The sequence below is a fragment of the Miscanthus floridulus genome, chromosome 5 (genome assembly GCF_019320115.1).
Source record: "Miscanthus floridulus cultivar M001 chromosome 5, ASM1932011v1, whole genome shotgun sequence".
Taxonomy (NCBI): Eukaryota; Viridiplantae; Streptophyta; class Magnoliopsida; order Poales; family Poaceae; genus Miscanthus; species Miscanthus floridulus.
The window spans coordinates 102,450,357-102,522,201 of NC_089584.1; the positions used below are offsets into that span (position 1 = coordinate 102,450,357).

General features: G+C 45.5%; 4 protein-coding genes and 1 pseudogene across 5 annotated transcripts; 2 read left to right on the forward strand and 3 right to left on the reverse strand.

Moving 5' to 3' along the window:
• Positions 1 to 6,684: 6,684 nt before the first annotated feature.
• LOC136455033 (uncharacterized) lies at positions 6,685 to 8,031 on the reverse strand. Its single transcript, XM_066455225.1, has 2 exons — positions 7,608 to 8,031; positions 6,685 to 6,761 (listed from the first exon to the last, which is right to left on the reverse strand). Exons 1-2 carry the CDS (start codon positions 8,029 to 8,031, stop codon positions 6,685 to 6,687), a joined length of 501 nt encoding a protein of 166 aa, XP_066311322.1.
• A 9,280-nt stretch (positions 8,032 to 17,311) lies between these two features.
• LOC136452811 (cytidine deaminase 1-like) lies at positions 17,312 to 18,686 on the forward strand. The gene has a single exon (XM_066453404.1). The coding sequence runs from the start codon at positions 17,437 to 17,439 to the stop codon at positions 18,382 to 18,384; it is 948 nt and encodes a 315-aa protein (XP_066309501.1). The 5' UTR covers positions 17,312 to 17,436; the 3' UTR covers positions 18,385 to 18,686.
• A 1,581-nt stretch (positions 18,687 to 20,267) lies between these two features.
• On the forward strand, positions 20,268 to 24,587 carry LOC136452812 (uncharacterized; annotated as a pseudogene).
• Positions 24,588 to 37,479: 12,892 nt separating this feature from the next.
• On the reverse strand, positions 37,480 to 42,030 carry LOC136452813 (protein REVERSION-TO-ETHYLENE SENSITIVITY1-like). The gene is made up of 3 exons (XM_066453405.1): positions 41,798 to 42,030; positions 38,840 to 39,214; positions 37,480 to 38,005 (listed from the first exon to the last, which is right to left on the reverse strand). Exons 2-3 carry the CDS (start codon positions 39,119 to 39,121, stop codon positions 37,586 to 37,588), a joined length of 702 nt encoding a protein of 233 aa, XP_066309502.1. The 5' UTR covers positions 39,122 to 39,214; positions 41,798 to 42,030; the 3' UTR covers positions 37,480 to 37,585.
• A 730-nt stretch (positions 42,031 to 42,760) lies between these two features.
• Positions 42,761 to 46,387, reverse strand: LOC136450357 (calcineurin B-like protein 10). Of its 2 annotated transcripts, XM_066450758.1 has the most exons (9): positions 46,202 to 46,387; positions 45,894 to 46,107; positions 45,722 to 45,804; positions 45,403 to 45,462; positions 44,761 to 44,869; positions 44,631 to 44,683; positions 43,965 to 44,045; positions 43,753 to 43,865; positions 42,761 to 43,343 (listed from the first exon to the last, which is right to left on the reverse strand). In XM_066450758.1, exons 1-9 carry the CDS (start codon positions 46,229 to 46,231, stop codon positions 43,289 to 43,291), a joined length of 798 nt encoding a protein of 265 aa, XP_066306855.1. In that variant the 5' UTR covers positions 46,232 to 46,387; the 3' UTR covers positions 42,761 to 43,288. The 2 variants fall into 2 exon arrangements, with proteins under 2 accessions (XP_066306855.1, XP_066306856.1); XM_066450759.1 differs by lacking the exon at positions 43,753 to 43,865.
• Positions 46,388 to 71,845: the final 25,458 nt, after the last annotated feature.

Below are 71,845 nucleotides of genomic sequence, written 5' to 3' on the forward strand. Positions count from 1 at the left end.
AGATGGGAACCCATCTATATGCTCAGTTGCAGCATTAAGAAATCCTGGGTGACGGTTTGAGATCAAACATATAGTGTGAGATGGGCCAAGCACTTGTACACGTAGAAGCTGCCTGAACCATGACCACGATTCACTGTTCTCTCCCTCTACCAAAGCAAAAGCCATGGGTATTATTTGGTCCTGCCATCAACAAGTACGACTGGCTGACAAAACTAGATTACATGTTCTGTTTGTGCGAACGACCAGAACACACGATAGAGGACCTGCCTCAACAGGTCCCAAAAATACATCCCTCTGGTGTCCACAAACCACTTCAAGCCAGGGTTGTAGTAATGCATTGCACATAAGATGCGGGGCACCCTATTGTACGCTTCCTCCCAACTATCCCAACAAATCGCCAGGGCAATTTGCTTAGCACGCCAAGCCTTTCCGTACTTCACATCATACTTAACGAATACATATATGGACTGTTGTAACAAAAACACCGAAATGTTGTTATTGTCATCAACAAGCCCCAATATATGATGGACAAGGTAACATGCAATGAGCTATTGATGATTTTCCTTCCCCTATTTGTTAGGCAAGTGTGGGGTTCAACCACTTTACTTATCCTCCACTTGCCATCACTCTGTCTCTTTCGTGCATTTAACCTCCACATACAACCCTTTTTGCATATCACGTGGTACCTCAACTCCTGATCCCAATGAGTGACGTTGTACGGCCTATGGTGATACACGGCATAGTCCTGAAGAAAGAGCTTCATCTCTTATATTGTATTTAATATCATCCCCTTACTAAGGATTTCTTTTCTCATGGTCATACAATGATTTCCTACACATCTAGAGACTGGTGTCATAAACTTCCATATCCACCATGCTGACATCCCTATATATATGACCATGTAGTCCAAGCCCATTGGCCTGGCCTGAGGCCCATTTTTTTGTCCCAACCCAAGCTTGGCCTGGCCCAACAGCTAGTGGGACTAGGCTAGCATGGCCAAGAGGACCAGGCCATGCCTGGGCCTTACCGCAGGTACGTGAGCCGGCATGGCATGGCCCGCTCAAGAGCTAGTGGCCCAACTAGCCGGCCTGCTAGCACCACCCCCACCCCGTGAACCCTAACACCCTACCCATCCCCCCATGCATCCCCCTCCTAGCCTCTCCACACTGTAGTGCTCACTCCTTGTAACAACCCAAAAATCCATACACCAAAAATACCAACTACAAAATTTTTCTTAAAAACTCCCATGTGTTGATGAGTGTCATGTATAGAAACCCAACCTAAGAGATGCATTAGGTCTAACCCCAACCCAAGTCAACACATAAGCATGGCATGCCATATGTTAATCATGTTTATTTAAATACTGACAAATGAAGCATAGCATACATTGTTAACTCACATGGTGATTTAGATTTTCATTTGTTTTATGTAATGCCTAACAACTCCCTTAAAGAAATAAACCATAAAGTAATTATTACTCAAACCAAAGAATAAATGTTTAAAGAGAAAACCATTTCCATTTTTGTATAACAAAACTACACTTATTTTTGTTGTACAAAATAGCTACATAAATTCCTAATATATATATAAAAGAATGTTGTGGGCCTCATATCTAAAAACTCCAATGAATAAGGTACACCAATTTTGAATTCAAATTTCAAACCAAATTTGAATTCAAACAAAGGAGAAGAAAAATAAAACAGAAAAAGGAAAAGAAGGGAAGAAGGCCCACAGCTGGCTCGGCCTACTCGGCCCGCTAGCGCGCAGCAGCCGGCCAGCCCAGCTTGCACGCGCAGTAGTAGGCCGGCCCAACTCGCGTGGCCAGCCCAGCAAGCAGCCCAGCGCGTCGCTCACGCCCGCGCGCCTCCCCACTTCGCTTGCTATCACTGCCCACCGGGCCCCACCTGTTGGCTTTCCTGTTCTTCTTCCTCGTGCCCATGCCTCAACCGCCCACGCGACTGGAGGCCAACAGCGTTGGCAAGAGTGGGCCAGGGGGTCACGCCTAGGGCATGGCCCTTGTTCCCCCTTGTGCCATGCTCATGCAACCTCACGCCACCGTCGGATGTGTCGCGCGCCTTCCCACCGCACGATGCCGATCGCCATTGGAGGCATGGAGCTTGGCTATAAAAGACCTTGGAGCCTTAGCCTCTCCCTCAGCCACCACCGCCATTTGGTGGCCCAGTAGCTCACACCGCACCGAGAGAAGAGGGCCGAGAAGGAGATTGGGAGAGGAGGAACGGAGCCACCCGCGTGTTGCCGAAGTCATCAGAGCTGAAGACAACGCCGTCATCTTCATCACGATCATGGGTCGGCACTGCACTGCCTCTGTCTTCACAGCCACGACCCTCCACTGCACCGCCATCCTTTTGCCTTCGACACCAACGGTGAGCCCCTCGATGCTGAGACCCCTCTGAGCCCCTGGACGTCGTAGCAGAGCACGCGCACGCCGCGCTCCCAATGCCGCCATCATGGCGTGGCCACCACTTGCGCACTCAGCCACCTCACCGGACCAGGACGTAGCTGTAGCACCACCAGGGCGCCCGGAGGGTAGCCGCATAGACCGAGACCCCATTAGCCGGCCACAACGTCCTGGCCACGAGCACCGAACCTTGGCCGGAGCTCCACCGTGCACCATCACCATGCGCGGACTCCGCCATGTCGTTTGGTCACCATCGTCACTAGCCCCTGTCGCCCGCTAGCAATCTGAATGGGAACGAGGCACCAAGACCCTTGGAGCAGCCCCTAGCTGCCCCACCGGCGAGCACCGCCATGACCAAGCCACCGACCACCATGGCCAACGCCCTAGAAAGCCCCGGCCACCACCTAGACCCCACCATCATGTTCGCCATGGCCTAGGGAAGTTTTTCCCCACCTTAATTGAACGCCAGCGCCACCGTAGGATCACGCCGGTGATCACACCACCGGCGGGAGCACGCCGGGGATGGAAGCAAAGGGCTCCCCTGCTGGCCGCATGCGCCTACACTCGGTGCACGTAGGCTAAGCCAAAAGGGAAGGAGCGTGGACTCGATTCACCGAAGACCAGCCAACGGTCCATGGACCGTGAACATGAGTTCACCGTGAGCCACGCAGTGTGGGCCGAATGGTGGACGAAGCCCAGTGGAGGCCCATGGCAACGACGTGGCAGCGCCACAGCATGCCATGTGCCTGGGCTGGCCCGACCCAAATCCAGCCCAGTCTAGGCCCAACCTGGTTGACCATTGACCGGTCAACATTGACAGTTGACCTAGCCCCACATGTTAGCGTCACAGGGACTCTAGACCCACTCGTCAGCGAGTGATGTCATGCTGATGTCATGACAACATCACGTGAGACCCACCTGTAAGTAACAACACAGCTGAGGTGACGTCATGCTGACATCATGATGACGTCAGCTACTGACGTCATGATGATGTCAGCTACTGATGTCAGCAGCCCTAGCCCCACACGTTAGTGACCCTGACCCGTTGACCATTGACTCACCCGTTGACTTGATGTTGACTCTGACCGAAACCACAGGTCAGTGACCTAAGAGACCCTAGCCCCACCTGTCGGAATGGATGACGTTGCTGACGTCATCCTAATGTCAAGCTGACATCAGCAAGACCCCACTTGTCAGCTTAGAGTTGAGCCGCTGACATCAGCATGCCACGTGGACCAATCACAGCGTGACACGTGTCAGCCCAGGATTAATTCAGCCTTTTCCCATTTTTAGAAATGATTAAAACTTCGGAAATTCATAACTAATTCATACAACCTCAAAAAAATACGAAACCAGGACCAAAATTCATCTAAAATCGAGCTTTACGCAATGAACCCATGTTTGAGTGCATTTGGCTCTTTTGAATTTTTATTGCTTCTTTGTGCTATTCTATAAACGTCGCTAACGCGACTATAATGCGATCGTTGCAGACTCGAAGAAGAACCAGATGGACGAGGATCGTGAGTACCGTGAGGAGAACGAAGACGACTACACTAAAGGTGCCACATCCCACCCAATCTCGTAGCACCTACTATGCATGGCTAATATAGAATTGCTATTGCTTTACTTTACAGTTATAATCATACCATGATAGGACTTGCATGGTAGTATGCTTACTTGATGGCCTCTACCTTGACGCAACCTTACCTCTGCATACCCTGCTATTAGGCTAGACACATGCTTACTGCTATATTTCATTTGCTTGTACTTCTACTACGCTTATACTACATTAATGCATGGTGTTATCTAGGCTATGGGGAGAGTGCTGCGTGTGTGACTTGGGTGTGTGGAGGGTGAGGGTTGTGTCGACCAAGCTGGAGTATACGACGAACCTAGGGCAAGTCTTGCCATGGGGTGCTACCTGGGCACCCCTAGAATGGATACCTGTGGTGGGTAAATGGTATATGAGGTGGTCCTGGGTGTGAACCTGTGATGGGAGGAGCCCGGGATGGAGGTGCTATAGTGGCACGATAAATGAAAACCCTGATGGAGACATTCTGGCTTGGTCATCCCTAAGGACTTACTAGTACTCAGATTCACTGGGAAGCCTTACATACCACTCGCCCTATATGGTGTGGGACGGCCAGACTACTTGGTAGGATATTGTCACTACTGCTAGGTTGATAACGGATAGTGTAAGAAGGTACGGGGCACGGAGGATTTCCCCCACACCCTTTCGAGACTTCATGGAGACCTTGTGGACCCAGCTCATGACTCATAGTTTCTGTCACCCCAGACTAGACTTGGGGTGTACCAAGACTGAATGGTAGAGTGGCATTATCCTAGGCTAGCAAGCGGCCAGAATCAGCCCAGTTGACGATGGTCAGCGAGGAAGGTGGATCTTGTGGTTATGTAAAACCTCTGTAAAGTGTATGGTTGATCGATTGATACATATGCCGACTTGTCGGCTATAGACCTTTCCTAGGTTTCGCTTAAACTAGATAGTGAGATGAGTCCTTCTCTTCTTCCCCTGTGAGAGAGTGTCGATTGTAGCCAGGGGCTACGGGCCTTGAGACAGTGCTGAGAGGGAGTTGGCCTATCGACTGAGCGATGGTATGGTGATGTGTGGAGATGGTGGTATATCGATCCCTAGATCGAAATCTGGCTCTAGACGGGAATGGGGTGTAATGTGTGTGGGGATGGTGTTAAAACTTGACCAACTATTATTATACACTTGATATGCTAAATACATAGGAAACCCCAGCCTTATAGGTTCCTTTTGATTATATCCAACTTGCATCCAATTTCCACAAAGCAATGCTCATAGGGTGGGAGTGGCCAGTACAAATCGTATTGATAAATTTTGGCACATAGGTTCTACTGAGGAGTATAGCTCCAAGGAGTTTGATGGTTGAGAGGTTCGTTCCTACGCTCGAGTTTGGCGATCTTATCTTCAAGCTGTTCTGAATGAATGCTACTTTTGATTCCGCCAATGCAGCGATGTAATAATTTTTGTAATTCTGCACTTTATGTACTCTGATATTATCATTGTATGGATGTGGTATTCGACTAAAATTTGGGTAATATGATCTACAACGGTCATAATACATTTCGACTCTGTGGATTTCCCTTCGTGGAAATCAGGTCGCTTCACTCCTCCCCTCCCTCCCCGCTCCCCACTCATGGCATAGCTCTTCTCCCTTGCTCCCTCTCTTCGTTCATCGACCAGGTGTGGGCGCTTGGCAGTCGGCACCGTGTGCTCAATCCTCGGCCATGTGGCTGCCTCCACCTCCACTCCACTCTACCTCCCCTATCCCCATGCTGCCGCCTCTAGAGCTCCACCTCCACCATGCGACGGCGTTGAGTGCAGCGGCAGCCGCCGCCTACATGGCCCCCACACGTCTAGCTCTAGCCTCCATTCCACACCCCCTACACGGCTTCGAGTGAAGCGGCCTCCATCCCCTCTGTGGTGCCAACCCCGCTCCTCCTCGGCTCCTCCCCATCCCTCGACCACACTAAAGTCCAGCGTGACAGCAACGCCGGCATCGAGCACGGCAACAACCGCCTCCTCCACGACCCCCATGCGTTTGGCCACCTCCTCCATGTCCCCCTACAGCGGCCTCGATCCGACCTTCTATGCCCTCGATCCGGACGCTACTTTGCTGGACTCGCCTCCTCCGTCGGATCTGGCATCAAGTGACCCAGGGGGAGCTCACCAGCCACCGCCGCCACCTCCACTCCTCACCTCCCCCTCCTCTCTATCGCATTTGGTGGGCCTCAGGCTGGCCTGATCTGCTAAAAAGGCTGAGCTCATTGGGCCGGCCCGGCACGGAAATTGGCCTGACAGGCCATGCCTGGGCCATCGGCCAGGCACGATGGATTGGTGCAGCATAGCCCGGTGGCCTGATGGGCCCTTCTGTGCCATGCCCTATCAGGCTATGCCTAGCATGGGCCCATGTCGTGTCAGACTAGGCTGGCCCGTTGGCCATCTATGCATCCCTATAGTTTGGAATGTCCCTGAAAGGTACGTTCATCGACCTTAATTGCTTAAGCTCAATCGCTGTGTAAGGTGATGGTGGAACATACTGCTATGCTTCGCTAATTCTGCCCTATGAATCATAGGGGGTATCATCTACAGGCAAATCTGTGACTAGTCTACCCTGAGCCTGGATAGCATGCAAAACCTCAGTTGGTACTGGTGATGGCATACCATAAATAGGTACTGGCATGGCATCAACCGATGTGGGCATAACATGTCTACCTCCCTAGTCATCATCTGAATCGTCCGAATCACTGCTAACTACATCACCGATCCTGTCCTCCTCCTCCTCCTCCTCCTCTTCTAGTTCGAACTCGTTCACATCGAAGTCATTGCTTATACAGCCTACTTGACTTGAATGAAACTGCTCCTATATCAACTAACCGTCCAAATCCATATTAGCCTGAGTTGCTTCCCCTTCGATCTTCAATTCTTACTCATTGTCTCCAACACCGTCAATGGACGGCCCGTCTAGGACACCCTGTATCCTGTACCCATTCTCCACCACCACCTCAGCCATGGGCACATTGGAACCTTCGAGCACCCTATTATAGCGGGACCAGTGAGTAGGGTCGCGCAAGGGCATCAGACATAATGTGCCCTAGTCTTCCCAGTATCAAACCTCCCCTTCAGTGTGAAATCACCACTAAACTTTGCATTCAAACGGACACAAAGGTCGTTGAAGCTCGGAGGTTCATCAAACCATTCCAATTCTTCTTCCATATCCTCAAACATATCATCTTCTCTCCTAACACTTCCTCCGTAGAAAACTCTAACACAACAATCCATCTACAAAAGCGTTTCAAAAACTTCACCAGGTCATCGAAATCGTCGTACGTACTGTCCATAGTAATATTAATATATATTCTAACTATAATTATACTAACTAATCTAATATTAATACCTATACAAGACTAATTACAACAACTAATTATACTAAATACGATAACTAACTAGACTCACTAATTGTACTAACTAAACTAACTTTATTAACTATACTGACTTACTATACTACCTATACTAACTAAACTAAGTAACTTTACTTATTGTGCTAACTTACTATACTAACTAATCATTCAAACTAATTTTGCATCTTAACCCTAAGTAACAAAAATTTCGATTCAATCAACAAATACACAAGGGGAGTACCTCGCGGCAGCAGCGTGCTCTTGTCCTTGCGGCGGCGGCGCGATAGACTAGGTCGGGAGGCGAGTGGCGCGAGGGGAGGCGCGGGCGCTGGCCTCTGCGGCGGATGGATGCGGGATAGAGTGAGGGGTGCGCGACAGTGGGGAGCGGTGTACAGCGGCGGCGCGGCAGTGAGGGCGGCGACGGTAGTGGCGGGCATGGCAGTGAGGGCGGTGGCGGGTGGCAGGCGGGCGTGGCGCGCCGGTGGCGCAGTGGCGTGTGTGGCGCGGCAATTAGGGCGTTGGCGGGCGCGGCGATCAGCGGCGGGCGTGCGTGGCGCACTGGCAGCAGTGCTGGGCACGGTAGTGGCACGGCGCGACGGTGGTAGTGCCTGGCGCGGCGCGGCCACGAGCGCGGTAATGGTGCGGCGCGGCGCGGCGGCGGGCATGCCTCTGCTTCAAACGGCTCGAGCGAGAGAGAGAGAAAGGTAAGCGAGAGCTGCGTTGCGGGCCTTTACTGGGCCTGTCGCGCCGTGCGCGATGGCGCGTCCGTGTCGCGCCGTGATCTGTGGCGCGACAGAGCTGGGCCACATCACCGGTCAGCGCCCGGGTCGCTGCCACGGTGGCAGCCTCGCCGCGCCGCCATGCATGTCGCAGTAGAGTGGTTTGGTTGCGCCATGTCAGTTGGCGCGTCTAAAAGTGTTAGTTTTGAAGAAAAAAATTAATGTCGGTTTTAAAAATAGTTTAAAAATAAAAAAATTCAGAGTGACATGAAGAATAAAGGAGGGGTACAATCGTCCTTTTGCACTACTGTTGTGGCTACCAAGGCAAAATGATATATATGGGAACTAGAAATAAGAATCAATGAAGGGAACACATATTTTTTTATGACAATGAAAGAATTGATATATTTTGCAATGGTAATGAAGGAATTCTCTCTATAGGCATTGTTTAGATTGAGGTTAGAAATCAGTATTTGGCATTGTAGCACTTTCGTTTGTATTTGCCAATTATTGTCCAATCATGGTCTAACTAGGCTCAAAAGATTCGTCTCGTAATTTACAATCAAACTGTGTAATTAATTATTTTTTATCTACATTTAATATTCTATGCATGTGTTCAAAGATTTAATGTGATAGAGAGAGAGTGAAAAAACTTGCCATGCCCATAGTCTGTAGAATGCGGCGCGCGATTGAGGTGACATGGATATGAGTACGCTGCTCCACAATTTCAGATAGTACAAATTTCTCTCCCGCCGGTGGTCGGTGTGGCACGGAGCCTCGGCGGCCATTTTTCATTTTTCGAGACTAGCTTCGGCGGCCAGCGGCCTGCTGCGTGGTGGAGTGGACAGTGGAGGCCCCCGTATGCCTGGTGCGGCCCAAGAGAAGCCGTATCAGAACCTGATTTTCCGGACGGATAAGATGCGTGCTGCTTGTGGATACGGACGTAACGGACCTCCTTTTCTGATGGGATCAGTGCCCGCGCGCGGGCGTTTGATCCTATTCGCGTCCCGTTCGTTTGAACTTGGTCAGCCTTAAAACGGTGTTCTTTTCTGACAATAAATCAAATTTAGCCGGTTTATCAGGAGTAGAATACTCGCCGTGGAGCGCCTCAGCACCTTGAGTGACAGTATTTTGTACCCTTGTGGCGTCGCGTCAGCCAGACGTGAAGTACCCGCAAGTCACGTCTCGTGCTGCCCCTGTTTATGTCTGTGCTCTGTGCATACCTCCGGACGATGTCTGTGCACTGCGCCGCTGCAGGTCTCGAGTCCAACAGACTAAACGATGTGGATCGTAAGCCAGTAGTACTACGAACTGATTTGGTGTAAAAAAAATACTATTATAGCTTATAATCTACGATCATTTAAGTCGAACCGAACAGGCTGAGTGTCCAACGCAAAGCAACCGGCACCTTACCGCACGGCACGCCGGAGCACCGGCGAACGCGGCGCGCTCGGTTGATCGGCAAATCTTTTATCCTTCTCTGACACGTAAGAGCGTAATCAAGTTGGGAGCAGGGCACTTATCCAGCGAAGCGAGGGGCACGTCTCTTCTCAACGCGGATAGGCAGGAATATTGGAGTACGGATCTGTGATTTGGTGGCCTCGATGTCTCTCTGCCGATGAGCACGCATGCTCGCTGCTCGTACTGACGCAACGCGGCCCCCTCTGCCTTGTACTACCTCCGTCCACCGTAGAATGTAATTATGAGATATGTATCGGTCAAAGAAATTTAAATTTAACAAAGTTTATAACAAATATTATTATCATTTAGATCTTCAAATAAATTTATTATAAAAATATATTCTATAACTAATCTAATGGTATCATAAATGTTTGTATTTTTTATATAAATTTAGTCAAAACTTAAACTGTTTGACTTTTTGTAAAACAAAAATTATATTTTTTTTTTAGACAGAGGGAGTACATGTACTCCACGCGAGGAAAAGCATTAAGAGAAGCTAGCGGAGGAATAATGTTGGGGCACCAAGTTGTGATTCTGATATGTGTTTCTGGATAGATAGCCTTCGGAATTCACCTTTTCTGAGAGAGGATAGTTTCCTCAATACGTTCGTTTCCAATTCTCGTAACCAACTTGCGCTAGCCATTCCTCTCAGAAGAAAAGAGAAAAAACCTTGCGCTAACCTTTGCTGCAGCAGGAGGATTCTTTTGTTCGGATTTTCAATTGGGCGAGAATTGCTAAGAGCACCAGCAACGCGGGCGTATATGCGTTCTGTTTGCTTGACTTATAATCCGTATTTTTTTAGCTAACGAACATTATTTTTCTCTTATAATAAATCATTCAACAGTACTTCCAGTCATGGCTTATCAGCCAAGCGAAAAGGACAATGAATGTTAGACGGTCTCCAACAAGAATAACCCAAACGCGATACCCATTCAATAATATAGGTCACCTACAATCAAAGGGTCACGGACTCAAATCTCGTATTCTCCAACAGGCGAGCAGCCAAATCACACACCTCTCTCAACTCTCTCTCTCTCTCTCTCTCTCTCTCTCTCTCTCTCTCGCCTCTCTCTCTCGGGATGGAGGCGGCGGCCGGCGAGCGGGCGGCAACAGCAGCACACGCGAGCGGGGCGGGCAACGGCAGGCGCGGCGAGCGGCGCGAGCTCCTCCTCCCAGACGGCCCTCTCTCCCTCCGACGGCGCGGCAACCCTAGGAGGCCGGCTGGCGCTCCCTCCTCTCTCCTCCGGTGGATCCAGCGTGCCCTCTCTCCTCTCTACCTCAAGCTCCGCGCGATGAGCAGATCCAACGAGCATGCGGCCAGATCGACGAGCAGGTGGTCGAATCCATGCCGGTCAAGCGCCTTGGCCTCCCTCCCCGCCGAGCTCCGCCCGCCTCCCTCCTCGCCGGCGAGCTCCCTCCTCTGCATGGCCTCCCTCCCTCCCTACGAGATCCGGTGAGCGTTGCCCGCGTCCCTCCTCGCCTCGCCGTCGTCGTCGTCGTCGGGCCCGCCTCGCCGATGAGCTTCCTCCCCTGCACGGCCTCCCTCCCTCCCTGCGAGATCCGGCGGGGGAACGATCCCAGATCCGGCGAGGCAACCAAGGCCGGCGGCTCCGGAGGTGCTCCCACGGCGAGCTCGCCTCGCCGAGCCGGCCCCTCCCCGCCGCGGTCCCGCCTGGAGACTTTGCGTCTCGGAGAAAGACGACGCAAATAAGCGTCTCGGTTGACCTCGTACCCAAAATGCATGTCATGTTTGAGTCTTATGTTGGAGTCGGTTTTCTACCGCTAAAACACTGTGCATGAGCCATTTTGGGTTTGCGTCGCCATTTGCGTATGCTTTTGGAGACCGTCTTAGCCTAAGGAAAAAGGTTCCTTCAACACGTCAGCATTGAGTACGGAAACCACTATCTCTTCTCTCCACGGCTCTGTTCGGCTGGCTGAATTTTGGCTGAAACTGATTGAAAAACACTGTTCTAGCTGAATTGTTGTGAGAGGAAAACACTGTTCCGGCTAAAAAAGAAGCTAAACAAACTGACTTTTGGGTAAGCCGAACGGAGCCTGCCAAATTTGCTTCCATGTTCCTGTATTTCTCTCTCTTCACAGAGTGCAGAACTCCAAATGGTTTTGCTTTCAGCCGTCAGCTTTGTGAGTTCAAAGTGTGCTCTAGCGGCTTTCCTTTTACGCACAGCGCACTCTCCGGTGGGTGCTTCTGCATTGTATCAGTTGCGGAAACTAGTTCCTCCGCACGCTACACTGATGGTCTGCGAGGATATCAACTCGGTAGCGTTTTTGTCCGAGCCTATTTGGCATGACATCGTTTCGCTGAAAAAATAAGCTGAAACATTGTTCCGACTAATTTGTTGTGAGAGAAAAACAATATTTCGATTAAAAAAATAAATTAAAAATACAGATTATAAGATAAGCGAACATGACATATATATATACTAATTTACGATAATATCAATATATATTTATGATAGTTGGGTTACTGTAACAGGGGATATTTACCATAACGTTATAGTAAACCACTTAGTAAGGAGTTACTATAATCTCATAAATTAACATAGTAATTATCATAACTCAAAGTGGTTACGGAATAAGTTATTTTATAGTCAGCTACATGGTAGTGTGTGTGTGTATATATATATATATATACACACACACACAGAGAGAGCGTTGGAGAAAGCATAAATGGCTGAGGCAACTGAAATGAATTTATATAAAACCATGGGCCTGTTTGGGTTCTCGGTATAAAGTTTAATAAGTTGACTCAAATTGAAAACTAAAATTTTATATCACTCTAGTTTACTCGTGTGGTCTAAAGTTTTAAGAAATGGTCTAAATTTTAGATACCACTTTAGACCTCTTATTTAAAACCTTAAAAGCTAAAGTGGTCTAAGTTTAATGGCTAAACTTTAGACCATGATATCTAACGCAGAGCTTATATATATAGAGGAGGGCACGAGCCAGGAGGATTTAAGAGGGCATCCCGAAGTCCTAGTGCGAGAGCTGGAACTCAAGCAAGCTTACGTGAATGACACCGTTGAATTTTAATTGGACTTGAACTAATTTTATTTAATTAACATCAAATAAATCATAAGACTCATGTTAAATGCTAGGTACAATAAATATTTAATAACATGTAGGATTTTGACTAATATTTAACTCAACTTAAATACGTGACTATGCACATATTGAAAGGTTGAGACGAAAGACATGTCACACGCACATCTACTCGAGCCGAGAGGAGAGGTAAAGTTTGCCACTTGGGCAAATTGATGGCGCGTGCGAGGTCTCGTTTAGTTCACGAAATTTTAGAAATTTGGTTGTTGTAGTATTTTCGTTTTTATTTGATAATTAGTATTTAATTATGGACTAATTAGGCTCAAAATGTTCATCTCGTGATTTCCAACCAAACTGTGCAATTAGTTTTTTTTCGTCTACATTTAATGCTCCATGCACGTATCACAAGATTCGATGTGATGACTAATATAGTATTTTTTGGGAAAACTTTTCGAAACTAAACGTGGCCACGTGCAGCCTGTTCGGCTGGGGCTGAAACGGTCATATACGATCGTGGATTATTACTGCTGGCTAGTTTGGTGTGAGAGAAAAATACTGTTCTGGCTAGAAATTTACGATCGTTTACGACCAAGCGAACATGCTGGTGGCCTGATAAAGGCTCGTCAAACCCTTCATGTCAGCCGTTACCAGAATAATGTGCCTTGATGAGTTGATATCTTTAATGCTATTGAAATTGATGGCGTCCAGGACTCCAGGTTCGTCCCCCTCCTCGTCAATTGGCTTTCTTATCTCAACGCCATAAGAAGGCCAAAACCATCTTTTCTCTATTGTCACTGCTTCTCAGTTCCAATTCCATAGCTCTTGCACGTACAAGTAACATGAGATAGCAGCCCAAGAACATGCTTGGGTGATGGACGATCAAGTTTTTAGGGAAGCGTATCTTCGCGCGACTGTTGTTATACAACTATTTTCTCGTGTTCCGGTATTTGGCATACGGCAAACGGAACAATTGCGCAACTATTTCCTCTCCCTTTATCGAGCGTGAATGACGACATCAGATATCCACTATATCAACTTGTGGGAATGCGCCGCCGATGCGCTGAGTATGATCCCACCTCATCAGAACTTAAAGTATACCACTGTAAACTCTTTTATGCCTTGTTCGCTTGGCTTATAAATAGTATTTTTTCAGCTAACGAATAGTATTTTTCTCTCATAATAAATCAGCCAACGGTACTTTTAGCCATGTCTTATCAGCCAAGCAAACAGAGCACTAGTTACTTTGTTCTTATTGAACATCAGTATGTCTATATATTATCTACCGGACACTACGAACCAAAGCGGTTCAGGCCACTGTTGAAGATAGGATTTGGATGCCAATTCTGAGGTGGCTTTTGTGTGTCCCGTGATTAGATCTAAATATTTTTCTTCTTCTGAAAGAAAAAACAGCACATATCACTATTTTAATTATTGTTCGGTATTATGTTAAACCTCAAGTTGCTCTTCCACACACACTTTTCTCTGTACCATTATTCCCTTTTTTTCTCACCGGTTTAGGGGCCATTTCTCATAAATGATTGAACCTGGCCCCCAACAACCACTGATAGCTATGACAATCAATTATGTTTTTTTCCCAAGGGAAAGGCTTTTCGAGCTACTAAAGAGTTTGCTTCAAGTGAGAACCCATATTATTCACTTTGATCAATGTTGATCTCACTCTATCGTAATACATTATACTATTCCCATCATAAATTAGAAATAATCTTAAGTTCTCTTAAGTTAAATAATCATTAGTATAGCTAAATTTATAAAGATAGTAATAATTATGATCATTTCATCTATTTTGATACGGCAGATGTTAATATTTGTATTGACAAACTTATGGTGTTTGACTTAGAGCAAACCGCAATATAATATTTTTAGGAGGTTATATAGTCAAACTTTTATACCGGGACAGGTGCAAAATTGAAGGCGCAGCTGAGGCGTGTGGGAGTAGCTGCTCTGGCACAGGCGCACAGCACGGCCGTAGAGACTTGTGAGCCCAGACAAGTCACCGTTGCTCTTCCACACACTTTCCTTACTGTCATTATTATTTCTTTGTTTCTCCCACGAGTTCGTGCCCATTTCTCAGAAATGATCGAACACGATGGTTGAACCTATAGATGTCCAACGCCGCGGCCCGTCCTGCCCCGGCACGGCCCGGTGGGGGTCGGGCCGGCACGGCACGCTGGGCCGCTCGGACCGTGCCGAGTCGGGCACCGTGCCTGCCCTACGGCCCAGGCACAGCCTGCTGGGCCGTTTTTCGGGCCGGGCCAGCTCGAGAAGCACGACCAATTCAGCGTGTCAGGCTGGCCTGAGGTCCACGAGGGAGCGCGAGCATCGAGAGAGAAGGGGAAGGAGAGGAAGCACGAGGCCGAAGATGGCAGTGGCCGCCGCCTGCCGGCGAGCTTGCCTTGGCACTGGATCTGCGTCGGGGCGGAGCTCAGGCCAGCACGCTCGCTCCCGCAGTGGCGTCGCTCGAGGAGAGGGAGGGGCAGGGGGCGTCCGCGCTCGGTCGTCGGCGCTGTGAGGAGAGGAGAGGTCGCGTGAGGAGCCGAGGACGTCGAGGAGAGGGAGGAGGCATCCTAGACTCCTGGTCCCGTGTCCGCACTCGCCTCGCCCGACACGAGGGAAGGGAAGGGGGCCTCCGCGGCGCCGGCGCGGAGATGAGAGGAGGAGGAGCGAGTGCGGCACTGCGACTGCGGCGTGGGGAGGGGGCAGGCTGCGTGGGGGGGGGAGGGGAAGGGAAAGGGAGTTAAGGTTCGGGGTGGGCCAGTGGGGGCACTAGGGGAGTTGGGGGTGGTGGCTGCCTGGTTGGGGCTCTTAGCAGGCCGGCTGCCCCGGGCCGTGCTGTGAGAGCCCACGTGCCTGGGGTAAGGCCCAGGCACGGCCTGTTCCTTCGGGCCGGGCCAGTCCAGGCTCGCTCGCCACTGGGTCGTGTCGGGTCAAAAAAAATGCGGGCTTCGTGCCGGGCCATGGTGCCTCGGACTGTATGGACATTTATAGTTGAACCCAACAAGCAGCGGCGGAGCCCACATGGGTTCACTGCTCCGCCCCGCTGTGTCCGCCCCTGCCAACAAGTATTGTCTATTGATGATTGGCTATCACAGTCAATTCCTTTTTCTTTCAAGGAAAGTGCTTTCCTTTTATTTATTTATTTACTTATTTTTTGGATCAGCTCCTGTGAGCGCAGTGCCCATACAGCCACAGACCATAGCCCACAGCTCACATCTAAGAAAGGAGCCAAGCACAACTCCAGTCCAAACGAAGTATAGCTCGCACAGCAACCAACCGCCCCAAGTCCCGGCTCGAATTGGCATTGCGTTTGCCTTTGAGCCTTCTACGTATATGCGCACCACACTCTGGACTCTGCTGAGCTAGCGGCCACTTAACACATGGAACGCAGTGTGGCGCTGGCACAGCACGCAACCACCGTCTATTTCTCAACATGGGGCGCCGTTGGCCTATGCGAATTGCTTTGCGTCGGTCCGTCCCGCTCCCGGTCCCGGCCCTTTTGCGCACCGAAGCAGCAAAGCAAGTAAGCAACCTCGCGCACGGCCACGGCCGAACGCCACAAATGGACATGTCGCTGCGTGCCCGCTCGCTATGCACTGCACGGGCCCTTTTCTTTTCTCCCCCAGTCCCCACCTAGCTCAGCTGAGTGCGAGTCCGATGCACGCCCCGGCGGCTTTTTCCATTTCGTGTCGAGGAGGCGCGGCGACGGGTCCCTTTCGCGTCGCCTTTTGCTGGAAAGCACATGCACGTACTCCCCCGCCGAGGCACGGGCGCCCCAACCAAGAGAGGTTTTTAGTTCAATGCGACGGGGGCCTGACTCGGAGCACCACAAGCCGCTCGCTCGGCTGAAGCTGAACCCACTAGCGTATTGGATCTGTCTGCTTGAGTGGAGTCTCAAATCTGAACTCTGCGATCCCCCTCTCACAAGTCACAGAAGGACCTGCGTCGCGGCAACAATGATCTAAAGAAAATCTAATCTAATCACCGGAACGTGAAGCACACGAGGTAGGCAACCGAACGGCACCAATAAACACCATTAACAAGTGCATAATTGAGACCGGCTCGATGGTTCAGCTCAAACGCGCCAAACCGCTCCATCAACATCCATCCACACTCCCGAGAGCCGCACATTCATTCATTCATTCGCAAGGAAAGGAAAGAGACGCGAAGGCGACGTCGTGAATTAGAGCCGACAGCCGTGCATTTCTCGTGGGTCACATGCTGGGGAGCAGCGGTAGCGGGTGGACCATCATTTGGATCGTAGGATAACACATTATTATTGGTCAAATCTTGCCAGTAGTTAAGAAAACTTCTACTAACATATAGTATATGTCTAACCGGCGGGGGAGTAATATATATAGTTGCTGTGTCAGAATTCAGAAATGGGTGGCTTCAGATCTAAACAAAAAATTGGTGGTATGTGTGTTCCCTCTCAGATTTTCCAACTCACACCAGACACTCTATACCATCATCTCGCGAGTGGCGACCATATCGTAACGTGGCAAAGTTTTCAGATGCACTGTGACACGTCGAATGCAATTGTTCGGTGACCATTTTCGTTTCCAAAAAGCACTAAAAAAGGGAGAAGAAAAAGAAAACCCATCCAAAATCCAAAAATGAAATAACGAGACACTTGCTGCTTCCCCGTAGGCCCGTACCCACTTTATAAATAGGGGAGCCTCGCACCACATCCAGTAAAGGCCCCCTCTCTCTTCTCCCTCCTGTCCTGGGTGCTGGCCCCCTCCAAGCTTCAAGGAAACATCCAAGCGCTTCCTTCTTCCTAGTGAGGAGCCTAGTTAGAGTTGGATCTGAGCAATGGGGCAGGAGCAGGCGGCGCCAAAGCCGGAGGCCGCGGCCACGGCGATGGAGCTGACGGGTTTCGTCATGACCGCGGAGGAGGCCGAGCGCAAGGCGGCGGCCGCCGGCGTGGCGACCGTGCAGGACCTGCTGCCGCTTCTGGTCCCGTCCGCGAGGAAGCGCGCGCGCGTCCCGATCTCGGACTTCCAAGTGGGCGCCGTGGGGCTGGGCGCCAGCGGCCGCGTCTACGTCGGCGTCAACCTCGAGTTCCGCGGCGTCCCGCTGTGCCACTCCGTCCACGCAGAGCAGTTCCTCGTGGCCAACGCCGCTGCCGCGGGGGAGTCCGCGCTGCGCGCCGTCGCTGTCTCCCACATGCCCTGCGGCCACTGCCGCCAGTTCCTCCAGGAGATCCGCGGCGCCGCCGGCATCCAGATCCTCGTGACCAGCGACGCCGACGAGGGCTGCGCGCCCGAGTGGCGCACGGTGGCGTCCCTCCTCCTCCGCCCCTTCGGGCCCCACGATCTCCTCGCTGAGAATGTGCCCCTCGTCCTCGAGGCGCACGACAACGCCCTGGGCGATCCCGTCGTCACCGCGGTCGCCAATGGCTTCGCCCCCGGCGACCTGGACGCGCGCCTGAGGGAGGCTGCGGAGGCGGCCGCGCGGGCGGCGCACGCGCCGTACAGCCAGTGCCCGTCGGGGTTCGCGGTGGCAGACGGTGACGGCAGGATCTACGCCGGTGGCTGCCTCGAGTCCGCAGCGTACAACCCGACGCTGGGCCCCGTCCAGGCGGCCATCATTGCGATGGTGGCAGCCGGAGGCGGCCCCGCCGGGGACGTGGTCGCGGCGGCGCTCGTGGAGAAGGAGCAGGCGGCGGTGGCCCAGGAGGCGACGGCCAGGATCTTCCTCGACGCCGTGGCCCCACACGCCAGCTTCCACGTCTACAAGTACAGGCCGTCCGATGCTTGATGAGCTTCTGTGGCGGTGGGATGGGCAGGAACGTGATCGAGATAATGTTCATAAAAAATAAGAGTAATTTAAGAATAAGAAGATAAATCTTGTTCTTCTACTGCCACTTGTGTTCACTCTACTGTACTTATTCAGATTGTTATCTGATTTAATGGTTGGCCTGAGCCAGATTAGTTTTTTTTTTTTTGCCACATTTGACAGAGCCGGCTGCTAATGTGGCCACAGGGACCGCTCCCCAGTTCCCAGCGTGTGTTCTATTCTGAGTTTCTCTGATCAGCTCCAAATTGCCTTCTTCCCTGAAGACCATAAAATAGTCATGTATGCTATGTCCGTTCGCTTCGCTGAAAAAACAAGCCGAAACACTGTTCTATCTGATTTGTGGTGAAAGAAAAATACTGTTCCGGCTGAAAAAAAAACAAGCTGAAAAAGACGGATTATAAGAGAAACGAACATGACATACCTACTTTTTATTTTCTTTCATATCATATGATTCATCCGACTTAGGTTTCTGTAGGTTGTTCTCTGCTCAGTTTCTGAAGTCTGAACCTGCCACAGTGCCTGTGTAGAATGTGCTTATGTGCATTGCCACACTCTATACACCTGAAAAATCAAGTGAGGTTCTTGCGCTCCCTTCCTTATCTCTGTTAGTATTTCATTATTAATAGGTAACCGACATATAAGACAATTTTGTTGCCTATGTAATCCCACAGGATATGGAATTTAACTAGGTTGATACTAAAATAACTTTTCTTCATGTGATTCTAGTATGCTTAGCTAAGGCGTGTCCTGCGTGGGTATATATGGATTTTAATAATTTAATTCCATTCACTATGACAGTTCCTCTGTTAGCCGTTCTGGACTGATGCCTTCCTTTTGTTTGTAGAACAGTTCCCCTGTAAACTCTAAACAAGTGATTTTTGGACATAAATTCCGTTCATCCACTGTTGGCACTATCCGTATCTGATGCTTTACTTTATAATAAAACAATTCCTTAATTTACCAGGCGTTTGTAAATGATTTGAATTTTAATGAGATGACGTGTTGAAATGTCAATAAATCATGTCGGAAATGATATACCTAGTTCGACTAATTGTACAACTGAAACGTGACACATGCGCCATATACATCCAACAGAACTAATCCTTTCAGTGGCCGATCTGAAATTAATTTTACTCTAATTTGCACCTTCAGTTCTCCAAACCCCTTTTTGAAACACTACCCTACAGTCTTCTTGCCAAATTGCTTGAAAGAAATTTAAAAACTGATTTGAAATTCACCTCATGAACGGCTGACGTACCCCAGGCCCCAGCAGTCAGCAGAGGAAGCTTTCTCGTACCGTCACTGCAATCATGGACCCACATGACAGAGAAATAGGGACCCGATATGTGCAACGTACCAACGAACCCAATCCCAAACCGAGATACGTCTGCGCTCCTGCGACGCGCATGGCGCCACGACTCCCCGTGGGCCATGGCCTTGGGCGGCGCTCGGACATGAGTACATGGCGCTCGGTGGCCTCGCGTCGCGCTACTCACTCACCGACCCACCGGCACCGCGCCACGGCCGCGTTCGTCTCCACAGGAGTCTATGGCCACCCTCACGCCGCCACGGTCGCATCTCCTCCTCGGGCCATGTTTAGATTGCAAAAAATTTCAACCTGATGAATAGTAGCACTTTCGTCTTATTTAATAAATATTGTTTAATCGTGGACTAACTAAGCTCAAAAGATTCATCTCGTGATTTCGAACTAAACTGTACAATTAGTTATTTTTTTACTTATATTTAATGCTCCATGCAAGCAACTAAAAATTGATGTGATAAAGAGAAAGTAAAAAAACTTACAATTTAGAGGTGATCTAAACAAGGCCGCACCAGCAGCAGCCTACAGCGCTTCGTGCCTGCGCCGCCTTCTCCCGCTCTCGCCACGCGCCACTCTCACCGCGGGCCGCGCAGCCGCGGCGCGTCTTCCTCGGCCTCGGCGCCACCTTCATCGACCAGGTCACCCGCATGGCCTCCGGCGGCACCTCGTCCCGCTCTTTCGTTGCCGGAGCGAGGCCGAGGCAAGGGGTTTCCCCAGTCGAGCAGGTTTTTAGGCGCTACCTTTTTTCGAAAACATTGCTACAAAGCTGTACTATTTTTTTGTTTTCGGACCTGGTTAATGGAGATCTGTACGTTGTAGATTTTGAAGAATGTGGAGTGGCCGGATGAGTTCCCTTTCAAGCCTGAGGACTTCAGCCGCTTCGACGAGTAAGTAGCTTCTTCAGCCAATCAGCCAGCAGACCTTGCTGCTGCCACTAGTGACTCACTATGTCTGCCCTTGTAACCTGTGGAATAATTCAGCACTGGCAGATTGATTTTAGCGTACTTAACAACAATCTTGACATAATTTGGGCAGACGGGGTTTAGCGCCTGTTCGGATGGTAGTAAAGCCGGCTGAAGCTGATTTAGGGCGCGTTTAGTTCCCAAATTTTTTTAGGTTTGGCTACTGTAGCACTTTCGTTTGTATTTGGTAATTAGTATCTAATTATGGACTAATTAGGTTCGAAAGTTTCGTCTCGCGATTTCTCACCCAACTGTGCAATTAGTTTTTTTTTCGTCTACATTTAGTACTCTATGCATGTGCCGCAAGATTTGATGTGACACTTTGGGGTGAAAATTTTTGGAAACTAAATAGGCCCTTAATGTGAGAGAAAAATATTGTACATTCTAACTGATAAGCCGGCTGATAAGTTCAACAGGAAAATTTTGATTACTTGCAGATCATCAGATAGTCTGTTTTACTCAGTTCCACGTTTTGTCACTCACATTGATGACCAAGCAATCCATGCTCTCACAGAGTACTACTCTGAAGTTCTTCCTCCAAGTAATACTCCTGGGGTGGCATGTGCAGCAGCTGGGTAGGATTTTTGCTAGTCACCACTTCTGTTCTTTTTTTTTGAAAGAAATCACCACTTCCGTTCTTATGTGTCACTACTATGAAATTTCTTATGTACTGCATCCACATTATGCAGGTGAGCCACTATCCTCCCAGTTACAAACAGGAGAAGATCGTGGGGATGGGTATGAATGAAGATGAACTGAAAAGGAACTCGGTATTATGTACTGACTAAATTAGTACACTTTTGTAAACGTGATGCATGCATAGCTTCCCATTATAGAAGTATTCATCAACATTCTGAATAGTGCAAGTGGCTAGTTTGGTGTCATGCTCGATTTATTCCATTTAGGCCCCGTTTGGATCCTTAGAATTGAATTTATTTTAATAATCATAATTTAGACATGTATTAATTAAGCTAATATAGTTGTATATGGACCATATTTGTATATTATTGTTGGTTATATGAGAGATACTTATGTGTTGCGTTTCTACCGTAGGAGGGTGAGTTGAAGAGCGTGTTATAAGTTGCAAGGTAGACACATAGGATGATAATCTATAAAATTAATTTTTATCTCCCACCCTATGAATTTGAGATAGGCTTATATGTGAACTTTGAAAAGTGGTGGCATGTCAAATTCTAAGCTGAATAGATTAATTTATTAAGTAGATTTCAATTCCTCCAAAACAAAGGATACAAACAGCCCCTTAAAGTTTTCAGGATAGCAGCCACATAATTTTTGGAGAGTAAGAGATGGTAGATTGGTAATTGATATTTAATTATTTCAGCAAGTTGGGGCTTCATTTGGCGCAGCTCCATCTCCGACACGGTGAATCTGTAGTTTGTAATGTAAATTAAAGTAGTTTAAATATCTATATTTAATCTAAATTAAAAACGAAATGAGTCATGCAAATGCACTCAACATGCCTACAGCTCCAGATCAAAGATTTTGTAGAGCTACAAATACCCAGGTCTAGGAAATCCACAAATCTCCTGGATGCCAAACAGGGACTTCATCCTTAGTTGTTCCTGACAAGGAGAGCAAAGACCTGCTGACAGTTCAGTCTTCCTATGTCTACATGTGAGAGTAGGACTATCAACAAGTGCAATTTGCACAGTTACTTCTCCTTTGATTATAGTTTTGGCTTACAAACGTTTAAATGTTAACATGAGCTCTAGGATCTATTTTTATTTTACAAACTGCAAACACGTATCTTATATGCAGCAATGTTGGAGTTTAGTCAGTAACTTTACATTGAGATCAGTTTAAATCATTACAGATAAGCGATGCACCTTTTGTAACTAATATGAGTCAGCAAGTGGTACTTCCTTTGAGCTGCTTTGCTAAACCTTCTATATGTTGACATAGCTTTTTTGTTGTTTTTTTTACGACAGTAGGTATTGACTGAGTATGTTGTGCAAGACCTCAATGTGAACCCAAAGCTTCCTTTCGAAGATAACACCTTCGATGTTATCACCAATGTGGTACTGTGTCCTATATCGTATTCTTGTTAAAAGAAGAGATTATATGTTGTAGTGCAAAGTGTTACTCCTTCCATTCCAAATTATAATAAGGTGTTTTGGCTTTTTCTAGATGCATAGATTTTGCTATGCACTTAGATATAGACTATGTCTAGATACATAGTAAAAGTAATGTATCTATAAAAATCAAAATGTTTTATAATTTGGAATAGAGCGAGTATTACTTTATTAGATTGTGAATTGGAGCGCAAAGATTGTTTACATTATTTGACAGTAGCACTTCTTTGCTAGTAGGTTAGTGTAGATTACCTGACAAAACCAATAGATGTTTTTAAGGAGATGCGACGAATACTCAAGCCAAGCGGCCTTGCCATAATGAGGTAACATCCTGTCCAGAATGACACATGCTATTGACCAGAACTACTTTTGGATATCGTAGCATGCATTACCATATTTTGGTGGTAAGGATCTTAAATTCTAGTTCTAACTTTGGATATAGCTTTTTCAAATCGGTGCTTTTGAACAAAAGCTATATCTATATGGACATCAACTGGTGATGCCGATCATGCTTGGATAGTTGGAGCTTACTTCCATTATGCTGGTTTTGAACCTCCCCAGGTATGTACTGTTGAATAGTTATGGTGCATTCCCTAAAAAAAGATAAAGAAGAACTAGGGCTTCCAAGGTTTTTAATTGCAAGCTAATAAGGCCTCCACTGGAAGCTATGAAAAACTACTAGGGATATAACAACAGTTATTTCATTTAGCAATTTTAACAAAAAAAGATGAAATTTTCTATTAGGTATGCACAAAAACATGGAAAGGAAAATTCATGAACGCAAATACTCAAACATATATTCAGGGCTCTAAGAAAACATGTCTCCTGGTCCATTACTCAACAATCATTCAATCAATCAACATACTCATGGCTATAATCAGTATTCATGTCCATTCAACATTAAACAATCTAACAACTCAACAATTAGACGATTGTTCAATTATTAATTAAAGCAAATATTAAATATTTGTCTCGGTCAATATTAGCGACGGTAAAATAGTTGCAACTAAGCAAATATCGGTGTTCAGCAATTGACAATATCATATATAACTTCAGGCCTCCTAAAAGGCTATAGCTTTGCTATTGCGGTGCTATTTAAAACCTTGGTGAATTCCAAAAATGATACTTTTTTCTATTTTCTCCTTTGTTTGCGTGAACATGTTTCTACCTATCAAGTTAATAGCCTTCTAGACATTTGCAGTGCGTTGGAATCAAAATCCAGCTACCCCTGTATGTATTTATAGTATTCTTTAATTAATGTGTTCAAATCAACCCCATGATAAAATGTTTTTTCTTTAATTTCTGCAGGCAGTTGATATATCTCCTAATCCAGGACGAACTGACCCAATGTATGTTGTATGCTCGAGAAAGAAAATAGGGTAAACTAAATAATGTATTTTGCAAGGTTTGTCCCTCCTTCCTCTCTGTTGATTCTAGTGTTTGATGAGATTTATTCAACAATTTCTCTAGTGTGCTTGTATATTTGTAGTGCTATCAAGAATCATATAAAGGGGAAAACAAGAAGAAGCAAGTTGCTTGCCCCTGATCGCCTGAACTTGATGCTTGGTGAGCTGATGCAGGCAGCGCACGTGCATGTTTCCGTGAGCAATGCAACGATAGGAAAAGGAAGCAACACTGCTGCACAGACTATTAATAGAGGCAGTCAGATTCATGTAGTTTTTTTTTTTGGATAAACAGATTCATGTAGGTTGTAGCGACCGTCTTTACTAAAGCTATCTAGAAATGATATTTTAAAAATAATAATAATAATAGTATTTTATAAAATAATTGTAGATATGGATGGTAGTTTCACGAAATTGCAAATCTAACACAAAATTGCAAATCTAGCGTCTAGTTGACAGTTCAGGTGAAGGCTTTACTGATACTCTGGCTCGGGTAGTAACTCTCCAGCTACCTGCTGTTCATCATTGTGTCCTCGTCGGTTATGAGTACCTCTACCACTTATCACCACGGCTCAGGAGTAAGGGCGTAAGGCTAAAATGTGGCTCGGAACTCAGAAAGGAGCAAGGGTGAACTAAATATGTGCTTCGATCTGACATACTACTACAGTGAGTACATATTGTGACAAGTTTTTTTTTTAATATGCACGAGAGTGCGCATCTTTGTTGTTACAACGCGAGGCCATGCAATTGCAGAAACAAGATAGTGAGGCCAATCAAGACAAAAGTATTAGCATGCCATGAACTTACCTCAAGTCCGTCTCCATTAGTCAAAATAAAGATAAATTGCACCGGTCCTTAAACTATTCGTGGATTCCCGTCTAGGTCCTCGAACTACAAATATTACCATTTGGGTCCTCGATCTATTTGTTACGTGCACCCTCCAAAACACGCCACGCGTGTTCCAGGAGCTGACGTGGATATGCGAGATTGGACATTCCACCGTGTCGGAGGGGACATTCGCCCGCATGCTCGCGTCCTAGGGGTCCGAGAGGCGGCCGACGCGAGCACCTCGACGAGCGCCATCACGGCCCCCGCGCGCACGACGGGCACCCTATTCTCCGTCTCGAGCGACTGGTACGCGTACCTGCTCCGGGAGTCGGCCAACGTCGAGTACATGCTGCGGACCAACTACGACAACTTCCCCAAGGGGATTGGAAGGCCTTCGCGGCGTTGCTCGGGGACCTCCTCGGCCGCGGCATCTTCAACGTCGACGGCCTAGAGCTCGGCAGCGTCACGGTCTGGTCCTAAGCGTTCGGGGTCGTCGCACAGGAGGTGGAGTCCCGCGTCCTGCCGGTCCTCACGGCCGCCGCCGCCGGCGGCGCGGTCGTCGACCTGCAGGACGTGTTCCGCCGCTTCGCGGCTCTGCGCCATGCGCGGCACCGCCGTGGCGCCGCTGCTGTGGAGGGCCAAGCGCCTGCTCAACTCGAGTCCGAGAGGGAACTCAGGGAGGCCACCAAGCTCGTCTACGAGCACGCGGCCGCCATGACCCGGTGTTTGATGAATTTTTGTCAGATTAAAATTCGCAGTATATACGCGTACACCTGTATAAGCTTGTCACGTACGTACATGCAGGTGAAGAAGCAAGCCACTATGGCCCTAGATGGCCATTGGCCAGCCTCGTATCCAGCGTCCGTACGTGTAGGGATACAGCGCGTGCTGACCGGAATACGCGCCTATGTGGCTATGTGCCTATGTGCGCAAGCGTGATACGTATTATCCCGGAGAACATGGACTATATGCGTACGCCGCAAGTTAGGCAACGCGGCGTAGTACCCGTGATACGTACGCCGGCGCCGAACCAGAAGCTCGTCATGGAGAAGATGCGAAGCCGTGCCGGTGCTTGAACGCCGCGATTGGAGATGTACCCGTCGCCGGTCGTGGAGATGCAAGGCGAAGACGAAGGCGATCGAGAGCGTGTGGCTGCCGTACGTGCGCGTGGAGGACCGGAGGCAGGCGTACGTACACACGAAGACCGGACGTCAGATCAGGCGCCGGACGTGGCTGTTGTACGCGTGCGCGGAGACCGGAGGCCGAACCTGCAATGTGGCTCCTGAGCGCGAACGTGAAGATCCGAAGCCGACGTACGTGCATGCACCTGTGCCCAGCACACACGCGTGGGTGCGTTCGAAGATCCATGCCAGGAAGATCCACGGTGGCATGTCCACGTCACCTCCTGGTGCGCGCATGACATGTTTTGGATCGTTGGTGCACGAGCCAATAGATGGAGGACCAGGTGGTGCACGAGACAAAAGGTCCAGGACCTTGTCCATATGGGGTATGCCGACCGTAGTACTCTCCCCCACGGTTAGACCTGACTATCTTAATCTTTAAATCATGCTAATTTTCAACTTCTGCTTTAAATATTTTGAATTTATCCAACGCTTCTGTTCTTTCTTTAATTGGATAAATGTAGCCAAACCGAGAGTAATCGCCTGTGAATGTTATGAATGAATCATAACCATCCACACTTTTCACAGGAAAAGGAACACATATGTCTGTGTGAATAATCTGTAGAATTCCTGCGCTTCGTTTGACATCTTTCTTAATTTTCTTTACATACTTTCCTTTTATGCAATCTCTACATTGTTCTAAATCTGAGAGCTCTAATGGAGGAAGAATATTATTCTTAACTAGTCTTTCTATTCTCCCCCTCGAAATATGGCCTAAACGACAGTGCCATAATTTCGACAACGCATCGTGAGCTCTCTTTCGTTTTCTGTTTCCATTGTTCGATGAGGATACATTTTCATTCACATCACATACGGAATTCACATTTTCACGAAGTGATAACAAATAAAGCTCGTCTTGTCGGAAGGCAAGACCAACACATTTATTATTAAACAATATCTGACATTTGCCATTTCCAAAATGGCAATCATAACCATCATGGTCCAACTTTGATACACTAATCAGGTTTTTTTGCAAAGAAGGTACATAAAGAACATTTCTAAGAAAAAGTATGAAGCCATCTGGAAGCTCTAGAGGAAGATCTCCAACGGCCTCAACATCTGCTTGTACTCCATTTGCGACTTTAATGAAACTTTCGCTTCTTTGCAAAGTTCTCATCGAACGGAATCCCTATAATGAATTAGCAATATGAATAGTTGCACCTGAATCAATCCACCAAGTAGATTCTGAAAACTTTACATATAAGGATTCATTTACGAACGTAATAATGTTCTCACCTTTATTCTTCATTATCATCTTTAGAAAATCGAGACAATTCTTCTTATAATGTCCCGTCTTTCTACAATAGAGACACTAGTCTTTTTCTACTGGGAACTGCTTGTTCTGAGACTATTGCATGGGACCTTTTCCAGATGACTTGGAGGAAGAGCTGTTATTATAGTTCTTTTTCTTATCTTTTAGGTAGTTGACAGAACCACCTTGTGAAACTTTTATTCTTTCCTCCTCCTGCACACACATGGCTATGAGCTTTTCTAAATTTTATTTTTCAGGCTGTATGTTGTAATTAACAACAAAGGTGTCAAATTTTTTGGGCAAAGAAGCAAAAATCAAATGAATAAGAAACCCATCCTTGAGTGCCAAATTCATTGGTTTGAGCTTAGATGCCAGATTGCTCATTCTCAGTATGTGCTCTCTAATGCCACTGCCGCCACCAGAGTATCTTTCTGTAACCAGCTGCTTGATCAGCTGGGTTGCATATGTCTTTGAAGAGCCAGTGAACTGACTCTTTATTCTATCTAGGTACTCTGTGACCGTGTCACAGTCTGGAATTGAGCCCACAATAGCAGACTCAATCGTGTTCTTTATCACTGCCAAACACTTCTTGTTGGCAGTGACCCATTTCCTATGCTCAAGGTCATAGGACATCTTTACGGGAGCAAAATCCCGTTCTCTGTTCTGCCATGCAGCATCAGTCTCATATGTCTCCCTCACCGGTGTCATAAGTTCTCTGGGACACGGTGTGGTGACAACCCAGTCTACCTCAGCGAGGATAAAAGCCAGGTCTATCTTTTTCTTCCACTCAATATAGTTATCACCTTTTAGAGTGAGGATCTCTTTGATACAACTCATCAAGTTGTATCCTCCTGAAAACACAATTCAAATAGTGTGAGAACAGAAATAACAATAATAATTGCATGCCTTAGTTTAACGTTGGTCAAAATTAAAACATACAACTATTTTATACATTAAATCTACATCACTGTTGGGCAGAAATAGAAATAATGCATAATCATTAAAATTATAATATTGCTATTAACAACGTTGGTCAGAAAATAACAATATCATAATCAACTCATTTTTATCTCTTGGCTCTTAAAATCAAATTCTCCCGTTGGTTCGAATTTAATTAAAAGTTCATAATTACTTTAAATACGCAGCGGAAACATTAACATTCAATAATCATTTTCCTATTTTCCAGAAGCAACTTTACTATTTACTGAACAAAATTATCGTTGGATAAATTTTGTACAGAAAATTATCACAAAAATTCAATTCAAATTGATCAAATTGTTTTCTGGAAAATAAGAAAAAAACAAAACTGTGACTTTACTATTTATTTGGCCATTTCGGCCCGATCCAGCAATAGAGAAATGCGGCCCATGGCCTGTTCACGCGCGCGCGCGCCAACACACCCGGCCCAGCTGCCCGCGGCCCAGCCGCGCGCGCCAGCGCACCCCCGCGCCCAGGCCGCAACCTGGGCCTGGGCCGGGAATTTGGCCTCGCGCCCTTTCCCGCCTGGGCTGTGGCGCTGGCCCACTCGCTCGTGGCCGTCCGTCTCCATCCGACGGCTGCCCGCGTGCATCGCAGGATCAAAACCCCGGTGACCGCCGCGGCGCCCTTGACCTAGGGCCATTTGGCCTTCGCTCTCTCTCTCTCTCTCTCTCTCTTTGCCCCTCACTGCTCTCTCCTCTCCACTCAGTCCCGCCGCAGCAGACACCGAGCGAGGAGCTTCGACGGCGAGAGAGATCAGCGAGCCCCGGCGCCATCTCCGGCCCCCTCGTTGGCGTGCGCGCTCCCCAGCGGGTGAGCGCGCCGCCGTCGAGCGGCCTGGCCGCAGCGCCCTAGTGGCCGTTCCGTTCACCCCCTGGCTGGCCCTTTCTTTTCCCTGAACCCTAGCTGCATTTCCTCTTTCTCCTCTCCTCTCCCACGGCGATGCTAGTGAAGACGAAGGGAGCGCGCGGCCACCTCGTCACCGGAGAAGAAGAGAGGACGACACCGGTGCCAAGCCCCTCGCCGGTGCGTGCGCTCGCCCATGGCTGAGCGCGCCGCCGTCGAGCGGCTTTGGACCGCTGCCCTAAGCCACGGCCGAGCCGGGCCTCTGTCCGCACACCAACCATGGCGGCAGTGATCACCACCCGCACGGTGGTAGCTTTCCACGCGACGGCGGTGTCGGGAGGACTGGGTAGGTTCCCCTCTTCATCCTTTTCCTTCCCCAAAACCCGATCTAGGGTTAGGGTTTCATTTTCCAGGGTTAGGGTTCTTTTAGATCCGATCCGAGATCGTGATCCTCTTCATCCTTTTCTTTCCCCAAAACCCGATCTAGGGTTGGGTTTTTTTCAGATCCGATCCGAGATCGTGATCTCATTCTTTCTCTACCCCTATCTAGATCTACGTGCTAGTAGGCTATGGTACCATTGTTATCTTTCTAGAATCATCTAGCAGTTGGTCTAGAGGGTAGACATCAAGAGCAGTAGACAACGGTAATGATGTAGACCTAGAATGCTATCTAGAGGAAGGAGAAGGTGTCGAACCTGAGATCCCAGTGGGAGTGGATCCAGAGGCCTCCATCAGCTTCGTCGGTGAAGTCTGCTCACGGGCAGCGATGGTTGGGGAAGATGTCGGTGTAGCGATCGTCGGTGTAGCGTGGCGGCGCGGCTGGTGGCGCTTCCCGTCATTGGCTGCGCGTCCTCTTAGATCGGTCTAGGGTTTGTCGGTGGGGTTTGCGGCTCACGGCGAACCTCGTGCTTTGAGCTGCCGGCCCCCACCTCTTTATATAGCGCAGTGCGACGGGGGCCCATCAACCATGTAGGGTTGGGCGCCCCTGATCAGGGTACGTGACCAAGGCCCAATAGGCCATTGGGCTTATTGGTTGGGAGATCAATCTAACATTCTCCCCCTTGATCTCACTATTACTTTTATCTTTAAACTTTAAACTTCAATCCTTTTATCCTTACTCATTTCTTCACAGATGATGCATAGAGCATGTCTCATCGTCACGGTCAATGGCCGATAGATTTAACAGCTACAATGCACGTCTCTGATCTGAAATAGTTACTTTAACTTTAGGGCCATTTATAGTCCAGGAATCATAGGCTTTTCTTTAAACCCATGTCGGCTACATGTTCTCTGAACACGTTGGGTGGTAAGCCTTTTGTAAGCGGATCCACGACCATCTTTTTGGTACTTATATGCTCAAGACTTATCATTTGATCCCGGACTTTATCCTTCACAACATAATACTTTATGTTAATGTGTTTGGCAGCACCACTTGACCTATTATTGTGAGCATACTGTACTGCTGAATTATTATCGCAGTATAACTTCAGTGGTCTATTGATGTCGTCAACCACCTTCAAACTGGGTATGAACTTCTTTAGCCAGTTCACCTGCCCCGTTGCCTTATAACATGCTACAAACTTGGCATACATTGTGGACGATGTAGTGACGGTTTGCTTTGAGCTTTTCCATGAAATAGCCCCCCCTGCGAGAGTAAACACATATCCAGACGTGGATTTTCTATTATCTCCCGCATAATCAGAATCTGAATATCCCACTATATTGAGTGAATTAGATCTTCTATACGTCATCATGAGGCTTTTCGTTCCTTGCAAATAACGTAAAACTTTCTTTACCAATTTTCAGTGTTCTATTCTAGGATTGCTCTAGAATCTATCAAGTAACCCGGTAACAAATGCCAAGTCAGGGCGCGTACACACTTGAGCATATTGCAAGCTTCCGACAGCTGAAGCATATAGAACCACTTTCATTTGATCGATCTCATATTGGTTCCTGGGCATTGAAAATCCCCATATCTGTCGCCCTTGACTATAGGAGCAGGTGAGGGACTACATTTGTGCATACTGAATTTTTTTAAGACTTTTTCTATGTATGCCTTTTGTGACAGTCCTAATACCCCTTTACTTCTATCTCGGTGAATCTCGATCCCTAGAACGAACGAAGCTTCACCAAGATCTTTCATATCAAACTTTGAGGACAAAAACTTCTTTGTTTCCAGTAGTAGACTGACATCACTACTAGCAAGTAAGATATCATCCACATACAGGACAAGGAAGATAAACTTCCCATTCTTAAACTTTGCATAGACACAATTGTCCTCAACATTATCTTTAAACCCAAAATTCTTTATTGTCTGATCAAACTTCAAGTACCACTGTCTTGAAGCTTGTTTTAATCCATAAATGGATTTTTTTAGACGGCATCCCAAACGTTCTTTTCCTTTCATGACAAAACCTTTCGGTTGTGCCATGTAAACATTTTCTTCTAAGTCTCCGTTGAGAAATGCCATCTTTACATCCATCTGATGTAATTCCAAATCATAATATGCCACTAATGCTATTATGATTCTGAAGGAATCCTTACATGAGACTAGAGAAAAGGTCTCATTGTAATCAATTCCTTCTCTTTATGTAAAGCCTTTTGCCACAAGTCGGGCTTTATATCTCTCTATATTCCCTTGAGAGTCAAGTTTTGTTTTGTAGACCCATTTACAGCCTACTGTTTTGGCTCCTTTAGGAATTATCACCAAATCCCAAACTTTATTTGCATTCATTGATCTCATTTCATCTTCCATAGCCTCAAGCCACTTTGATGAATGATCACTTTTCATGGCTTCTTCAAATGAGGTGGGATCATCCTACATTTGAAATTCTTCAGTGTTGTACACTTCATAATCAGCAGAAACAGCTGATTTTCTAACTCTTTGAGACCTTCTAGGGGCCTCCTCATTTGGCACATTTTCTGTTTGAGGCTGTTGTTGCTCCCCCTCATGTGTGGCAATAGGTTCTATAGGATCCTGAGGCATAGGTTCCTCATCATCATTCATTGTTGCCACAGGCGGGATAACAACAGGTGCTGGCACCACAGTGTCTTGTACTGTCGGTGCAGCAACAGCAGGTAGTGAGAAAAATGGCTCATGAATTATTGAAGTGGGTGCATACACCCGCTTCTCTTCGAGGTCAATTTCTCGAGCTACCATGCTCACCCTAATCATTTTATCCTCTAGAAAGACAACGTGTCTCGTTTCCACAAACTTTGTATGTCTGTTAGGACAGTAGAAACGAAAACCTTTTGACTTTTCTGGGTAGCCAATGAAATGGCAACTCACTGTTTTAGGATTTAGCTTCCCAATGTTTGGGTTAAAAACTTTAGCCTCAGCAGGGCTCCCCCACATACGTAAGTGGTTAAGTGAGGGTACTCTTTCTGTCCACAACTCATATGGTGTTTTGGGCACCAACTTACTTGGTACTCTATTGAGAATATGAATGGCGGTTTTTAACGCCTCCATCCATAGACTCATGGGTAAAGTGGAGTAACTTATCATACTACGCACCATATCCATCAGGGTACGGTTACGCCTTTCAGCTACTCTATTCTGCTGAGGTTCGCCCGGTGTTGAATACTGGGCGACTATACCATTCTCCTGTAAGAACCTTGCAAAAGGCCCAGGAACTTGTCCATATGGGGTATGCCGACCGTAGTACTCTCCTCCACGGTCAGACCTGACTATCTTAATCTTTAAATCATGCTGATTTTCAACTTCTGCTTTAAATATTTTGAATTTATCCAACGCTTCTATTCTTTCTTTAATTGGATAAATGTAGCCAAACCGAGAGTAATCATCTGTGAATGTTATGAATGAATCATAACCATCCACACTTTTCACAGGAAAAGGACCACATATGTCTGTGTGAATAATCTGTAGAATTCCTGCGCTTCATTTGGCATCTTTCTTAATTTTTTTTACATACTTTCCTTTTATGCAATCTCTACATTGTTCTAAATCTGAGAGCTCTAATGGAGGAAGAATATTATTCTTAACTAGTCTTTCTATTCTCCCCCTCGAAATATGGCCTAAACGACAGTGCCATAATTTCGACAACGCATCGTGAGCTCTCTTTCGTTTTCTGTTTCCATTGTTCGATGAGGATACATTTTCATTCACATCACATACGGAATTCACATTTTCACGAAGTGATAACAAATAAAGCTCGTCTTGTCGGAAGGCAAGACCAACACATTTATTATTAAACAATATCTGACATTTGCCATTTCTAAAATGGCAATCATAACCATCATGGTCCAACTTTGATACACTAATCAGGTTTTTTGCAAAGAAGGTACATAAAGAACATTTCTAAGAAAAAGTATGAAGCCATCTGGAAGCTCTAGAGGAAGATCTCCAACGGCCTCAACATCTGCTTGTACTCCATTTGCGACTTTAATAAAACTTTCGCTTCTTTGCAAAGTTCTCATCGAACGGAATCCCTATAATGAATTAGCAATATGAATAGTTGCACCTGAATCAATCTACCAAGTAGATTTTGAAAACTTTACATACAAGGATTCATTTACGAACGTAATAATGTTCTCACCTTTATTCTTCATTATCATCTTTAGGAAATCGGGACAATTCTTCTTATAATGTCGCGTCTTTCTACAATGGAGACACTGGTCTTTTTCCACTAGGAACTGCTTGTTCTGAGACTGTTGCATGGGACCTTTTCCAGATGACTTGGAGGAAGAGCTGTTATTATAGTTCTTTTTCTTATCTTTTAGGTAGTTGATAGAACCACCTTGTGAAACTTTTATTCTTTCCTCCTCCTGCACACACATGGCTATGAGCTTTTCTAAATTCTATTTTTCAGGCTGTATGTTGTAATTAACAACAAAGGTGTCAAATTCTTTGGGCAAAGAAGCAAAAATCAAATGAATAAGAAACCCATCCTTGAGTGCTAAATCCATTGGTTTGAGCTTAGATGCCAGATTGCTCATTCTCAGTATGTGCTCTCTAATGCCACTGCCGCCACCAGAGTACCTTTCTGTAACCAGCTGCTTGATCAGCTGGGTTGCATATGTCTTTGAAGAGCCACTGAACTGACTCTTTATTCTATCTAGGTACTCTGTGACTATGTCACAGTCTGGAATTGAGCCCACAATAGCAGGCTCAATCGTGTTCTTTATCACTGCCAAACACTTCTTGTTGGCAGTGACCCATTTCCTATGCTCAAGGTCATAGGACATCTTTACGGGAGCAAAATCCCGTTCTTTGTTCTGCCATGCAGCATCAGTCTCATATGTCTCCCTCACCGGTGTCACAGGTTCTCTGGGACACGGTGTGGTGACAACCCAGTCTACCTCAGCGAGGATAAAAGCCAGGTCTATCTTTTTCTTCCACTCAGTATAGTTATCACCTTTTAGAGTGGGGATCTCTTTGATATAACTCATCAAGTTGTATCCTCCTGAAAACACAATTCAAATAGTGTGAGAACAGAAATAACAATAATAATTGCATGCCTTAGTTTAACGTTGGTCAAAATTAAAACATAAAATTATTTTATACATTAAATCTATATCACCGTTGGGCAGAAATAGAAATAATGCATAATCATTAAAATTATAATATTGCTATTAACAACATTGGTCAGAAAATAACAATATCATAATCAACTCATTTTTATCTCTTGGCTCTTAAAATCAAATTCTCCCGTTGGTTCGAATTTAATTAAAAGTCCATAATTACTTTAAATACGCAGTGGAAACATTAACATTCAATAATCATTTTCCTATTTTCCAGAAGCAACTTTACTATTTACCGAACGAAATTATCGTTGGATAAATTTTGTACAGAAAATTATCACAAAAATTTAATTCAAATTGATCAAATTGTTTTCTGGAAAATAAGAAAAAAACAAAACTGTGACTTTACTATTTATTTGGCCATTTCGCCCGATCCAGCAATAGAGAAATGCGGCCCATGGCCTGTTCACGCGTGCGCGCGCCAACGCACCCGGCCCAGCTACCCGCGGCCCAGCCGCGCGCTCCAGCTCTCCCGGCCCAGCTGCCCGCGGCCCAGCCGCGCGCGCCAGCGCACCCCCGCGCCCAGGCCACAACCTGGGCCTGGGCTGGGAATTCGGCCTCGCGCCCTTTCCCGCCTGGGCTGCGGCGCTGGCCCACTCGCTCGTGGCCGTCCGTCTCCATCCGACGGCTGCCCGCGCGCATCACAGGATCAAAACCCCGGCGACCGCCGCGACGCCCTTGACCTAGCGCCATTCGGCCTTCGCTCTCTCTCTCTCTCTCTCTCTCTTCGCCCCTCACTGCTCTCTCCTCTCCACTCAGTCCCGCCGCAGCAGACACCGAGCGAGGAGCTTCGACGGCGAGAGAGATCAGCGAGCCCCGGCACCGTCTCCGGCCCCCTCGCCGGCGTGCGCGCTCCCCAGCGGGTGAGCGCGCCGCCGTCGAGCGGCCTGGCCGCGGCGCCCTAGTGGCCGTTCCGTTCACCCCCCGGCCGGCCCTTTCTTTTCCCTGAACCCTAGCTGCATTTCCTCTTTCTCCTCTCCTCTCCCACGGCGATGCTAGTGAAGACGAAGGGAGCGCGCGGCCACCTCGTCACCGGAGAAGAAGAGAGGACGACACCGGTGCCAAGCCCCTCGCCGGTGCGCGCGCTCGCCCATGGCTGAGCACGCCGCCGTCGAGCGGCTTTGGACCGCTGCCCTGAGCCACGGCCGAGCCGGGCCTCTGTCCGCGTGCCAACCATGGCGGCGGTGATCACCACCCGCACGGTGGTAGCTTTCCACACGACGGCGGTGTCGGGAGGACTGGGTAGGTTCCCCTCTTCATCCTTTTCCTTCCCCAAAACCCGATCTAGGGTTAGGGTTTCATTTTCTAGGGTTAGGGTTCTTTCAGATCCGATCCGAGATCGTGATCCTCTTCATCCTTTTCTTTCCCCAAAACCCGATCTAGGGTTGGGGTTTTTTCAGATCCGATCCGAGATCGTGATCTCATTCTTTCTCTACCCCTATCTAGATCTATGTGCTAGTAGGCTCTGGTACCATTGTTATCTTTCTAGAATCATCTAGCAGTCGGTCTAGAGGGTAGACATCAAGAGCAGTAGACAACGATAACGATGTAGACCTAGAATGCTATCTAGAGGAAGGAGAAGGTGTCGAACCTGAGATCCCAGAGGGAGTGGATCCAGAGGCCTCCATCAGCTTCGTCGGTGAAGTATGCTCACGGGCAGCGATGGTTGGGGAAGACGTCGATGTAGCGGTCGTCGGTGTAGCGTGGCGGCGCGGCTGGTGGCGCTTCCCGTCACTAGCTGCGCGTCCTCTTAGATCGGTCTAGGGTTTGTCGGTGGGGTTTGCGGCTCACGGCGAACCTCGTGCTTTGAGCCGCCGGCCCCCACCTCTTTATATAGCGCAGTGCGACGGGGGCCCACCAACCATGTAGGGTTGGGCGCCCCCGATCAGGGCGCGTGACCAAGGCCCAATAGGCCGTTGGGCTTATTGGTTGGGAGATCAATCTAACAGCTATGTGCCTATGTGTGCAAGCGTGATACGTATTATCCCGGAGAACATGGACTATATGCGTACGCCGCAAGTTAGGCAGCGCGGCGTAGTACCCGTGATACGTACGCCGGCGCCGAACCAGAAGCTCGTCAAGGAGAAGATGCGAAGCCGTGCCGGTGCTTGAACGCCGCGATTGGAGATGTACCCGTCGCCGGTCGTGGAGATGCAAGGCGAAGACGAAGGCGATCGAGAGCGTGTGGCTGCCGTACGTGCGCGTGGAGGACCGGAGGCAGGCGTACGTACACACGAAGACCGGACGTCAGATCAGGCGCCGGACGTGGCTGTTGTACGCGTGCGCGGAGACCGGAGGCCGAACCTGCAATGTGGCTCCTGAGCGCGAACGTGAAGATCCGAAGCCGACGTACGTGCATGCACCTGTGCCCAGCACACACGCGTGGGTGCGTTCGAAGATCCATGCCAGGAAGATCCACGGTGGCATGTCCACGTCACCTCCTGGTGCGCGCATGACATGTTTTGGATCGTTGGTGCACGAGACAATAGATGGAGGACCAGGTGGTAGCATTTTTTTAGTTCGAGGACTCATATGAGAACTTTTTAGTTCGATGACTCAGATGGGAACCAGCTAAAAATTTAAGGACCTATGGTGCAATTTACTCCAAAATAAATTTGATGAACTTGCACAGGTTTTTGAATCACCGAGGCTGAGGAGTGAGGACACCACTTATTTAATTGAACCTAGCACGGCGATTACATCCATAATTTGTAGACAGCAATGCACTAATGAGTGCTTTCAGTAATTCTTTTCCAGTCAACATATCAAACCCTTAACGCAGTATACTGTAAAAACAAACCATCCAATCAAAAGAACAGAGAATGCGGCCATCCCTACTAGGAAAGACCAGCCAGCCATTAAAATACCGATGCATGTCACAGTTAGGAAAGGTAAGAAAGACCGAACGAAAGACATTTTGTCCACCCATTGGCCATGAAACCAAACAAGGGCAGCCACATTCAAAACATTCCACTCCACAGAGCCATTGTAGGCAAGCCGGTTCAGGCAGTTTGCCACAAACGAGTGGCAATTGCAGGTGAACAGATTGTAGTACTTGTGCTGGAACCCTCTCATGCCCGATTGCAGAGCATCATCCCATGATATCGCTGCTCCAACTTCTGAATGATTGTACGACTGCTTGCATACATGTGCTGCAAGATTAACAGGAAGGCAGCACTGAGCACGAAAGGAAAAAAGAGTTAATCAAGAGGAAATCAACAAGTTGAAAAGAACTACAGGAAAAAGTCTACCCAGTGACAACAGGTTTTTACCAAAAAAAAAAAATCAAACCAAACAAGATTACGAAACTTCGGAATTAAACTTTAAAGTGTCATATATATTAAAACAGGAACACCTCTACTGAAATAGGAAACCTACAAGTTCCCAAGAACAAGAATATATGGAATACAGGCTACTAAGAAAACAAAAAACAAAAATTGATCAAGACTTCCCAATATTGGTGAACTAATCTGTTTGGCTCTGTTCTGGTCCTGCTTTTCCTGTGATAGCCAGCTACTAGCTAGAACAATCACAGGACCAGTTTCCAGATCATGTATCAAATGAAACATCACATTTATGGGCTCAGCGTTTTACAAGTACCAGTTATGAAATACTTTACTGCTGAAAAGATACTAAAATAAGGAATAATATTCGAAAATATCAATTGTTTACGGCTCATGTATTGAAATTAAATGAGAACAAAGGTGCGTTGACTTCATGCAGCCCAGAAATAAATTCAGAAATTGATGACAATGGAAACTGAAATTACCAGATAAAACAAAAATACTATGACTGTGATATGTTGGCAGGCAAGCATGCTACTCAGGACTATAGGATTATTAGGCTTTCTACACTTGGAAAGTAACATCTGGATTTATTTTAAGTTCTATGGAGTATGGACCCTAAACCTGTTGACATCTTAGTAGTGATTTAGATAAACTAAAGTACAAGATGAGCATCTATGTTGAATTGCATAGTCCAGAAAATGAAATTATTTTGAATCATCCTAACCTTCTTTCTGTCAAGCTGGAGGTATCTGGCAACTGAACCATAAGCAAAATTATCCATGCTCACCAAATTTGAACCAGCAAAGTCCAAGATAGCCCCATCCTCCTGACAGATTCCAACATGCCCTATGTAAGGAGCAAGCCATGAAACTACAGGAAGAGGAGTCCAGACAATGCAGCACGGGAACCTTGCTCTCTTTGGATCTATCTCGCCAAGTGACCACAGATCTTGTAATCCATTATTTGAACTGAAATCTTCATCAGCAAAATCAGCTTCAAGCTCCATTGACGAAAGTGCTTTAGGTGATATTAATGTTCCTTGTACTTGAAGAAACTAAAACAGCTTCTAGCTTCAATCTCGCAGTTTATCAACGTTTTACTGAAAAGAAGGAGCAATCAGGTTAGGTTCTCAAACTTCATGATTAAAACAACTGGTGAAGAATTAAAAAGGTGCACCTAGTTTAGTACACTACCTTTACAATTTCATACGGCAATGTCACTATGTAATACATCGAATGTGGACATAAAAGTACAAACAATGGGTCCTGAACCATATCAATATCTTTACCACTGATACAAACTCTTCTCAAGTATAGTTGCTGCTCACTTCTCCCAACACAAGCCACCTAAAAATAAATTAGCATGTCCCCCATTTGTATTTTGGGTACAGTTGGACCAGGCGTTAATTTTGCTATATCTGAGGAGGCACCCATGCACAAATTGTAAAGCTATCATTACGTTCTTGTCAGCACCATATATTGGTAAAAGATTTACAGACTTTGGACATTTGTTAATGTAGTTTTTATTTGTCTAACATATTAAGGGGTCTCTTGAATACAATAGGTTGCAGAAGATAGTTACGAATTGGTAAGGAATGGCAACTGAATATATTCCTACGTTTGAAACACAGGCACATTTGCACGTCCAGGAGCTGCTGCCTCTCCTCTCCCCAATGGTGTTGTGAACCTTAGTTCATACGAGGGATAAGGTGGATAACCATTGCTAAGAGGAAGGCCGGGCAAAGTCGGCGTGGAGGGAGACTAGAGTATTTGGGGGTTTCCCAAGGCCAGGTAATGGTGCCAGGGTTTTTGCCTGGCTACCGCAGCAGAGGTGAGATTGAAGACAAAGTAGATGAGAGGTAGGAGATAACTTGTTTCTTCATTGCTTAATCCATTCCATTGATGCTGGTTACAATATATAGGAGCTAAGCTCCCTGCTAGGCGCACAGACTCTGGCCCTTTCATACTTGAGGCCCCTTCAGCTGCTCCTTAATTGCTATTAATAGCCTTAATGACATTGGCCCTTTCAGCCACTAGCCTCCTCGGGCTGTGCCAGGCCATGCGCTGCCTTGGGAGCACCCCTGCATGCAGCCATGCACATGACATCTCCCCCACCCTTGAAGACCAGCTCGTCCTCGAGCTGGAAGCATGGAGAGCTATCGTCGAACCCGATGGCATCCTCCTAGATCCCATGGAAGGAGCCCAGCAACTAGCTTCTGGAAACGGGGAGGCCGGTCGCCCTGGAGTTCACCCTGGCCTGATCCCCGTGAACCAGGGAAGGATGCCGCCGCTGGATGCTCTTGCTGTAGGGCAGCGACTCGCCTTGCAAGACACTGGAGGAGGTGGTGAGGAAGTGGATGAGCTTGGCCAAATCAGCCGTGGTGGATTTTGCCCTTGGTGATGAGATTGGGAGCAGCAAGGGTGACGAGATGGAGGCAGCAAAGAGTGGTGGCGAGGATGGAACAGCGGTGGGAGGTGTGATGGTGGCAGGTGGTGGCGTATGAACAGAGGAGGGACACCCTATTGAAAGTGCAGTTCTGATCGCTGCCCGCATCTTCCTTGTGGTGAGCCTCACCATGAATCCTCGCGCCACCGCTTGTAGGCGGACTACAGCCTCCTCACGGAGAGACCGCACCCGCCGGCGTGCCAGGAGCCCTCGTGCTGCCGCCTGAAGCTTCACCGCAGCAAGGCGTTCACGCTCTAACTTCTCCACGTAGCGGTTGAACATCACGACGAAGCGATCCATGTCCTCTGTGAGACGGCGCATCCCATCAGCAAGGGCACCGATGGCATCGTTGACAGCAGAAGCCATGGATATGGATCGAAACCAAAGCTATCTAATACCAGATGTTGTGAACCTTAGTTCATACGAGGGATAGGGTGGATAACCATTGCCAAGAGGAAGGCCGGGCAAAGTCGGCGTGGAGGGAGACTAGAGTATTTGGGGGTTTCCCAAGGCCAGGTAATGGTGCCAGGGTTTTTGCCTAGCTACCGCAGCAGAAGTGAGATTGAAGACAAAGTAGATGAGAGGTAGGAGATAACTTGTTTCTTCATTGCTTAATCCATTCCATTGATGCTGGTTACAATATATAGGAGCTAAGCTCCATGCTAGGCGCACAGACTCTGGCCCTTTCGTACTTAGGTCCCTTCAGCTGCTCCTTAATTGCTATTAATAGCCTTAATGACATTGGCCCTTTCAGCCACCAGCCTCCTCGGGCTGTGCCAGGCCATGCGCTGCCTTGGGAGCACCCCTGCATGGCCCAATCCAAACCTAGTATACACCAGCGCGTCTTCCCGCATTTCAACGAAAATGGTGAAATGGAATGCCGAGATCCGTTCAAAAAAAAAAGGTAAAGAAATGTAGAGGCGTTGCTGGGAGTGAACACTGAACAGTACAGGAAATCGATTTCTATGTAGCTGGGTGTGCTAATCGCGCTCAGTGTTACGGGCAATTTAGTATCAAGTTCAATTTCAGGCGTACCCCTGCTCTGTCTGGTTCTATGTAGGCTAACCGGAAACAATAAAGAGAGAAGTGAATCGCAACACAGCTCCCGCCATCTCCCATCTCAGCCGACCAGAACAAACCAAAGCTCACTAACTCAATCCCAAATCCACTTCCGAGCAGCGCGATATAACACGAGGCTGAGAACCGAAGCTCTAAAAAAACAAGCAGTAGAACTCACCGGAGGAACTGGATCAGCTCGCTGTACGACCCGCTGGCCGGTGCCGAGGCGGGGTCAACCTGGTCGGGGCGCCGCCGCTCGCCGTATTGGGCATGAAGAAGATGACTCGAGCGTGCGCCGTGCCGCTGGGCTTCCTGCGGGGAAAGGAAAGAGAGTGGGGGAGGCGCGGTTGTAGAGGCGGGTGGTGATTGTGATGTGGGGAGGAGGGAAATGTGCATGCACCTGGATCGGATGGACAGCACCCGCAAATGGTAGGCGCACACGCAGGTGGCAGGCGCTTACTTCGTCGGTCGGCGTTCTTTTGTGCCTCCGTGGGACTTGCCACATTTGCTTTCCCCGTAGCCGTAGCCGTAGCCGTAGCCGTAGGCGGTGCCCGGTAGCACGCACATGGGCCCAGGGACAACCGCGGCCGGTGCCATTTGGGCATTTTGCATTTACGGTGGTGGGGAAGAGAAGGCCTCGAGGAGGTGGATTCGGATGGAAACTGAACGCACATGAAGATAATTGGTGACAAAAGCAGTGTTGAAAACGCGACGAGAATGATTAAACGATTCGCTCCCATTTTGTTTGAGGACCAAAGTTTTCCGCCGACCGTATGAATACAATGGCCCTAAAGATAATAGTGGAACATTATTATGTCTTGAACTACAAGAGAAAATCATAAAATTGAAGATATAACACTGGAGCAACTTGCCTTACTTACTCCGTCCTAAAGGGAATATAAATCTTGCTTTCCGAGGAGTCGACGATTCTTAATTTTCACCCTGTTTCGGCGGATGGCTTCTAAGACGGATAAGTCGACTGGAGTTGTTTTGTTGTCAGAGAAAAACGTTGTACCATGGCTGATAAACCAGATTGATAAGTTCAAATAAACAGGGTGAATGATGTTTATAATGCGTAATAAGCATCATTAGATTAATCATAAAATATATTTTCATAATAAACCAAATTGAAGATCAAATGTAGATTAATATCTCCTATAAACTCGATCAAACTTAAGATTCTTTGATTCCTATTAAAACGAGATTTATATTTTTATTTTGGCACGGAGAGAATATAAAATACTGAAACAATAAACTGCACGTCTGCAAGCTGAGAAAAAAAAAAGTTATGTACGGTTTTGCCCCTATCCAATAAATGAAATGCATCTAGTTCTTTAGTACTTCAGCAGTACTTTTTAGTGAACGAATAATATTTTTCTCCGACGAGGTAAGCCAAATTTCAGCGACGAACAGGGCATACAGGAAACCCGAGCACTGAAGCTGACTCTTCTGGAAGCAGCTTTGCCTGCGCATCAATCTGTCTGGACTGGAGACGGCCAGACGGGGCAGGAAGGCAGGTCAGCGGAGCACCAAGCTGGTGCTATCCAAGAGACCAAGAGTAGCACAAGTTTTCAGAGCTCCCGTTTCTTTCTTTGTCGACTGTTCATCTCCATCTTCTGTTGCCACTTTAGGAGCCACAAAACTACTGCACAATCAACTGTTCACCGCCCTAGTCTTCAACTTGTGTATTGAAAACGAAGCTGGGGAATGCCGTAGTCGTGTCCCTGCGAAGGAAAAGAAGTTGAATAAGCACACGTTCGTACTATTACTGGCAGACATTCAGAAGCAGATAGCAAATTAATTGCAGACATTCACAAGGCAAATGATGAACTAGCATCTCATAGGTATAGGCCAATAAAGAAGACGCTTCGTTTAGATTGGGGTTAGGAATCAGTATTTGGCACCTATGCACTTTTGTTTGTATTTGACAATTATTGTCCAATCATGATCTAACTAGGCTCAAAAGATTTGTCTCGTAATTTACAATCAAACTGTGTAATTAGTTATTTTTTTATCTACATTTAATACTCCATGCATGTGTCCAAAGATTTGATGTGATGGAGAGAAAGTGAAAAAACTTGCAATCTAAACAAGGCCCTGATGAAATGCACGAATTACAACTAGTATCCATACTTCAAGTGTGGCAGTGTCATCTTCTTTATAACAGAAGGGTGCTGCAATACAAAATCTCTCCACTCCTCTCTGCTAATCCTGTTGTCCTTATCAGTATCAGCGTCCTCAAATGTCTGCAGAAGGATACAGCGCGAATACCTCGATCAGAGATGCCTTCTACTTAATGCAGAAAGAGAAGAGGGGTTGAGCGGGGAACACAGTGATGATGGTACCTTGTCTATTATCGTTTCCACGAGATTGTCAGACAGCTCCAACTGTGACTCCATCAAAGTAGCAACTACCATTTGTTTTACCTGAGGAAAATAACATATATTGGTTTTATACTTCAGAATTGCGCCATGTCATGTCATAGACTTGTAATGTCTCCTGAAAAGCTCCATTACCGAGAACAAGCTTAACTATATTTCATTGTTGTCAACACTATTTCTATTCAAGACTGTAATCTATTGTAAATCAAGAGCATGTCCATATTGCTCCTTGAATTAGTAATCCCAAGCCTACTTATTTTTACAATTTTTTTTATGAAGTAACTACACGAGTTGCGACTTACCAAGCTGATATTTCGCTGAAAAGATCAAAACCTTGCGATCATTACTAAAAAGGACAACAAAATAGGAACATCATGATTAAGCTTGTTCTGATGCTTGTAAGGGTTTCAACAAGAAAAACATTTTAAGATGAGGTGCGCACTGCAAATAACCAGTGCTCATCCGCAAAGGATGTCACATTGGTTCTCTCCAAACATTAAGGAACAGAGAGACTGACAGTGGCAATGCACATGCAGAAGTCTCGAATAGTTGAATACAAAATGTTGACACAGCTATACAGATCGCTGAAGAGAATTTGTTCAGATTATGCACTAACAAATCTATACAAACCTCTTCATGCTCGATGAAACCAGTTTGCCTCAAGTCATACAATCTGAATGAAACTGAAGTGCGAAACACAACTTAGTGGCAGACATAACTTAGCATGTCAAGAATTATCAATCACGTTGATCATACTTACAATCAATTTTGTCTTCAAGAGGAGCATTTGGATGAAAGACACTTATTGCATGGATAAACTCATCAAATTCAATAACAGAATTTTTCTTTTCATCAAAAAGATCAAAAACCTACAGGAACAGGAGAAAGGAAAGACTCAAATTAGTGGACCTACTTGGAATGCAAGCAAATTTCAGAATCTAAAACTAAGGTAGCTTTCAGATGTTATGGAAGCTATCAAATCGTACAGTATTTTTTTCTATTTTTTGGGATTTTGACATTATAGCATGGGAGAACCCAACAGGTAATGATGTGGTTAGTTGTGATGTCTCAACATCAGTATAACTTCACAAGTTATGCAATGTGGTTCCACCCATACTGCATGAAGCTTAGTTTTTCTTAAAGAAAAAGATGAAACTGGGAAGTAAGTCATGAATGGCATCTTATCAAGCAGCAAAATCCCAGCTCCTTTGGAAGATTCTATAGTACAGCATTTGAGATAGATCCAGAAAAAGAACAAGTCATGTGATACTTGAGCAGCCAAAAAGGTTAAAGAATTTTTTAACCAAGAGGAGTGTGCAGACATTTTCATCTTACTCATTTCCTTTTTCTTTCTTTTTTCCATTTCTGTTTGACAACCGGGAGAGCAAGCTTTGGCACTTACTCTGTCTAGAAAAATATTTTTCCCAAATGGTGTCTTGAATAATGCCAACTGCAGCTCCTCCTGAAAAACAAGGAGAACCTTTACAATCAAAGTGAGGGTCCCAATTCCACATGGATTGGCTAAACTGGATCAATATCTGTTTGGAATGCACGAACCTCACTGAATTTTGAGGAACTTCACAGCAAAGAGTTTAATTGTGAATTGTCACAGGAATATAAAAGGCTCAACCGCCTAACCGGGTCGAAAAGTTTAAACACAAGCGCATGTCTGGCCAACCGGACCACAAAAAAAGCGTATAGCGATAAACATTTTAAAAAACCTTATGGATCAGCCCGTCGTCGATGATGGAGCAGCTGATCTTCTTGTACAGCTCGTACAGCGCCTCCACCTCGTTCACCGAAACTCCCAGCAGCCACACGCCGAAAAACATCTCAGGCCACAACAGCAGACGGAAGAGAACACAAAAGCCGAACAGGCAGCCGCATACTTACAGCAGCGGGACTCGTCGGCGAGCTCGGTTAGCTCACGGAAGGTGAGACGTCTGCCGGCCCGGAGGCTCGCGCATATGTCGAGCGCAGGCAGCAGCCTGGGCGGGCTCTTCTGGAAGCACCGCGAGGCCGCGAGCAGGACCGCGTCGACCACGGCGAGCACCGGGAACAGCGCCGCGCAGGCTAACTCCCCCAGCGTCAGGGAGCTCCTTGACGCCTGTAAATCAACACCGGATCAGGCCGAAATGAGAAATGGTGAGACCAGATCGGAGGTGGCGATAGGGGTCCGGTCTTCGGTGCTGCGAGCGTACTAGAGAATTCGAGGAGCGGCAGGAGTCCATGGGCCCCGGAGCCGGCGGTGAACCATCGATCGACCGGGGGCACGAGGCGTCGTCCTCTCCGTTCGCGGGTTGTTGGGGCGGCCAGACAGGATCGTCACGTTACGAACGGCCGTCGGACGGAGCGGTGGGGGAGCTGGGGATATGATGATAGGCTGCTGGTGGAATGCCGGAATTGGCAGACCAGGCTAGCTCGGTCGCGTTTTCTTTTCTCTGATCCCATCATTCACCGGTCCACCCGCAAGATAGTTTAATTTCGGTTTTTTATGGGTTATTTGATTCTTGCCATTATAATTTCTCAAGTTTTGAAGAACGCTGTTACTATTTGTTTTATTGGAAATTTGTTATTGCTATTCTGCTGCCCCCTCTCCCTTGTCCTTTGCTATGTCTGGAGCATAGCTAGGCCCACCTACAGGCGTCGTATTTTGGTATTGGGCCGTATTGCCCCTGTACGAGAGGATAAGGCTGAGCAGCACGCCGTCATTCTTCTCTGCCGCCCCCGTTCTTCTCTCGCATTCTTCCCCCTTCTCTGCCGCACGCCCGCGCCACTGTCTATTCTTCTCCCTTCATCCCTCCGATCAAACCCTAACCCCATCTCTTTCCGAGGCGTGGTTGACGGCGGTGATTGGAGGTGGTGGCGGCGGAGACAAACCCTAATCTCGCGTCCACTGGAGGTGATGGAGACACCCTGATGGCGGGGAGCTCAGGCTTAGCGCCTCCGTGCGTGTCCACTGCTCCGACAGTGATGGAGGACAGCGGCAACAGGTACCCTTTCTGCATCCTTCGTCTCCATGTGGTCAACACAGTTGGCAATTAGTTGCTATTCTGATGATTTGTGCATGTATACATTTTGATTTGGAGTAGAGGTGGGATGTTTACGCTAGAGGTTAAAGTTGAAGCTTTTGCTTCCAAAGACTCAACTGGTAGGAAATCATACACAAAGGCCGAGTGTTTAAGTGAGATGTGGAGTATGGGTCACTGACACTAGACTTGTTGTTGAAACATCTGGCAACAGAAATGAATCTATGCACTAACAAGACACGCACTGTTTGGTTCTTTGACAAAAGATTAAATGAGGATGTCAGACTAGTTGATAAGATACAGATGGTTGATTTATTTGAAATGCATAAGGAGGAGATGACCTGCCAGGTTATAGTAGGTGTATTTGATAGTGCAATTTATGTGGAACCTGAGTTTGATGCACTAGAGCCTCTCTGTGTGGTTCCTCCTGATGATGCAGCAAAATTAGGCACTCATGATGCTAACATGTCTAAACAAACTCAGTAGTGATGGTACTGAGCCAACAACCTTGCCATGTGCGTCTCCTGAGAATCCAGAGGTGGCTGATGAGTTAGAGTCAGATAGAGAGACAGCTAGAGAGCCAGATATCTTTGATAACGATGAAGAATACGTGGGAGTTGATGATGAGGCCATGTATGATGAAGCGCCACCTACTGAGTTTGCACAGCCACAATAATTTGACAATGCTAACACTCATGCTACTGCTGATCCATCTGATGACTTTGTCCATGTTGAGGCAGAGGTGGATGATGTTGATCCTCTGGAGATAAATGTATTGCATGACCCTGAGAACCCAAAGATTGTGAAGGGAGAGTTGTTTCATGATATCATTGGATTCAGGAAAGCATTAAGACATTATGCTGTGAAGACTGGGTTTGAGCTTGCTCCTGGTTACAAAAGTGACAAGCAAAGGTTCATAGCAAAGTGTGCTGCTGAGGGATACCCTTGGTGCATACACGCTTCCACCATTTTTGATAAGAAAAATGTATAGGTACATTTCTTTTCTGATTTGTGATGTATCATTATCTCTGTTAATATTTATTTTTTGATTTTTGATGTATTATTTTCTGTTAACATTTCCTTTTATCATATGCTATTGTCAGTGTTCGCCTAAACGGCCTAAACGGTTGATTAAACGGTCAGTAAACGGTAAACGGTGGTAAAGTGTTTTGTTTAGGGGGTAAACGGAAATTAAACGGTTGACTGTTTAAACGATCAAAAAATAGGAAAACGGTCTAAACGGCCCAAACGGAACGGAGTTAAACAACTGTTTAAACGGATGTTTAGGCGAATATGAGATAAATCAAGTTCAGTTTTGTATGGATAAATTTGTATACTTAAGTTTATTATATTTATAAATGTGTACACTTGATATGTGTTACATGCATAAATATCTATATTTGGTTCTTTTCACATACATAAATATATATACATACCAAAATAATTGATTTTTGCTCGGATAAATATATATAAATGCTAGAATAATTGATTTTTTACACGCACATATATAATTATATATTCTTTTTTAAAGTACAAAACCATTTAGACCGTTTAACTTCGTTTAAACACCATGTAAATAGCGTAAACGCTAAACAAAGGGCGATCGTGTAAAGACCGTTTACCGTTTAGGAAAACATTGCCTATTGTAGATCAAAAAGCTTTCGGTTGACCACAATTGTCCTACCACCAAGCTAAAAGAAGGAAAAATAGCCAGTCATAGCTTATGTGCAGATAGGATTGGATATTGGGTTAAGAATAACCCAGCAAAGGGAGCAAAGGAGGCCTTTGAACTTATTTTGTAGTCTCTGGTAATGTAATGCATGTGATGGCCTTTTGTGATGGCTTGTGAATTTCAGGTTGCCTGTAATGCTTGAAAACTAGAACAAGCTGAATTGATGAACTAGATATACTGTTAGCTGTAATGCCTGTGATAGTCTTTTGTGATGTCTGCAATGCTTGAGTACTTGAACAAGCTGAAATGCTATTGTCATTAATATTATCAGTATGCCTGTGAATTCATAATGGCCCCGTTCGTTTGTCTTAAAAATGGCTTGTTCAGCTTCTTTTTTCAGTCGAAACAGTGTTTTTCTCTCACAACAATTCAGCCAGAACATTGTTTTTCAGCCAGTTTCAGACCAGCGAACGGGGCCAATGTCACTTGGTTCTCTTTAAGTAGTATCTGCTGTTTTTGTTGTATACACATAAACCTCTTATTTCATTTGAACTTGTTAATGTCAGACAATACATAGATTGTCCCAATATCTACTGTATTATTTACAGAAATTATCAATTCTATTACATGGGGTTGTACCATGTGTGTTTGTCCAGTTGGTAATTTTGCCAGGTAGCTGAGTTTAGGCATTATGTCTGTTTAGCATGTATCCTGGATGAATGTTAGGTGTGACTCCTCAGGTTTGAGATCTCACTTCTCGCCAGGATGGCTTGGCCATGATGCTTTGTGCGGTAATGAAATTGGATTAAAACCAGAGCACAAGTATGAGACCAATTGGATTAAAACCATGATGGCTTGACCAATTGATCCAAAAATATATTTAGGGGGTTAATCTTACAACCAGAGCACTATAAATTATTTGAAAACTTTTAGATTCCATTCATCAACTTCAGACACTGGTACATTCAACAGATAATGAAAGCTTACAACAACTAAGACCAACAGAAGTTACATTGCACACAATTCACTACTTCCAAAGTTTACTCATAAGACAACCAATAGCTACACCTACACAGACTGCTGCTATAACAACACAATCCATCTTAATCTTTTGAACTTGCGCCTTCACCACCGAAAGATCAGTCACAACACTATCAAGTTTCTACTTCATTTCATTGAGTTCAAGCTTTAGGTCAAAAATGAGCTCGACAGACCCATGTCCACCTTCTCCTGAACTCAAATGGCTCACCTTCTTCGATCGATTCTGCTGCTGCTGCTCTAGGTTGCGTAAGAATACAACATACTGCGCCTCGGACATTATGATGCCACATGTTGTCGGGTCACCCTGCATCCCACAAAACCCTAGCCGCATGAAAAACATCTAAGAAACTTCAAATTGAACACAAATTGACTTACTTTGATGTTGTTTGGGCACTTGACGAAGGTCTTGCCATGTAATAGAACCGACCAATTATACAAGATTAAGTAAGGAAATCTTCCACCGAAGCAGATAATTTAGTAAACTTAAGCCCATATAACCCGGTAGTCCGTAAAACTACAAAGGATTTCAAACCAATCGACATACAAACCAAGATCGTACAAATTTAGCAAGTACCGTCACATGTTATATAAAGTTCGCAATGACAGTTGGATACATCAGAGTTTAGAATATAAAGTTATTACAAACCAATTTCAATCTGAAATAGCAGAAGCAAATAGTTTTAAAGCCACACACACTTTTAGTTCAGATACAATGCCAGTATATAGTCATCTCCAACAAAAGCATCAGATGAGAGATACGGAGTGACCATTGCCCTTGGTCCTAGTTGTCACCCATCGCTGGGTACAGGCAGTTAATGCAATAGCCGTAGTACATTTGACCATCTGCAACAACAATGGAAATAACGCCCTGAGTACGAGAAGGTACTCAGCTAGACTTACCCATCTTAAACTAAAATAAAGCGACACCAAGGATTATGCAAGGCTTTCTTTAGTGGGCTAGCTAACTTGTTTGCGAAAAGCATAAGCTATCATGAAGAAACCATTTTAAGTACTTTGCATCATCTTTATTATAACCTATCCACCTAGGTAAGCACCTATACTATAACAATCACTTGATTAACCAATAACATCCAGTTACCAATTTAGATTTAGCATATCCTATACCATCTATATAACCATCATTGTTCCATAATAATTACTACGATGTCGTAGCTCGAGTCAAGTGCTCACTATCCAGGAGCGATGGCGATTCGAATCGATTCCTAACTAGCTGGTGATTTATTCCTCACACAAACCACACTCACCGATCAAGTGAGCTACAGATCACCAATGACAATTTCCAAGTAGCCATGGGATAATAGCCGAGACCGCACTACCTAGGGACCGCCCGACTGCTAGGACGCACCTTGGGCTCACTCTTCGCGTCCCCGTCATACCCCCTTCCACACCAGTCTGCCAATCTGAGTTTATCCCGGCTCAAATAGTGTCACTAGCTTCGCGGTCGAAAGGTACTTTATTCGGCCAGCTAAATATGAGGCATGCGTTCAACATGACAAGAGGGACGAGCAACGATCGGTCCTTAATTGACACAGACGAAAACTAACAGCACCCCAGAACCCTGTCTGGTTGCCTCCAACTTTTTCCGTCTGGTCTCCAATTATCCATTACACATGGTTAATTCCAGGATATCATTCTTTCCATAGCTAAATTCTTCCAGTAACCACCTATAATGTAGGTGACCGGATATCACCGATCGCTATCGGTCTAAGCAAGTCTAATCAGTTATTCGATCTTGACCTAACAGGGTAAAAGGTAATAAGATAGGCAAGGATAGTAATAAATACATCCACGGTTTCAATCAACTCCTACAACTTAATGCAACAATATATAAACTCATATATATAGAAAGAATTTGCTTTTATAAAGTAGGAGACTTAGAATGCTCCGGGGCTTGTCTTGTTCAAACGAACTAGGTTGATGATCTACGCACTCGGGCAAGTCCTCTCCCAGCTCCTCTTTCTCTGGCACCTCCTGTGCCTAGACTTCTTGTGGATCTGTCCCGGTCTACTCTTCCTGAACTACTGCTAGCAACTCCTCCCGTGATCCTGTATGATGCAGATGTATAAGTGCTAATGCATAGGTGCATCGAAGAGATGACATGTAATGATCATGATGCATGAAATGTAGATGAACATGTTTAACTTTATTGGACATAGTAGAAGTAAAGCCCTTCTATAAGGTAGCCAATATCATCCAAGAACATGTACTACCATACTACTACTACAACTATTGTACTAACATGCCAAGTCACCACAGCAATCTAAGATGCTTCAAAGATACACCAAAGCAAACATTATTAACTAATCATGCATTAAAGAAGATTTGTTTATTTCATTTTAAACTAGGGCTACAACAACAACATATATTTCTGGTGCTTATAAAAATCTGAGAAAATTACAGTAGTATAGTACTACTCTAAGTAGACTACCATAAAATTTTCATGGCATTTGGATAAGTAAAATAGCCTACACAAAAATGACAAGCTATGGCATAATTATGAGCATAAAAATACTTTGTACTATGAAAAGTGTCAAACAACAGATTTGGTATTTTTCTTATGTTCTACACAGTAAACAATCACTGTACAAAAATTATCATACACATGTTTTATACAATTTTTGCTCTCTATTAAAATAACAAAAATCATCCATTAAAAGCACTTGAACTACACCTCAATATTTCTCTACAGAACATGCATGGCATATATTTTTCATAGAAAGTACATCTCAAGAATAGATCAACCAAATTGGAATCATATTTTTCTAATACATATAGGATTTACTAAACATTTTACAAGATATTAGCAATATCAAGAATTAAATAAAGCTCTACATTAAAGTATCTCAAAAATGACATGCAATATTTTTATCATGTAGATCTGGTGACAAGGAACACAACAAAATTTGTTTCATCAATTTTGAAGCAATATAACTCAAGATATACATTTTACAAGCTTTTTAATCAATTTTTGAAATCATTTTAGAAATCCTTTTCTTTAAAACTGAAATTCCACCGAACCCTAATCTGCTAGGTGCACCCGGTGCAGTGCACCTAGAGGTGCTGCCATGCGGGACCCGCGATCAAGCCAGGCCCACGCGTCAGCCAGAGCCGAGGCAGGGGTCATCGTTGACCGGCTGGCTTTCATCGCCGGTGAGCTCGCTGGCGGTGAGGTCACCACCAGCGGCTTCCTGCTACGAGGTGGACCTGATGCGCTAAGAACAGGCGCTGGAGGAGCTCGGAAGCGAGCTCGCCGGCGCACATGGCGACACAGCGGCGCGGCATGCCCGCGTGAGGGCACTTCTCGGCCATAGCAAGGCACGGGGAGGCACGCACGAGGTTCGCAAGGGCAAGGCAGTGCTAACACGCGCGAAATCAGAAGGAGAAAGGGAGCGAAGTGGAGCGGAGAGGGGCTGTTCGCGCAGAGCCAAGCTCTGGCAAGGAGAAGCTTACTCCAGTGAGGAATTCTCGGCCGATGAAGGCTTACCACGGCGAAGTGATGTGAGCATGGGGTGCGCAAGGTGGAGGCGGAGCTGCTGGCGAGACGGAGTGGTCGACGACGAATTGGAGCGGCCAGAATGGCCAACTCCGACGAGGAAGCTTGTGCGGGCGGTGGTGGGCACATGCACTGCTGCTGCTGTCCGAGCGAGAGAGGCAGGGGGGAGTGCGGTGCTAGGGTGCGTCTGGCCGAGCCTTGAAGGCAGCGCGGGGACGGTCGGGACGTGGCAGGCCGGTGGTGCCGCGCGGCAAGTTTACCGGCGCATGGCCGCGACACGGCGGTCGTGGCCTGACATGGTCGGGGCGCTGGCACGGGCGAGCGGAGGTAGGCCGGGCCGGCTCTACGAGCTGGGCCGAAAGGGAGGCGGCGGCCCATTCAAGGTAAAATGATTTTTTTTCAATTTCTTTTCTCTCCCAATTTCATTCAAATGAATTTTTGAACTTTTTCAAAGCAGTTTCAAACTTTGGCCCAAAAATAAAAGTTGCTCAAAATGTATTCTCTACAACTTTGCTTTTATGACCAAAGTCAAATTCCAAATAGATTTTGAATTACAAAATAAAAATCAATATTAATTCAAAACCTTAATTTTGAAGAATTATTTTTAAAAGCAAAATTTGGCAAAAATTTAAATATAAACTTTGCTCCAAATTGTATCCTAAATATTTATAAGCTATCTTAGTGATCAAACCAAGAAATCATATCACCCAAACATGAGCATGGCATTTCAAATAGTTTAAACATGATGAATTTCAATTTAATTTTAGCATCACATGAAATGTCACTTCCTTTCTTTAGAATGGAATGCATAGATGCTGCTTATGCATAATGAAATGATGATTATGCTCATGAGATGGAATGCTAATGCATGCTTAATACCGAGGTGTTACATGCCATAAGTGGCACGCTGGTTGCTTCTAATTCGTACCAACTGAACTCGGCAATTCGGGCACTCTACGAGTGGGTGCAGCGGTGGGCTTCTTGATCCCCTAGTCCACCGAGCTAGAGTTGGCCACCGCCGCTCCACTAACCTAGCTTCCACTCATCTGTGGCAATGGTAGGTGGCATGAGCGTCGACGGTGAGATGTGTAGGTTAGGGTTTGTCTTCATCGCCACCAACTCCAATCGTCGCTGCCAACCATGCCTCGATTCACCGCCACCTCTCACGCCTGGTTCGTCGTGGAAAGAGATGGGGTTGGGGTTTGGTTGGAGGGATGAGGGGAGAAGAATGGATGGTGGTGTGGGCATGTGATAGAGAAAGGGGAAGAATGTGACAGGGGTGGCATAGAAGAACGGCGGCGTGCTGCTCAGCCTTATCCTCTCGTACAGGGGCAATATGGCCCAATACCGAAATACGGCGCCTGCAGGTGGGCCTAGCTATGCTCCAGACATAGCAAAGGGCAAGGGAGAGGGGGAAGCAAAATAGCAATGGCAAATTTCCAATAAGACAAATAGTAATGGCGTTCTTCAAAACTTGAGAAATTATAATGGCAAGAATCCAAATAATCCTTTTTTATCCACCTCATTACAAATTTTCAAAGTTCACATCATTAAAATTCATCTATTTAAAGAACTATCTTTATAATTCCATTTATCCCCCGTTCAAGTTATTTTCTTCACCTCTTGTGCTCATGGCCCTACTATCACACACGTATTCGTACGGGAATAAGCATGCAGGCCCACTATGCGTGAGCCAAAGTGGCTGTGCTCGTCCGGTGGCAACCTCGCGAGGCGAAGTGACGGCGCTACGATCAATTTGTCTATCATATATGTTTTTTCTACTGTTGCTTGTAGTAATGATTCACATGTGTACATTTTTGTTGTTACAAATTTGCTATGATTTTTCTAGATGAAATTAAATATGAAAATACATAAATTTGTAACATAATCTTCTTTAGGAAACAGATGGATGTCAATAATCTTCTTCACGAAACCTATTGTCGACACATAATTTTCGTCTCCATGCCAAGGACACACGCAGCAAGCCGGAAGGGTCCGCTCATTGGAGCAGATCCGCCTAGCTTCAGCGCAAGGGTGGATGATCCTGCGCAATCCTCCCGAGACGTGCTAGTCAATTTGAGCCTACAATTGACAAGCAGAGAAAGCTCATCAGTAATTAAGGGCGGAACGTGCCGGTGTTGCCAGACAGTTCTGAATGTGTGGCTCTGAGAGCCGATATGAGAGGAGATCGACTAAATGGTCAATTCTAGCCTATTCATAAGAATAAATCGATTAAAGCTCATGGGGTTGTATAAGAAGAATCGGTTATCATTCAGGATAAATATTATTTAAGCAAATATTAATCAATGGCAATAAGATATCAATGATGATCGGTTTATACTGAGCCAATGATTATAAGTAATCGAACTCCTTTTTATATTGAAGGGACCGTGACGCCTAAGAGGGGGGTGAATTAGGCAACTTAAAAATTTCAACTCTAAACTATGGCCTCTTTTTCTAACCTTAGCAAAACCTATGCAAAAGATAAACTATCTAAATGTGCAACTATGGTTTAGCTAGTATGTTGCTATTTCTACCGCAAACGTAGTAAAGTAATCAATGTAAATGCAGAAGCTAAAGAGCAAGGTAGAGATATGCAAACTCCCGATCGACGACTCCGGTATTTTTACCGAGGTATCGAGAAGCATACAAGCTTCCCCCTAGTCCTCGTTGGAGCCCCTCATAAGGAATCCCTCACAAGGGCCAAGCTCCTGGTCGGGTAACTCTGTGGATAGCCTCGGGCCTTCCCCACGCACAAGTGGGTCTCCGACATGCCTTCCGGCAAGCCTCTCCCGGATGCTCCCCGCCGTCTTCACTATCAAGCTTCCAGCTAAAACGCCACGGGCCTTGTTCCCTCTAATACACGGTGGCGGCCACACCACCACACCACAAACACGATTGGTGTGATCTCCCAAGACTTCAAGTCCCTCCGATATACAACAATGGTGCACGCAAGCACCGGGTGGTAAGAGGTATGCAAACCTCACTAAACACTAGGCCTAAACCTAGAGCAAGCGCATAAGCGGTGGTCTAATCAACCTAAGCACTTCGCAAAGCACCTACGCTAATCACCTGATGAAACACTAAGCACTATGCAAGTAGATATCACTAAAATGGTGTATCAGCACCCTTGGTATGTTTCCTTAGCTCCACTATCTTCAAATGGCCGGTTGGAGGTTATATTTATAAGCCCCACTGAGAAAGTAGCCGTTGGGATAAAATCCCGCTTTTCTGCTACTGACCGGACGCTAAAATTGTCTTCACCGAATGCATCCGGTCATCCCGACCGTTGAACCGTGAACTACTGATCGGACGCTGCTAGCATCCAGTCACCTGCCACCGGACGCGTCCGGTCATAGATTTGCCACTCTGGAACCTTACCGTACTTGATCGGACACTGCTGTCCTATGTTCGGTCGGTTGCCGCTAGCGTCCGGTCCAGTGTCCGATCGCCTGTCTACCGAGCCACATGCCCAGCGTGCAGTCGCAGCGTTCGGTCGCTTGTCCAGCGTCCGGTCCAGCATTCGGTCACCATAGTGAGCTCATTTCTTCGCGATCTTGCATACAGCTTGGTTCCAATCTTCATGCTTGGACTTTGCTTGATCTCTTGGGTCTTCTCTTGTGCTCCTAAGGTCTTGCTTGAGGTGTTGATCATCGAATCATCACATCGCCTTCGTCCAAGTTACGTCTTGCACCCTATTGAACTACAAAACAAACACTTGCAAATTCATTAGTCCAATTTGGTTGTGTTAGTCATCAAACACCAAAATCCAAAGTATAATTTGAAGGACCAAAGGCAAGCATCAAATTGATGTCTATAAGTGGTAATGGTCCAAGAAAGGGAGGAAAGTGGATTATGGATTAGTCTAAGTAATGGTAAAATATGTAGGAATCCATAATGCCATATGGGGATTTTTGCAAGGGCAAGATAACCTTTCATTTAGTTTTAATTGGTATCTTACAATTGATTTCAATTGGTATCCCTTAATATCATATATGATTTCAATTGGTATCTTTAAGTGTCAAATAAACTTTTTCTTTGCATTGCATCCTAGCAAGTAGGTAGTTTTTAACTTCCAAATTCCTATTATTTGCTTGCTTTGGTCATGTTGGCATCAATCACCAAAAAGGGGGATCCATTTTCCTTATAATCTCCCCCTTTTTGGTGATTGATGCCAATACGACCAAAGCAAGCATATAATAGGAATTTGGAAGTTAAAAACTACCTACTTGCTAGGATGCAATGCAAAGGGCAAGTTTATTTGATACTTAAAGATACCAATTGAAATAATATATGATATTAAGGGATACCAATTGAAATCAATTGTAAGATACCAATTAAAACTAAATGAAAGGTTATCTTGCCCTTGCAAAAATCCCCATGTGGCATTGTGGATTCCTACACATTTTACCATTATTTAGACTAATCCATAATCCACTTTCCTCCCTTTCTCGGACCATTACCACTTGTAGACATCAATTTGATGCTTACCTTTGGTCCTTCAAATTCTCCCCCTTTGGCATCAAACACCAAAAAGAAAGACATTAGTAGCACAAGGGAGGGTCAAATTTCATGATTCTTTGTGTATAGAGTGAAATGGATCACAAAATTTGACTCTCATATTATATAGACTAAGCTCCCCCTAAATGTATGCATACATATGGTAGAAAGCAAAGCATATGCATAAGTAGCAATTTATTGCACAAGAGAGTTTAATCTATATAATGCATGGAGAAAGCATATAAATATGAAATGAAATCAACATGATGATGCCAATTGAAGAATGATGCTTAACTCCGGGGACTCCAATTTCCTTACAATGAGACTATTACACATGCGATATGTTTGAAAAATTGATACCATTTGAAAAAGTGTTAGTCTCAAAGCATCCAAGTTGTAGAATAAGCTCCCCCTAAATTTGTGCACACAAGTGTTGAATACTTGTAAAATTTGTGCACATTGATTTAAAGTTTCAAAATACCACTTGAAAGATGGTATTTGGGAGAGATTATCTATAATTTGGACTTTGGCACATATTAGATAAAAAATTGTAAAACAAGCTATGTGTCGTGCTCCTAAACAATTTTAAACCATGTAGGTTTGCTCCAAGGGTTGATAAAGAAACCAAGCAAGCCTACCATATGATATACCTATTGAATGCATGACAAAAGATTTAAACATGTAAATGCAAACATAGGCATGAAAGATAACTAGATGCTTTAAGAGTATATCAATTGAAAAACAATACCAATTGAAATGAATACTAATTGAAAGTAATGACATCTAGTTACCTAACATGGGAAGGGGAATTTGGGTCCATAGTATTCACTAACCTACTTGGCAATGACTTTATCTATCATGATGCACCCCATGAAATGCACCCATACTTTGCCAAGTTTCCAAATTCCCCGACGTCCGATAGACTTCTTACTTCCCTTTCAGGATCCAAACCTTCTTGGTGCTCTTCATGTTTGAAATGATTTCCTTTGGCACCCAAAAGCGTTTGACCCCATTGTTGGCTTGCTTGTTCACCTTGATGGCCACCACCTTGTAATTTTTCTTCTTCTTCAAGAGATAAGGTGTGGAGGCCTTCTTGTCCATCTTATTGGTGTAGGTGTTGGAGAGCTTGCTTATTTGCGTTTTCTCCTTCTTTGCTCCTCCCCCATTCTTCACCTTGCACTCATAGGACTTGTGACCTTCCTTGTGGCACACGTAACAAACCATGGTTTGTCCTTCATCAAGCTTCTTTACTCCCTTGACGGTGTTATCTTGATGAAGTTGGGTTTGCTTCGCCTTGCCTTTCACTTGAGTCAAGTCTTTGGTGAGGCGAGCTACTTCTTGCTTGAGTTGCTCATTCTCCTTTGCAACCTCTTATGTGCATGTATCTACAACAACTTTCTCAACACAAACTTGGTTGCACAAAGGTGAGTCTAAACATAAATCATTGCAAGAAATAGAGGCATCCTTTTTAGACATGTTAAAGATAGAACTTTTCCTTTTAGATGCATTGGTGCAGGTTGTGCTAACGGCTTCAAGATTAGCAACTTTATTAATTAGCTCATCACAATGTTTGCACATGGTTTCCATTTTAGCACGCAAACTATTATATACTTCTTGTGAGCTAGCTAACTTTTCTTTTAATTTTTCATTTTTCTTTAAGAGTTGCTCATCATTGATTGTGCATGCATTTGTTGTTGCACTAGTCTCAAGTTTCTCAATTTTAGTAGATAGTTCAACATTGAGATTAGCAAAGTTCTTATATTGTTCAAGTAAGGTTTTGTATGCTTTTTGTGAACTATCTAGCTTTTCTTTTAAACTTTTGAGCTTCTTTTGTTGACTAATGCAAGCTTTAACATAATTAAGATTTTCTTGCATAATTTCATGATAAGAAGGCATATCATCATCACTATCACTCTCACTAGAGGAAGAGCTTTCGTTAACTTGTGCCATAAGGCACACATGAGAAGAGCTTGATGATGAGTGCTTGTGGCCTCGCCTCTTGTGATGGGGTTCTTCTTCACTTGAAGAATCATCCCATGACCTTATTGATGTAAGAGCTTGATTCTTACACGCCTTCTTCTTTGTCTTGGGTGAGGGCTTGTTTAGACAAACTTCCACAAAGTGCCCCAACTCGCCGCATTCATAGCATCCTCTCTTTCTTTGCTCATTTCTTTGATTTGTGAAAATGAAATCTTGGATTTGGATGGGCACACCCTTGACATTTAGCCTTTGGATCATCTTCTCCACCTTGTTGATAAGTTTGATTAATTCATCATCAAGGTCGGAGGTGGAGGAGGAAGATTGATCATCATCACTTGAATCTTCATCATCATCATCGTCGTCGTCATCTTCTTCTTCATCTTCACTTGAGGAGCTTGAGCTTGAGAATGTCTCAACTTGCTTGCCCTTCATCTTCTTTTTCTCGCTACATACGAGAGCCTTGCCTTTGCTTGATGAAGATGCTTCTTCTTGACCCATCTTATGTGACATTTCAAATGCCACTAACTTGCCAATGACTATGCCCGAGGTCATGTTGCTCAAGTCCTCCATGTTGTGAAGGATGGTGATGATGCTTGCATATTTCTTTTGTGGTAGTATGGAGATGATCTTCCTCACGATGTCCGCATCATCTAGCTTTAATAATCCTATAGAATGGAGCTCATTGATAATTAGATTCAAACGAGAATACATATCACGAACAAGCTTATCATCATTCATAGTAAAGGAATCATAGTTTTGCTTTGCTAGACAATGTTTTTGCTCACGGACATTGCTTGTGCCATCATGGAGCTCTTGGAGTTTTAACCAAATTTCATGTGCCGTATTTAAAGTGAATACTTGGTTCAAAACATCCATACTAAGTGATTCAAACAAGCAATTTTTAGCTCCAGCATTGAAGTGCATTTCTTTTTCATCACTCTTTGTGGGTTTTTGGGATTCTTGGTGGGTTTCATCCCGTCACGAGTGACTCTTCATATACCCAAATCAACCGCCTCAAGGTGACAAGCCATTCTAGCTTTATAGTATGGGAAGTTAGTGCTATCAAAGTGCGGAGGCCTAGCAGTATCCATCCCAACCACTCTAAATAGCATCGGCTCAACGGCGGTTAAGCCAAAGGTCTAAATTGAGCCAACTGGCTCTGATACCAATTGAAGGGACCGTGATGCCTAAGAGGGGGGGATGAATTAGGCAACTTAAAAATTCCAACTCTAAACTATAGCCTCTTTTTCTAACCTTAGCAAAACCTATGCAAAAGATAAACTATCTAAATATGCAACTATGGTTTAGCTAGTGTGTTGCTATCTCTACCGCAAATATAGTATAGTAATCAATGTAAATGCGGAAGCTAAAGAGCAAGGTAGAGATATGCAAACTCTCGATCGACAACTCTGGTATTTTTACCGAGGTATCAAGAAGCGCGCAAGCTTCCCCCTAGTCCTCGTTTGAGCCCCTCGCAAGGAATCCCTCGTAAGGGCTAAGCTCCCGGTCGGGTAACTCCATGGATAGCCTCGGGCCTTCCCCACGCACAAGTGGGTCTCTGACATGCCTTCCGGCAAGCCTCTCCCGGATGCTCTCTGCCGTCTTCACTATCAAGCTTCTGGCCAAAACGCCGCGAGCCTTGTTCCCTCTAATACATGGTGGCGGCCACACCACAAACACGGTTGGTATGATCTCGCAAGACTTTAAGCCCCTCCGATATACAACAATGGTGCACGCAAGCACCAGGTGGTAAGAGGTATGCAAACCTCACTAAACACTAGGCCTAAACCTAGAGCAAGCGCATAAGCGGTGGTCTAATCAACCTAAGCACTTCGAAAAGCACCTACGCTAATCACCTAATGAAACACTAAGCACTATGCAAGTGGAGATCACTAAAATGGTGTATCAACACCCTTGGTATGTTTCCTCAGCTCCACTATCTTCAAATGGTCGGTTGGGGGTTGTATTTATAAGCTCCACTGAGAAAGTAGCCGTTGGGATGAAATCCCGCTTTTCTGCTACTGACCGGACACTGAAATCATCTTCACCGGACGCGTCCGGTCATCCCGACCGTTGAACCACGAACTACTGATCGGACGCTGCTAGCGTCCGGTCACCTGCCACCGGACACGTCCGATCGTAGATTTGCCGCTCTAGAACCTTACTATACTTGATTGGATGCTGCTGTCCTACGCCCGGTCGGTTGCCGCCAATGTCCAGTCCAGTGTCTGGTCACCTGTCTGCCGAGCCACTTGCCCAGCGTTCGATCACAGCATCCGGTCGCTTGTCCAGCGTCCGGTCCAGCATCCGGTCACCATAGTGAGCTCATTTCTTCGCAATCTTGCATACGGCTTGGTTCCAATCTTCATGCTTGGACTTTGCTTGATCTCTTGGGTCTTCTCTTGTGCTCCTAAGGTCTTGCTTGAGGTGTTGATCATCGGATCATCAAGTCGCCTTTGTCCAAGTTACGTCTTGCACCCTATTGAACTACAAAACAAACACTTGCAAATTCATTAGTCCAATTTGGTTGTGTTAGTCATCAAACACCAAAATCCAAAGTAAATGGACCAAGGGTCCATTTTCCTTACATATATAAAGAGACAATTCAACACCACTTAACCATTTAATAAAGATAAATCTAATGAACATGTTAGATCTCATCCATCGCCATGACCAGTGGGGCATGAGGTAGAATCATGCAGGCCGTAGTAACAATAATAGACTCGATGACCCTAACTCATTACTAATATCAGTGGGGCATGAGGCAGAATCATGCAGGCCGTAATACAATAATAAGATCGTGGGGCTAACGTATCTTTCAACTTATTTATACTTCAATGATCTCGTAATATGAACTGTTCGTGAAAGCACTCGATATTAGCTAAATAGCCGATTCAAGAATAGCGCACAGTTAAGGTCATGCCTCCTCAGGAACAGATCTACCAACTAACGATCCCCACTCCATGGTGCCAACAGTGGGGTGAGAGGCAGAATCCCACAGGCCGTGATGACGGGCCATGGAACAGTTTTCATTAACCAATAGATCTACTCGAGATCGGACATGCCTTAAACGCACGCTATGCACGATTAAGATTGATATAAAATAGCCAATTAAAACATAATTCATCGTTTAAGGTGTAGATTAGATTAACTTTAAATTAGCAAACGATGAGTTAAACAAGATATAAGGTCGATCTAGATCAATCTCAATCGGGAAGAGTGATATTGCTATAATTAGATAAACGATGAAAGCAATAAGCAATATCGGTAACTTAATGAATCTACCAAAGACTGCCATACTAAGGTAGAGCCAATAACTTGACCTTGATCTAATTCAAGCAGTGGGGTGTGAGGCAGAATCACACAGGTGAAAGGTCATAATGGCTAGAGGGGGGTGAATAGCCTATTAAAAAATTTCTACAACAACACTTAACAAACCGGTTAGACAATTATGAGACAAAGCGAGTGTTGCGCTAGCCTACTAAAAATGCAAACCACCTACCACAATTCTAGTTTATGTAGTTTCTATCCACACAATAACTATATCACTACACTAAGTTAGCATGCTCTCAAAGGCTAACTAAAGAGTCACACTAACCAAACTAACAAGCTCTCACAACTAGCTACACTAAAGAGCTTGACAACTAGTTTGTGGTAATGTAAAGAGAGTGAGCAATTTGTTTATATCGCCGTGTAGATGAAGAAGCCAATCAATAACAAGGATGAATAATAATGAAGACCAATCACCTCGGAATCAATGGTGAACACAATGATTTTTTACCGAGGTTCACTTGCTTGCTGGTAAGCTAGTCCTCGTTGTGGCGATTCACTCACTTAGAGGTTCACGCGCTAATTGGCTTCACACGCCAAACCTTAATAGGATGCCGCACAACCAACACAAGATGAGGATCACATAAGCCACGAGCAATCCACTAGAGTACCTATTGGCTCTCCATCGGGGAAAGGTCAAGAACCCCTCACAATCACCATGATCAAAGCCAAAGACAATCACCACCCTCCACTCAATGATCCTCACTGCTCCAAGCCATATAGGTGGCGGCAACCACCAAGAGTAACAAGCGAATCACACAGTGAAACACGAACACTAAGTGTCTCTAGATGCAAACACTCAAGCAATGCACTTGGATTCTCTCTCAATCTCACAAAGATGATGAATCAATGATAGAGATGAGTGGGAGGGCTTTGGCTAAGCTTATAAGGTTGCTATGTCAATGCAAATGGCCAAGAGCATGAGCTTGAGCTGGCTATGGGGCTTAAATAGAAGCCCACATGAAATAGAGCCATTATACCCCTTCACTGGGCACAACTCGGGGTGACCAGATGCTCCGGTCGGATCAACTGGATGCTGGCCCTCGGTGTCCGGTCATGTGATACACGCCACGTGTCCCCTCTCTTTGAATACTGTTCACCTGATCTCAATGGTCAACAGTCGACTAGATGCTGCAGCCACTGTTCGCCTAAACGGTCGTTTAGCCTATTTAAACACCGTGTAAACGCTACACGGTGGTGCACCGTTTTCGTTTAATCACCCGTTTACCCCGTTTAACTGGCCGTTTAGCCCGTTTAATGGGACGTTTTGCCTGAATAATGGTTAAACGGCAGGTGACCGACTGTTTACCGTTTAGCGTTTGGGAAAACACTGGCTGCAGCATAAGTGATCGGACGCTGAGCCTCCAGCGTCCGATCATTTCCAGTAAGGTTCCAGAAACGAATGTCTTTGACCAGACGCGTCCGGTCATGCTTGACCAGACACACCTAGCGTCTAGTCACTCGGCGACTCCTCCGTGCATGACCATATCAGTGTGACCAGACGCAGCTAGCCAGCGTTCGGTCGTTTCAGCGCCAGTGCTAGTGGTTGAGTATCCAAGTCCTTTGACCTTGCCTTTGCCAATATCACCAAATGTGATACTATCATAACCATCATTGCCATTGGTGTTGATTGAGTTGAACATTCTTGCATCACCGATCATGTGTTGAGTGCACCGACTATTAAGAACCCAATGCCTTCCTCCAGCTTTGTAATTGACCTACAAAAGAAGATCAATTCTTTTTAGGTACCCAAACTTGCTTAGGTCCTTAAAGGTTAGTTACTAAGCTCTTTGGTACCCAAATAGTTTTCTTCTTTGAGTCTATCCATGGTTTACCAATGAACTTAGCCTTTACACCATTTGCACCCTTAGTAAGCACATAGAAAGAATTAATCTTAATGGAGGATACATTAGCATTTTTACTCTTGTTCTTGCACTCATGCTCTTTATGACCAACTTGCTTGCAACTAGTATAAAACCAACCATTGTTCTTCACAAAACTAGTCTTATAAGGAGCAAAGGTCGCATTGCCTTTCTTGGAGGTATAGCCCAATCCCTCTTTGTAGAGAGAAGCTCTTTGGCTACCCAAGCACATAAGCAAGCGGTCCTTACCACCATAGGCTTTAGCTAAGGTGTGAGTGAGCTTATTGACCTCCTTCTTGAGGTTCTCATTCTCAACCATTAGTGAGATATCACAAGTAAGACCATCACTACTAGATGAGGTGGAAGTAGAAGTACTATAAGAAGGGTTAGTGGGAGCAACAATGATAGGCATAGATAATGATTCATCAATTATATCATAAGTTAAGCCTACATTGTAAGTTTCAATATGCATATTTTTATTTTGCTCATTAAGCAAAGAGGAATGAGCTTTTTCAAGCTTCTTGTGAGCCTTGCCAAGCTTCTCGTGGGCTCCTTCTAGCCTCTCATGAGTTGCTTTGAGCTCATCAAGGACTTGCTTAAGGGCTTTTACCTCCTTATTTAAGCTCTTGCATTCTCTTCTCTTAATGTCAAAGTATTATTTGGCATCTTCTAGCATGTCAAATAATTTATCTTTAGTAGGTTCATCATCATCACTATCACTATCATTTTCATTATCATGTTCATCATCACTTCCATCATCATCACAAGTGTGTACCTTAGTGGCCTTAGCCATGAAGCATGATGGAGTGTCGAAGAGAGAAGGCTTGTCATTGATAGCAATGCTTGCAAGTGCCTTTTTCTTGGTGGTCTTGTCATCATCACTATCATCATCATCACTTGAGGAGGCATCACTATCCCAAGTGACCACATATGAACCATCCTTCTTCTTCTTGAAGGCCGTCTTGTCCTTCTTCTCTTTCTTTTCCTTTGTGTCCTTCTTGTTCTTCTTGTTGTCATCATCTCTATATGTATCATCAGTCATTATATCTCCCAACACTTGGTTTGGTGTCATGGTGTCCAAACCACTCCTCACTAGAATAGTGACCAATGTGCCAAATCTTGAAGGCAAACATCTCAAGAACTTGTGGGAGAAGTCCTTGTCCTTCATCTCTTCTCCAAGTGCTTTGAGATCATTGACAAGCACTTAAAACCTATGGAACATCTTCGGCACACTCTCATCCTCCTTTATCTTGAAGCTTGTAAACTTTTCTTTGAGAATGTATGCCTTTGCACCCTTCATGGCTTGAGTGCCCTCAAATGATTCCTCCAATTTCTTTCATGCCTCATGAGCTCTCTCAATATTCTTGATTTGCTCAAATGTTCTTTCATCCAAAGCATCATGGATGGCACTAAGAGCAATGTCATTATTTTGGAGTAGTATTTCTTTGATGGCGGTGGGAGCCGCTTCATCTTCAATCTCAATCTTTGTCTCTACCACCTTCCAAACCTTCCTATTGATTGACTTGATATAAGTTGCCATCTTAGCCTTCCAATAGGGATAGTTGGAGCCATCAAATTGGGGTGGCTTCTTTGTGTTGTTGATTTGAGCCATTTTTACACCAAAGGTTGTTAAGCCTCAAATCACGGTGACCTCGGCTCTGATACCACTTGAAAGGTCCTAATGGCTAGAGGGGGGGGTGAATAGCCTATTAAAAATTTTCTACAACAACACTTAACAAACCGGTTAGACAATTATGAGGTGAAGCGAGTGTTGCGCTAGCCTACTAAAAATACAAGCCACCTACCACAATTCTAGTTTATGTAGTTTCTATCCACACAATAACTATGTCACTACACTAAGTTAGCGTGCTCTCAAAGGCTAACTAAAGAGTCACACTAACCAAACTAATAAGCTCTCACAACTAGCTACACTAAAGAGCTTGACAACTAGTTTGCGGTAATGTAAAGAGAGTGAGCAATTTGTTTATACCGCCGTGTAGATGAAGAAGCCAATCAATCACAAGGATAAATAACAATGAAGACCAATCACCTTGGAATCAATGATGAACACAATGATTTTTTTACCGAGGTTCACTTGCTTGCCGACAAGCTAGTCCTCGTTGTGGTGATTCACTCACTTGGAGGTTCACGCGCTAATTGGCTTCATACGCCAAACCCTTAATAGGGTGCCACACAACCAACACAAGATGAGGATCACACAAGCCATGAGCAATCCACTAGAGTACCTTTTGGCTCTCCGCCAGGGAAAGGTCAAGAACCCCTCACAATCACCACGATCAGAGCCAGAGACAATCACCACCCTCCACTCAATGATCCTTGCTGCTCCAAGCCATCTAGGTGGCGGCAACCACCAAGAGTAACAAGCGAATCGCATAGTGAAACATGAACACCAAGTGCCTCTAGATGCAAACACTCAAGCAATGCACTTGGATTCTCTTCCAATCTCACAAGGTTGCTATGTCAATGCAAATGGCCAAGAGCGTGAGCTTGAGCCAGCTATGGGGCTTAAATAGAAGCCCCCATGAAATAGAGCTGTTATACCCCTTCACTGGGCACAACTCGGGGTGACCGGATGCTCCGGTCGGATCGATCGGACGCTGGCCCTCAGCGTCCGGTCATGTGATACATGCCACGTGTCCCCTCTCTTTGATTACTATTCACCCGATCTCAATGGTCAATAATCGACCGAACGCTATGGCATAAGTGATCGGACGCTGAGCCTCCAGCGTCCGGTCGTTTCTAGTAAGGTTCTAGAAACAAATGTCTTTGACCGGACGCGTCCGGTCATGCTCGACCGAACACACCCAGCGTCCGGTCACTCGGCGACTCCTCTGTGCATGACCATATCAGTGTGACCGAACATAGCTAGCCAGCGTCCGGTCGTTTCAGTGCCAACGTTCGGTCGATGGCCGACGCTATGCTTCTTCAGCTGCTACTGACCGAACGCACCGGTCCAACAAAGACCAGTGTACGGTCACTTATAGTGACCTCTGTCTTTTCTGTCTAGGGCACCGGTGGCATCATCGGACTGTCCGCACTCTATGGGCGGACACTCCACCGGTGAAGTTCCTAACCCTTGCTCAAATGTTCCAACCACCAAGTATATCACCTTATGCACATGTGTTAGCATATTTTCACAAACATTTTCAAGGGTGTTAGCACTCCACTAGATCCTAAATGCATATGCAATGAGTTAGAGCATCTAGTGGCACTTTGATAACCTCATTTCGATACGAGTTTCACCCCTCTTAATAGTACTTCTATCAAACCTAAATGTGATCACATGCTCTAAGTGTCTTGATCACCAAAACAAAATAGCTCCTACCATTTATACCTTTGCCTTAAGCCTTTTGTTTTTCTCTTTCTTCTTTTCAAGTCCAAGCACTTGATCATCACCATGGCATCACCATCATCATGTCATGATCTTCATTTGCTTCACCACTTGGAATGTGCTACCTATGTCATGATCACTTGATAAACTAGGTTAGCACTTAGGGTTTCATCAATTCACCAAAACCAAACTAGAGCTTTCAACAGGCCATACTTGAATTAGATAAGAGTCAATAACTAGCCTATACCAGAATCATAGTGGGAGTCGACTGGATCGTTGCAGCCATACGAACAGAAGTATAAACCATGACGGTACTTACAAACAAGCAGTGGAGGTTGATCGGATCGATGCAGTCATAGTCGCTAAAGAACTCACTGAGATCTACTCTACTCCTACTCCTAAGGGGTGGTCAGAGCCGAAAAAAGTAATTGACTTGTATTTGATTGATTATTGTTCCTTACAATAGCCAGGGTTTTGATATTTATACCCGGGACCTAAACATGAATCCTACTTGAGCATGACTCGTTACAATCCTTGGCATAAACGAAAATATTCCTAATTTAAGATAACTTGGACTCTAATCTTTCCTTTTTTGTAGAATCCAGCATGTCTCATCCTGGCACTAATCATAACCTTCGTCATTATCTACTGGTGCTATCTGAAGAAAGTTGATTCCAGTTTTGTGCTCGAATCAGCTAGTTCTGATCTGCACGTGATTGATTCCTTGACGACATGACCTTGGGAGCCTTCGAGTCCCTGTGACTCTTCTTCCAAATTTTGGTGTAAACACAAGCCCCCTCCAATTTTGGGATAAAAGAATTTTTATTCCAAAATTATCATGTCTATATCCCTGATTGGTCCACAGTCATGGGTAGAGAACCTTGATCTGGGGTCTACTGTTTATCGCCGCTTGCGTCCACTCCTGAGCCTATGCCTCAAAACTTATCACTGCTTCATAGGCACTTGGATTCATCTTTACGGGCCAGCTATAAAATACCTATCCGACCTTAGTGAAAGCAACTCAACAATTCAGCCATGTCTTTCTTCTTCCTGTCTCTTCGAGTGCCCCCGACTCCGCTGGACCCTCCATGGTCTTGTTATGAAGATCTTGAGCAGTTAGAAGAATTCTTGTGCATAGGGTGATTGTGTCACTTATTCTAGCGCCTCATTGGGCAAGAAGACCAGCCATTATGGTTAGAAGAATTCTTGTGATATCATATGAGTCTTCTCTTCATGCTCACAAGGCTATTTTAGTGTTCACGAGGGCAGAGGGTGTGATCACCTTCCCCTTGTTGCTCCTCCAAATGCCCATCAGGAAAGCCTCAGGCTTCTTTCCCATAGTTCCTTAATTTATCGAGAAATCTATTGAGTATATGTTAGACGGGTGAACCTTCTTCTTCTCTGGTATAATTTACTGATGGGCCGATGCGACTTGGCTTACAATGAGTTTCGGCCTTGTAGAAATCTAGACTCCCTTCAATCCAAAGAAGTTCTGGTGGGTTAATCTTTAGTCAATGTATCCATCCCATGATATTTTGTAATCTGGGGAAGCAATAAATGTGAATCCATTATCTCTTCGTTATCCATCCCCTAAATTCTCGGAGTGTTGATCCGTTTCTGTTTCCGATTTCAATTTCATACCTCCATCAAAATCTATCTTCTCGCTTTCCCGGGCTATATATACGGGCTATGGCTGTGAACCGAAAAACAACCCTATTTGTCTCAACTCCTCTTCGTCTTCAGTACATCCTCTACCTTTCCGTAGGTTCGAGGTCATGGAGAACAACAAGAGGTCTGCTAAAGAAGCCCGTAATGGATCCACACCATCCCACCAATGCCCTCGTCATCAAGAGGACGCATCTTGGGGTGCTCCCATCGCTTTGGATCAAAGGGCCAACTCCACCTAGCCCTCGGGGTCATCTTTGGTACCAATCCACTGCCATCTTCCTCATCACCTGAGGTGATAGATCAGCAATGATGATCTGCTGGCCTCCATCGACCGGACTGACCAGCATCTAGCCAACTGCCTCTCACTAGCAAAATCGGCTTTGGCCATGATTGAAGATCGATCCCCCCCCTGAGGTTGGCCTAGTGAGGGAAAGGTTGGCTAGGGCTGAAGCTAGAATCATGGGTGAGATGTCTGCCATTATTTCTTTATTCTTTCTTGATTTTACCCTCAAGATCTCTGATCACTCTTTCCTTGAATATCTTAGATCTAACTACTCAGTTGGAGAGTCTTCGATCAGCCATGGATCATGTGGTGGGGTTTGTCAATGCTAGGGGCGTCATTCCAGTGGTTCGCTTGCATGACATCCCAAACCATGTTAGGGAGGTCACCCTTCATGGCATTCGTCATGGTGCTGCCATGGCATTGGCTGCTGCACAAGCCCGTTTGGGCCATAATCTTTGGCTTCTTCCCCATGGTTTTATAGATGCAGTGCACCCTGGGGAGCATGAGCACTTGGTTGAAGATTTTATGAACGCCACCAACTCTATAGCTTTCAATACCCTGGTCGACGACATAGTAGGCAAAGTGTTTTCTGGCCCATAGCTTGTAATAGGTGATGTTTAGCAAATAACTTCCTCGCCTTGAGTGGTTTCCCATTGTTTCATGCTTCATACCCTTCACTTTGTTTGTGTTTGTTTTGCTTCTATAGGTGATACACATCGTATCGGCTTTTACTCCTTTGGGTTCACCTTTTGTACTAGAGGCGATATCTTTTCAATATCGTCTATTAAAGCTATCGACCGAGTCGATCATTTATTAAGTATTGATCCAAACGCTAGGATAATATTTCTTTAAATATTTCTCATTGATTGCTTGGTCAAATTCTTCCTCTCCTTTTCATGTTTCCAAAATATAAGCATTACTAGGCACACAACGTTTAATCTGATAGGGTCCTTCCTAGTTAGGTGATCATTTGCCGAATTTACTGTCCTTTGATTCGATCGGCAATTTCACTTTCCAGACCAAGTTGCCTTCGAAGAATTGCTTAATCTTGACCTTTTTATTATAATATTTTACAACCCTTAGTTTATTGGCTTCGATATTCTCAAGAGCGTGTAGTCGAAGGCAACTCAAGTCTTCTAGATCGTCTATCAACATATTCTTGTAAACCTCAGCTGACAAATCATTCTACAACATAACATGTCTCGATCCGGTCTGAACTTCCCAAGGAAGGACTACGTTATGGCCATACACAAGCTCATAAGGTGACATTTTAATTGATCCATGATAGGCCATCCTATATGCCTATAGTGCCTCATTAAGCATCGAATGCTACTTCCTGGGTTGTTCCTCAATTTTCTTCTTGATCAGCTTAATCATAATCTGATTGGACGCCTCTGCCTGACCATTAGCCTAAGCATAGTAAGGAGACGAATTTAGCAGCTTGATCCCCATACTGGTAGCAAAATCTCTGAATTCCTCTGATGTGAACATGGTCCCTTGATCGGTAGTGATGGTTTGAGGAATCCCAAAACGATACACAATATGCTCCTTGACAAAATCAACCATGTTTTTTTGAAGTTACCGTTTTCAAGGGGACTGCTTCAACCCACTTGG

Bases quoted from the DNA above. Each gene is read 5' to 3' on its own strand.
- LOC136455033 (XM_066455225.1), bottom strand. From the start codon at position 8,031: ATGCCCGCCGCCGCGCCGCGCCGCACCATTACCGCGCTCGTGGCCGCG. The intron at 6,762-7,607 runs GTACTCCCCTTG...AGTTCGAACTAG, and splicing joins GAGCACGCTGCTGCCGCGAG to AAGAGGAGGAGGAGGAGGAG.
- LOC136452811 (XM_066453404.1), top strand. From the start codon at position 17,437: ATGGGGCAGGAGCAGGCGGCGCCAAAGCCGGAGGCCGCGGCCACGGCG.
- LOC136452813 (XM_066453405.1), bottom strand. From the start codon at position 39,121: ATGGAGCTTGAAGCTGATTTTGCTGATGAAGATTTCAGTTCAAATAAT. The intron at 38,006-38,839 runs GTTAGGATGATT...TTTCGTGCTCAG, and splicing joins TCCAGCTTGACAGAAAGAAG to TGCTGCCTTCCTGTTAATCT.
- LOC136450357 (XM_066450758.1), bottom strand. From the start codon at position 46,231: ATGGACTCCTGCCGCTCCTCGAATTCTCTA. The intron at 44,870-45,402 runs GTAAGTGCCAAA...CTGTTCCTGTAG, and splicing joins AAAATATTTTTCTAGACAGA to GTTTTTGATCTTTTTGATGA. The intron at 44,046-44,630 runs GTTTGTATAGAT...TATTTTCCTCAG, and splicing joins GTTTCATCGAGCATGAAGAG to GTAAAACAAATGGTAGTTGC.